Raw genomic sequence first — 70,710 nt, 5'->3', positions numbered from 1 at the left:
TCGCTGCAGCGGTAGAAAAGGGTTGTATCGCCATTCATTGCACAGGCAGTCTCCTGGTGCTTCCGAGGTTCGCAGTAAAGACTTTTCTGAAACTGAAATGCTACGCATAACACTCGGGGCGTTTTCTTTGATGCGCGCTCTCACTGCAACGGTAGAAAAGGGTTGCACCGCCTTTCTTTGTACAGACGGTCTCCTGGAGCTTACGCTGCTCGCAAAAAATACTTTTCTGAAACTGAAATGCGTCGCAAAACACTCGGGGCGTTTTTGTTGAAGCGCGCTCTCACTGCAGCGGTAGAAAAGGGTTGCATCGCCTTTCTTTGTACAGGCAGTTTCCTGGGGCTTACGAGGGTCGCAATAAAGACTTTTCTGGAACTGAGACGCGTCGCATAACACTCGGGCGCAATAGATCGCTGCGTGCTCTCGCTGTAGCGGTAGAAAAGGGTTGCATCGCCTTTCTTTGCGCAGGCAGTTTCCTGGGGCTTAGGAGGGTCGCAGTGAAGACTTTTCTGAAACTGAGACGCGTGGCATAACATTCGTGGCGCGATATATCGCTGCTCGCTCTCCCTGCAGCGGTACAAAGGGTTGCATCGCCTTTCTTTGCGCAGGCAGTTACCTGGGGCTTACGAGGGTCGCGTAAAGAATTTTCTGAAACTGAGACGTGGGGCATAACACTCGGGGCGCGACATTTCCCTGCGCGCTCTCGCCGCAGCGGTAGAAAAGGGTTGCATCGGCTTTCTTTGCACAGGCACTCTACTGGGGCATACGAGGGTCCCAGTAAGGACTTTTCTGAAACTGAGACGCGTCGCATAACACTCGGGGCGCGATATATCGCTGTGCGCTCTCGCTGCAGCGGTAGAAAGGGGTTGCATCGCCTTTCTTTGCACAGACAGTTTCCCGGGGCTTAGGAGGGTCGCAGTGAGGACTTTTCTGAAACTGAGACGCGTGGCATAACACTCGGGGCGCGATATATCGCTGCTCACTCTCACTGCAGCATTAGAAAAGAGTTGCCTCGCCATTCTTTGCATAGGCAGTCTCCTGCGGTTACGAGGGTAGCAGTAAAGACTTTTCTGAAACTGAGACGCGTCGCATAACACTCGGGCGCAAGACATCGCTGCGCGCTCTCGCTGAAGCGGTAGAAAAGGGTTGCATCGCCTTTCTTTGTACAGGCAGTTTCCTGGGGCTTACGAGGGTCGCAGTAAAGCCTTTTCTGAAACTGAGACGCGTGGCATAACCCTGGGGGCGCGATATATCGTTGCTCGCTCTCGCTGCAGCAATAGAAAAGGGTTGCCTCGCCTTTCTTTGCATAGGCAGTCTCCTGGGGTTACGAGGGTAGCAGTAAAGACTTTTCTGAAACTGAGACGCGTCGCATAACACTTGGGCGAAATACATCGCTGCGCGCTCTTGCTGCAGTGGTAGAAAAGGGTTGCATCGCCTTTCTTTGCACAGGCAGGCTCCTGGGGCTTACGAGGGTCGCAGTGAAGACTTTTCTGAAACTGGGATGCGTCCCATAACACTCGGGGCGCGATATATCGCTGTGCGCTCTCGCTGAAGCGGTAGAAAAGGGTTGTATCGCCTTTCATTGCAGAGGCAGTCTCCTGGGGCTTCTGAGGTTCGCAGTAAAGACTTTTCTTAAACTGAAATGAGTCGCATAACACTCGCGGCGTTTTCGTTGATGCGCGCTCTCACTGCAACGGTAGAAAAGGGTTGCAACGCCTTTCTTTGTACAGACAGTCTCCTGGAGCTTACGAGGGTCGCAGTGAAGACTTTTCTGAAGCTTAGACGCGTCGCATAACACTCGGAGCGCTTTTTATTGATACGTGCTCTCGCTGCCGCGGTAGAAAAGGGTTGCATCGCCTTTCTTTGCACAGGCAGTTTCCTGGGGCTTACGAGGGTCGCAGTGAAGACTTTTCTGAAACTTAGACGTGTCGCATAACGCTCGGGGCGCTTTCTATAGATGCGCGCTCTGACGTCCGCGGTAGAAAAGGGTTGGATCGCCATTCTTTGCACAGGCTGTTTCCTGGGGCTTACGAGGGTCCCAGTGAAGACTTTTCTGAAACTTGGACGTGTCGCATAACACTCGGGGCGCTTTATATTTATACGCGCTCTCGCTGCAGCGGTGCAAAAGGGTTACATCGCCTTTCTTTGCACAGGCCGTCTCGTGAGGCTTACGAGGGTCGCTGCAAAGACTTTTCTGAAACTGAGACGCGTGGCATAACACTAGGGGCGCCAAATATTGCTGCGCGCTCTCGCTGCAGCGGTAGAAAAGGGTTTCATCGCCTTTCTTCGCACAGGCAGTCTCCTGGGGCTTACGAGGGTCCCAGTGAGGACTTTTCTGAAACTGAGACGTGTCGCACAACACTCAGGGCGCTTTTTATTGATGCGCGCTCTCGCTGCAGCGGTAGAAAAGGGTTGCATCGCCTTTCTCTGCACAGGCAGTTTCCTGGGGCTTACGAGGGTCGCAGTGAAGACTTTTCTGAAGCTTAGACGCGTCGCATAACACTCGGAGCGCTTTTTATTGATACGCGCTCTCGCTGCCGCGGTAGAAAAGGGTTGCATCGCCTTTCTTTGCACAGGCAGTTTCCTGGGGCTTACGAGGGTCGCAGTGAAGACTTTTCTGAAACTGAGACGTGTCGCACAACACTCAGGGCGCTTTTTATTGATGCGCGCTCTCGCTGCAGCGGTAGAAAAGGGTTTCATCGCCTTTCTTCGCACAGGCAGTCTCCTGGGGCTTACGAGGGTCCCAGTGAGGACTTTTCTGAAACTGAGACGTGTCGCACAACACACAGGGCGCTTTTTATTGATGCGCGCTCTCGCTGCAGCGGTAGAAAAGGGTTGCATCGCCTTTGTTTGCACAGGCAGTTTCCTGGGGCTTACGAGGGTCGCAGTGAAGACTTTTCTGAAACTGAGACACGTCGCATAACACTCGGGGCGCGATATATTGCTGCACGCTCTCGCTGCAGCGGTAGAAAAGAGTTGCATCGCCTTTCGTTGCACGGGCAGTCTCCTGGCGCTTCTGAGGGTCGCAATAAAGACTTTTCTTGAACTGAGACGCGTCGCATAACACTCGGGGCGCGATATATCGCTCCACGCTCTCGCTGCAGCGGTAGAAAAGGGTTGCATTGCCTTTCTTTGCACAGGCAGTCTCCTGGGGCTTACAAGGGTCGCAGTGAAGACTTTTGTGAAGCTTAGACGCGTCGCATAACACTCGGTGCGCGATATATCGCTGCGCGCTCTCGCTGCAGCGGTAGAAAAGGGTTACATCGCCTTTCTTTACACAGGCAGTCTCCTTGGGCTTCCGAGGGTCGCAGTAAAGACTTTTCTGAAACTGAGACGCGTCGCATAACACTCGGGCCGCTTTTTATTGATGCGCGCTCTCGCTGCCGCGGTAGAAAAGGGTCGCATCGCCTTTCCTTGCACAGGCAGTTTCCTGGGGCTTACGAGGGTCGCAGTGAAGACTTTTCTGAAGCTTAGACGCGTCGCATAACACTCGGGGCGCTTTTTATTTATGCGCGCTCTCGCCGCAGCGGTAGAAAAGGGTTACATCGCCTTTCTTTGCACAGGCAGTCCCCTCAGGCTTACGAAGATCACGTAAAGACTTTTGTGAAACTGAGACGTGGGGCATAACACTCGGGGTGCGCTATTTCGCTGCGCGCTCTCGCTGCAGCGGTAGAAAAGGGTTGCATCGCCTTTCTTTGCACAGGCAGTCTACTGGGGCGTACGAGGGTCGCAGTAAGGACTTTCCTGAAACAGAGACGCGTCGCATAACACTCGGGGCGCGATATATCGCTGTGCGCTCTCGCTGCAGCGGTAGAAAAGGGTTGTATCGCCATTCATTGCACAGGCAGTCTCCTGGGGCTTCCGAGGTTCGCAGTAAAGACTTTTCTGAAACTGAAATGCTACGCATAACACTCGGGGCGTTTTCTTTGATGCGCGCTCTCACTGCAACGGTAGAAAAGGGTTGCACCGCCTTTCTTTGTACAGACGGTCTCCTGGAGCTTACGCTGCTCGCAAAAAATACTTTTCTGAAACTGAAATGCGTCGCAAAACACTCGGGGCGTTTTTGTTGAAGCGCGCCCTCACTGCAGCGGTAGAAAAGGGTTGCATCGCCTTTCTTTGTACAGGCAGTTTCCTGGGGCTTACGAGGGTCGCAATAAAGACTTTTCTGGAACTGAGACGCGTCGCATAACACTCGGGCGCAATAGATCGCTGCGTGCTCTCGCTGTAGCGGTAGAAAAGGGTTGCATCGCCTTTCTTTGCACAGGCAGTTTATTGGGGCTTAGGAGGGTCGCAGTGAAGACTTTTCTGAAACTGAGACGCGTGGCATAACATTCGTGGCGCGATATATCGCTGCTCGCTCTCCCTGCAGCGGTACAAAGGGTTGCATCGCCTTTCTTTGCGCAGGCAGTTACCTGGGGCTTACGAGGGTCGTGTAAAGAATTTTCTGAAACTGAGACGTGGGGCATAACACTCGGGGCGCGACATTTCCCTGCGCGCTCTCGCTGCAGCGGTAGAAAAGGGTTGCATCGGCTTTCTTTGCACAGGCACTCTACTGGGGCATACGAGGGTCCCAGTAAGGACTTTTCTGAAACTGAGACGCGTCGCATAACACTCGGGGCGCGATATATCGCTGTGCGCTCTCGCTGCAGCGGTAGAAAGGGGTTGCATCGCCTTTCTTTGCACAGACAGTTTCCCGGGGCTTAGGAGGGTCGCAGTGAGGACTTTTCTGAAACTGAGACGCGTGGCATAACACTCGGGGCGCGATATATCGCTGCTCACTCTCACTGCAGCATTAGAAAAGAGTTGCCTCGCCTTTCTTTGCATAGGCAGTCTCCTGGGGTTACGAGGGTAGCAGTAAAGACTTTTCTGAAACTGAGACGCGTCGCATAACACTCGGGCGCAAGACATCGCTGCGCGCTCTCGCTGAAGCGGTAGAAAAGGGTTGCATCGCCTTTCTTTGTACAGGCAGTTTCCTGGGGCTTACGAAGGTCTCAATAAAGACTTTTCTGAAACTGAGACGCGTGGCATAACCCTGGGGGCGCGATATATCGTTGCTCGCTCTCGCTGCAGCAATAGAAAAGGGTTGCCTCGCCTTTCTTTGCATAGGCAGTCTCCTGGGGTTACGAGGGTAGCAGTAAAGACTTTTCTGAAACTGAGACGCGTCGCATAACACTTGGGCGAAATACATCGCTGCGCGCTCTTGCTGCAGTGGTAGAAAAGGGTTGCATCGCCTTTCTTTGCACAGGCAGGCTCCTGGGGCTTACGAGGGTCGCAGTGAAGACTTTTCTGAAACTGGGATGCGTCCCATAACACTCGGGGCGCGATATATCGCTGTGCGCTCTCGCTGCAGCGGTAAAAAAGGGTTGTATCGCGTACCATTGCACAGGCAGTCTCCTGCAACTTCCGAGGTTCGCAGTAAAGACTTTTCTGAAACTTAAATGAGTAGCATAACAATCGGGGCGTTTTTGTTGATGCCCGCTCTCGCTGCAATGGTAGAATAGGGTTGCTTCGCCTTTCTTTGTACAGAAAGTCTCCTGGAGCTTACGCTGCTCGCAAAAAAGACTTTTCTGAAACTGAAATGCGTCGCATAACACTCGGGGCGTTTTTGTTGCTGCGCGCTCACACTGCAACGGTAGAAAAGGGTTGCATCGCCTTTCTTTGTACAGGCAGTTTCCTGGGGCTTACGAGGGTCGCAATAAAGACTTTTCTGAAGCTTAGACGCGTCGCATAACAGTCGGGGCGCTTTTTATTGATGCGCGCTCTTGATGCAGCGGTAGAAAAGGGTTGCATTGCCTTTCTTTGCAGAGGCAGTCGCCTGGGGCTTGCAAGGGTCGCCATGAAGACTTTTCTGAAGCTTAGACGCGTCGCATAACACTCGGGGCGCTTTTTATTGATGCGCGCTCTCGCTGCAGCATTAGAAACGGGTTGCTTCGCCTTTCTTTGCATAGGCAGTCTCCTGGGGCTTAAGAGGGTCGCAGTGAAGACTTTTCTGAAACTTAGACGTGTCGCATATTAACACTCGGGGCGCTTTTTATTGATGCGCGCTCTCGCTGCCGCGGTAGTAAAGGGTTGCATCGCCTTTCTTTGCGCAGGCACTTTCCTGGGGCTTACGAGGGTCGCAGTAAAGACTTTTCTGAAACTGAGACGCGTCGCAAAACACTCGGGGCGCTTTTTATTGATGCGCGCTCTCGCTGCCGCGGTAGAAAAGGGTTGCATCGCCTTTCTTTGCACAGGCAATTTCCTGGGGCTTAAGAGGGTCGCAGTGAAGACTTTTCTGAAACTGAGACGCGTGGCATAACACTCGGGGCGCGATATATCGCTGCGCACTCTCGCTGCAGTGGTAGAAAAGGGTAGCATCACCTTTTATTGCACAGGCAGTCTCCTGGGGCTTCCGAGGTTCGCAGTAAAGACTTTTCTGAAACTGAAATGCGTCGCATAACACTTTGGGCGTTTTCGTTGATGCGCGCTCTCACTGCAACGGTAGAAAAGGGTTGCAACGCCTTTCTTTGCACAGGCAGTTTCCTGGGGCTTACGAGGGTCGCAGTGAAGACTTTTCTGAAACTGAGACGCGTCGCATAATACTCGGGGCGTGATATATCGCTGCGCGCTCTCGCTGCAGCGGTAGTAAAGGGTTGCATCGCCTTTCTTTTCACAGGCAGTTTCCTGGTGCTTATGAGGGTCGCAATAAAGACTTTTCTGGAACTGAGACGCGTGGCATAACACTCGAGGCGCGATATATCGCTCCGCGCTCTCGTTGCAGCGGTAGAAAAGGGTTGCATTGCCTTTCTTTGCAGAGGCAGTCTCCTGGGGCTTGCAAGGGTCGCAATGAAGACTTTTCTGAAGCTTAGACGCGTCGCATAACACTCGGGGCGCTTTTTATTGATGCGCGCACTCGCATCCGCGGTAGAAAAGGGTTGCATCACCATTCTTTGCACAGGCAGTTTCCTGGGGCTTACGATGGTCGCAGTGAACACTTTTCTTAAACTTGGACGTGTCGCATAAACTCGGGGCGCTTTTAATTTATACGCGCTCTCGCTGCCGTGGTAGAAAAGGGTTGCATCGCCTTTCGTTGCACAGGATGTTTCCTGGGGCTTACAAAGGTCGCAGTGAAGACTTTTCTGAAGCTTAGACGCGTCGCATAACACTCGGGGCGCGATATATCGCTGTGCGCTCTCGCTGCAGCGGTAGAAAAGGGTTGTATCGCCATTCATTGCACAGGCAGTCTCCTGGGGCTTCCGAGGTTCGCAGTAAAGACTTTTCTGAAACTGAAATGCTACGCATAACACTCGGGGCGTTTTCTTTGATGCGCGCTCTCACTGCAACGGTAGAAAAGGGTTGCACCGCCTTTCTTTGTACAGGCGGTCTCCTGGAGCTTACGCTGCTCGCAAAAAATGTTTTTCTGAAACTGAAATGCGTCGCAAAACACTCGGGGCGTTTTTCTTGAAGCGCGCTCTCACTGCAGCGGTAGAAAAGGGTTGCATCGCCTTTCTTTGTACAGGCAGTTTCCTGGGGCTTACGAGGGTCGCAATAAAGACTTTTCTGGAACTGAGACGCGTCGCATAACACTCGGGCGCAATACATCGCTGCGTGCTCTCGCTGTAGCGGTAGAAAAGGGTTGCATCGCCTTTCTTTGCACAGGCAGTTTCCTGGGGCTTAGGAGGGTCGCAGTGAAGACTTTTCTTAAACTGAGACGCGTGGCATAACATTCGTGGCGCGATATATCGCTGCTCGCTCTCCCTGCAGCGGTACAAAGGGTTGCATCGCCTTTCTTTGCGCAGGCAGTCACCTGGGGCTTACGAGGGTCGCGTAAAGAATTTTCTGAAACTGAGACGTGGGGCATAACACTCGGGGCGCGATATTTCCCTGCGCAGTCTCGCTGCAGCGGTAGAAAAGGGTTGCATCGGCTTTCTTTGCACAGGCACTCTACTGGGGCATACGAGGGTCCCAGTAAGTACTTTTCTGAAACTGAGACGCGTCGCATAACACTCGGGGCGCGATATATTGCTGTGCGCTCTCGCTGCAGCGGTAGAAAAGGGTTGTATCGCCTTTCATTGCCCAAGCAGTCTCCTGGGGCTTCCGAGGTTCGCAGTAAACACATTTCCGAAACTGAAATGCGTCGCATGACACTCGGGGCGTTTTGTTGATGCGCGCTCTCGATGCAGCGGTAGAAAAGGGTTGCATCGCCTTTCATTGCACAGGCAGTCTCCTGGGGCTTACGAGGGTCGCAGTGAAGACTTTTCTGAAACTGGGACGCGTCGCATAACACTCGGGCGCGATATGTCGCTGTGCGCTCTCGCTGCAGTGGTAGAAAAGGGTTGCATCGCCTTTCATTGCAGTGGCAGTCTCCCGGGGCTTCCGAGGTTCGCAGTGAAAACTTTTCTGAAACTGAAATGCGTCGCATAATACTCGGGGCGTTTACGTTGATGCGCGTTCTCACTGCAACGGTAGAAAAGTGTTGCAACGCCTTTCTTTGTACAGACATTCTCCTGGAGCTTACGCTGCTCGCAAAAAAGACTTTTCTGAAACTGAAATGCGTCGCATAACACTCGGGGCGTTTTTGTTGATGCGCGCTCTCACTGCAGCGGTAGAAAATGGTTGCATCGCCTTTCTTTGTAAAGCCAGTTTCCTGGGGCTTACGAGGGTCGCAGTGAAGATTTTTCTGAAACTGAGACGCGTCGCATAACACTCGGGCGCAATACATCGCTGCGCGCTCTCGCTGCAGAGGTAGAAAAGGGTTGCATCGCCTTTCTTTGAACAGGCAGTTTCCTGGGGCCTAGGAGGGTCGCAGTGAAGACTTTTCTGAAACTGAGACATGTGGCATAACACTCGGGGCGGGATATATCGCTGTGCGCTCTGGCTGCAGCGGTAGAAAAGGTTTGTATCGCCTTTCATTGCAGAGGCAGTCTCCTGGGGCTTACGAGCGTCCCAGTGAAGACTTTTCTGAAAATGAAACGCGTCGCATAACACTCGGGGCGTTTTCGTTGATTCGCGCTCTCACTGCAACGGTAGAAAAGGGTTGCAACGCCTTTCTTTTTACAGACAGTCTCCTGGAGCTTACGCTGCTCGCAAAAAAGACTTTTCTGTAACTGAAATGCGTCGCAAAACACTCGGGGCGTTTTTGTTGATGAGCGCTCTCACTGCAGCAGTAGAAAAGGGTTGCATCGATCTTCTTTGTACAGGCAGGATCCTGGGGCTTACGACGGTCGCAATAAAGACTTTTCTGTAACTGAGACGCGTGGCATAACACTCGGGGCGCGATATATCGCTGCTCGCTCTCGCTGCAACGGTAGAAAAGGGTTGCATCGCCTTTCTTTGCACAGGCAGTCTCCTATGGCTTACGAGGATCGCAGTGAAGACTTTTCTGAAACTGAGACGCGTCGCATAACACTCGGGCGCAATACATTGCTGCGCGCTCTCGCTGCAGCGGTAGAAAGGGGTTACATCGCCTTTCTTTGCACAGACAGTTTCCCGGGGCTTAGGAGGGTCGCAGTGAGGACTTTTCTGAAACTGAGACGCGTGGCATAACACTCGGGGCGCGCTATATCGCTGCTCACTCTCACTGCAGCATTAGAAAAGAGTTGCCTCGCCTTTCTTTGCATAGGCAGTCTCCTGGGGTTACGAGGGTAGCAGTAAAGACTTTTCTGAAACTGAGACGCGTCGCATAACACTCGGGCGCAAGACATCGCTGCGCGCTCTCGCTGAAGCGGTAGAAAAGGGTTGCATCGCCTTTCTTTGTACAGGCAGTTTCCTGGGGCTTACGAAGGTCTCAATAAAGACTTTTCTGAAACTGAGACGCGTGGCATAACCCTGGGGGCGCGATATATCGTTGCTCGCTCTCGCTGCAGCAATAGAAAAGGGTTGCCTCGCCTTTCTTTGCATAGGCAGTCTCCTGGAGTTACGAGGGTAGCAGTAAAGACTTTTCTGAAACTGAGACGCGTCGCATAACACTTGGGCGAAATACATCGCTGCGCGCTCTTGCTGCAGTGGTAGAAAAGGGTTGCATCGCCTTTCTTTGCACAGGCAGGCTCCTGGGGCTTACGAGGGTCGCAGTGAAGACTTTTCTGAAACTGGGATGCGTCCCATAACACTCGGGGCGCGATATATCGCTGTGCGCTCTCGCTGAAGCGGTAGAAAAGGGTTGTATCGCCTTTCATTGCAGAGGCAGTCTCCTGGGGCTTCTGAGGTTCGCAGTAAAGACTTTTCTTAAACTGAAATGTGTCGCATAACACTCGGGGCGTTTTCGTTGATGCGCGCTCTCACTGCAACGGTAGAAAAGGGTTGGAACGCCTTTCTTTGTACAGACAGTCTCCTGGAGCTAACGAGGGTCGCTGTGAAGACTTTTCTGAAGCTTAGACGCGTCGCATAACACTCGGAGCCCTTTTTATTGATGCGCGCTCTGACGTCCGCGGTAGAAAAGGGTTCGATCGCCATTCTTTGCACAGGCTGTTTCCTGGGGCTTACGAGGGTCCCAGTGAAGACTTTTCTGAAACTTGGACGTGTCGCATAACACTCGGGGCGCTTTATATTTATACGCGCTCTCGCTGCAGCGGTGCAAAAGGGTTACATCGCCTTTCTTTGCACAGGCCGTCTCGTGAGGCTTACGAGGGTCGCTGCAAAGACTTTTCTGAAACTGAGACGCGTGGCATAACACTAGGGGCGCCAAATATTGCTGCGCGCTCTCGCTGCAGCGGTAGAAAAGGGTTTCATCGCCTTTCTTCGCACAGGCAGTCTCCTGGGGCTTACGAGGGTCCCAGTGAGGACTTTTCTGAAACTGAGACGTGTCGCACAACACTCAGGGCGCTTTTTATTGATGCGCGCTCTCGCTGCAGCGGTAGAAAAGGGTTGCATCGCCTTTCTTTGCACAGGCAGTTTCCTGGGGCTTACGAGGGTCGCAGTGAAGACTTTTCTGAAACTGAGACACGTCGCATAACACTCGGGGCGCGATATATTGCTGCACGCTCTCGCTGCAGCGGTAGAAAAGAATTGCATCGCCTTTCGTTGCACGGGCAGTCTCCTGGGGCTTCTGAGGGTCGCAATAAAGACTTTTCTTGAACTGAGACTCGTGGCATAACCCTCGGGGCGCGATATATCGCTCCACGCTCTCGCTGCAGCGGTAGAAAAGGGTTGCATTGCCTTTCTTTGCACAGGCAGTCTCCTGGGGCTTACAAGGGTCGCAGTGAAGACTTTTGTGAAGCTTAGACGCGTCGCATAACACTCGGTGCGCGATATATCGCTGCGCGCTCTCGCTGCAGCGGTGGAAAAGGGTTACATCGCCTTTCTTTACACAGGCAGTCTCCTTGGGCTTCCGAGGGTCGCAGTAAAGACTTTTCTGAAACTGAGACGCGTCGCATAACACTCGGGCCGCTTTTTATTGATGCGCGCTCTCGCTGCCGTGGTAGAAAAGGGTCGCATCGCCTTTCCTTGCACGGGCAGTTTCCTGGGGCTTACGAGGGTCGCAGTGAAGACTTTTCTGAAGCTTAGACGCGTCGCATAACACTCGGGGCGCTTTTTATTTATGCGCGCTCTCGCCGCAGCGGTAGAAAAGGGTTACATCGCCTTTCTTTGCACAGGGAGTCTCCTCAGGCTTACGAAGATCACGTAAAGACTTTTGTGAAACTGAGACGTGGGGCATAACACTCGGGGTGCGCTATTTCGCTGCGCGCTCTCGCTGCAGCGGTAGAAAAGGGTTGCATCGCCTTTCTTTGCACAGGCAGTCTACTGGGGCGTACGAGGGTCGCAGTAAGGACTTTCCTGAAACAGAGACGCGTCGCATAACACTCGGGGCGCGATATATCGCTGTGCGCTCTCGCTGCAGCGGTAGAAAAGGGTTGTATCGCCATTCATTGCACAGGCAGTCTCCTGGTGCTTCCGAGGTTCGCAGTAAAGACTTTTCTGAAACTGAAATGCTACGCATAACACTCGGGGCGTTTTCTTTGATGCGCGCTCTCACTGCAACGGTAGAAAAGGGTTGCACCGCCTTTCTTTGTACAGACGGTCTCCTGGAGCTTACGCTGCTCGCAAAAAATACTTTTCTGAAACTGAAATGCGTCGCAAAACACTCGGGGCGTTTTTGTTGAAGCGCGCTCTCACTGCAGCGGTAGAAAAGGGTTGCATCGCCTTTCTTTGTACAGGCAGTTTCCTGGGGCTTACGAGGGTCGCAATAAAGACTTTTCTGGAACTGAGACGCGTCGCATAACACTCGGGCGCAATAGATCGCTGCGTGCTCTCGCTGTAGCGGTAGAAAAGGGTTGCATCGCCTTTCTTTGCACAGGCAGTTTCCTGGGGCTTAGGAGGGTCGCAGTGAAGACTTTTCTGAAACTGAGACGCGTGGCATAACATTCGTGGCGCGATATATCGCTGCTCGCTCTCCCTGCAGCGGTACAAAGGGTTGCATCGCCTTTCTTTGCGCAGGCAGTTACCTGGGGCTTACGAGGGTCGCGTAAAGAATTTTCTGAAACTGAGACGTGGGGCATAACACTCGGGGCGCGACATTTCCCTGCGCGCTCTCGCTGCAGCGGTAGAAAAGGGTTGCAACGGCTTTCTTTGCACAGGCACTCTACTGGGGCATACGAGGGTCCCAGTAAGGACTTTTCTGAAACTGAGACGCGTCGCATAACACTCGGGGCGCGATATATCGCTGTGCGCTCTCGCTGCAGCGGTAGAAAGGGGTTGCATCGCCTTTCTTTGCACAGACAGTTTCCCGGGGCTTAGGAGGGTCGCAGTGAGGACTTTTCTGAAACTGAGACGCGTGGCATAACACTCGGGGCGCGATATATCGCTGCTCACTCTCACTGCAGCATTAGAAAAGAGTTGCCTCGCCTTTCTTTGCATAGGCAGTCTCCTGCGGTTACGAGGGTAGCAGTAAAGACTTTTCTGAAACTGAGACGCGTCGCATAACACTCGGGCGCAAGACATCGCTGCGCGCTCTCGCTGAAGCGGTAGAAAAGGGTTGCATCGCCTTTCTTTGTACAGGCAGTTTCCTGGGGCTTACGAGGGTCGCAGTAAAGCCTTTTCTGAAACTGAGACGCGTGGCATAACCCTGGGGGCGCGATATATCGTTGCTCGCTCTCGCTGCAGCAATAGAAAAGGGTTGCCTCGCCTTTCTTTGCATAGGCAGTCTCCTGGGGTTACGAGGGTAGCAGTAAAGACTTTTCTGAAACTGAGACGCGTCGCATAACACTTGGGCGAAATACATCGCTGCGCGCTCTTGCTGCAGTGGTAGAAAAGGGTTGCATCGCCTTTCTTTGCACAGGCAGGCTCCTGGGGCTTACGAGGGTCGCAGTGAAGACTTTTCTGAAACTGGGATGCGTCCCATAACACTGGGGGCGCGATATATCGCTGTGCGCTCTCGCTGAAGCGGTAGAAAAGGGTTGTATCGCCTTTCATTGCAGAGGCAGTCTCCTGGGGCTTCTGAGGTTCGCAGTAAAGACTTTTCTTAAACTGAAATGCGTCGCATAACACTCGCGGCGTTTTCGTTGATGCGCGCTCTCACTGCAACGGTAGAAAAGGGTTGCAACGCCTTTCTTTGTACAGACAGTCTCCTGGAGCTTACGAGGTTCGCAGTGAAGACTTTTCTGAAGCTTAGACGCGTCGCATAACACTCGGAGCGCTTTTTATTGATACGTGCTCTCGCTGCCGCGGTAGAAAAGGGTTGCATCGCCTTTCTTTGCACAGGCAGTTTCCTGGGGCTTACGAGGGTCGCAGTGAAGACTTTTCTGAAACTTAGACGTGTCGCATAACGCTCGGGGCGCTTTTTATAGATGCGCGCTCTGACGTCCGCGGTAGAAAAGGGTTGGATCGCCATTCTTTGCACAGGCTGTTTCCTGGGGCTTACGAGGGTCCCAGTGAAGACTTTTCTGAAACTTGGACGTGTCGCATAACACTCGGGGCGCTTTATATTTATACGCGCTCTCGCTGCAGCGGTGCAAAAGGGTTACATCGCCTTTCTTTGCACAGGCCGTCTCGTGAGGCTTACGAGGGTCGCTGCAAAGACTTTTCTGAAACTGAGACGCGTGGCATAACACTAGGGGCGCCAAATATTGCTGCGCGCTCTCGCTGCAGCGGTAGAAAAGGGTTTCATCGCCTTTCTTCGCACAGGCAGTCTCCTGGGGCTTACGAGGGTCCCAGTGAGGACTTTTCTGAAACTGAGACGTGTCGCACAACACTCAGGGCGCTTTTTATTGATGCGCGCTCTCGCTGCAGCGGTAGAAAAGGGTTGCATCGCCTTTCTCTGCACAGGCAGTTTCCTGGGGCTTACGAGGGTCGCAGTGAAGACTTTTCTGAAGCTTAGACGCGTCGCATAACACTCGGAGCGCTTTTTATTGATACGCGCTCTCGCTGCAGCGGTGCAAAAGGGTTACATCGCCTTTCTTTGCACAGGCCGTCTCGTGAGGCTTACGAGGGTCGCTGCAAAGACTTTTCTGAAACTGAGACGTGTCGCACAACACTCAGGGCGCTTTTTATTGATGCGCGCTCTCGCTGCAGCGGTAGAAAAGGGTTGCATCGCCTTACTTTGCACAGGCAGTTTCCTGGGGCTCACGAGGGTCGCAGTGAAGACTTTTCTGAAACTGAGACACGTCGCATAACACTCGGGGCGCGATATATTGCTGCACGCTCTCGCTGCAGCGGCAGAAAAGAGTTGCATCGCCTTTCGTTGCACGGGCAGTCTCCTGGGGCTTCTGAGGGTCGCAATAAAGACTTTTCTTGAACTGAGACGCGTGGCATAACCCTCGGGGCGCGATATATCGCTCCACGCTCTCGCTGCAGCGGTAGAAAAGGGTTGCATTGCCTTTCTTTGCACAGGCAGTCTCCTGGGGCTTACAAGGGTCGCAGTGAAGACTTTTGTGAAGCTTAGACGCGTCGCATAACACTCGGTGCGCGATATATCGCTGCGCGCTCTCGCTGCAGCGGTGGAAAAGGGTTACATCGCCTTTCTTTACACAGGCAGTCTCCTTGGGCTTCCGAGGGTCGCAGTAAAGACTTTTCTGAAACTGAGACGCGTCGCATAACACTCGGGGCGCTTTTTATTTATGCGCGCTCTCGCCGCAGCGGTAGAAAAGGGTTACATCGCCTTTCTTTGCACAGGCAGTCTCCTCAGGCTTACGAAGATCACGTAAAGACTTTTGTGAAACTGAGACGTGGGGCATAACACTCGGGGTGCGCTATTTCGCTGCGCGCTCTCGCTGCAGCGGTAGAAAAGGGTTGCATCGCCTTTCTTTGCACAGGCAGTCTACTGGGGCGTACGAGGGTCGCAGTAAGGACTTTCCTGAAACAGAGACGCGTCGCATAACACTCGGGGCGCGATATATCGCTGTGCGCTCTCGCTGCAGCGGTAGAAAAGGGTTGTATCGCCATTCATTGCACAGGCAGTCTCCTGGTGCTTCCGAGGTTCGCAGTAAAGACTTTTCTGAAACTGAAATGCTACGCATAACACTCGGGGCGTTTTCTTTGATGCGCGCTCTCACTGCAACGGTAGAAAAGGGTTGCACCGCCTTTCTTTGTACAGACGGTCTCCTGGAGCTTACGCTGCTCGCAAAAAATACTTTTCTGAAACTGAAATGCGTCGCAAAACACTCGGGGCGTTTTTGTTGAAGCGCGCTCTCACTGCAGCGGTAGAAAAGGGTTGCATCGCCTTTCTTTGTACAGGCAGTTTCCTGGGGCTTACGAGGGTCGCAATAAAGACTTTTCTGGAACTGAGACGCGTCGCATAACACTCGGGCGCAATAGATCGCTGCGTGCTCTCGCTGTAGCGGTAGAAAAGGGTTGCATCGCCTTTCTTTGCACAGGCAGTTTCCTGGGGCTTAGGAGGGTCGCAGTGAAGACTTTTCTGAAACTGAGACGCGTGGCATAACATTCGTGGCGCGATATATCGCTGCTCGCTCTCCCTGCAGCGGTACAAAGGGTTGCATCGCCTTTCTTTGCGCAGGCAGTTACCTGGGGCTTACGAGGGTCGCGTAAAGAATTTTCTGAAACTGAGACGTGGGGCATAACACTCGGGGCGCGACATTTCCCTGCGCGCTCTCGCTGCAGCGGTAGAAAAGGGTTGCATCGGCTTTCTTTGCACAGGCACTCTACTGGGGCATACGAGGGTCCCAGTAAGGACTTTTCTGAAACTGAGACGCGTCGCATAACACTCGGGGCGCGATATATCGCTGTGCGCTCTCGCTGCAGCGGTAGAAAGGGGTTGCATCGCCTTTCTTTGCACAGACAGTTTCCCGGGGCTTAGGAGGGTCGCAGTGAGGACTTTTCTGAAACTGAGACGCGTGGCATAACACTCGGGGCGCGATATATCGCTGCTCACTCTCACTGCAGCATTAGAAAAGAGTTGCCTCGCCTTTCTTTGCATAGGCAGTCTCCTGCGGTTACGAGGGTAGCAGTAAAGACTTTTCTGAAACTGAGACGCGTCGCATAACACTCGGCCGCAAGACATCGCTGCGCGCTCTCGCTGAAGCGGTAGAAAAGGGTTGCATCGCCTTTCTTTGTACAGGCAGTTTCCTGGGGCTTACGAGGGTCGCAGTAAAGCCTTTTCTGAAACTGAGACGCGTGGCATAACCCTGGGGGAGCGATATATCGTTGCTCGCTCTCGCTGCAGCAATAGAAAAGGGTTGCCTCGCCTTTCTTTGCATAGGCAGTCTCCTGGGGTTACGAGGGTAGCAGTAAAGACTTTTCTGAAACTGAGACGCGTCGCATAACACTTGGGCGAAATACATCGCTGCGCGCTCTTGCTGCAGTGGTAGAAAAGGGTTGCATCGCCTTTCTTTGCACAGGCAGGCTCCTGGGGCTTACGAGGGTCGCAGTGAAGACTTTTCTGAAACTGGGATGCGTCCCATAACACTCGGGGCGCGATATATCGCTGTGCGCTCTCGCTGAAGCGGTAGAAAAGGGTTGTATCGCCTTTCATTGCAGAGGCAGTCTCCTGGGGCTTCTGAGGTTCGCAGTAAAGACTTTTCTTAAACTGAAATGAGTCGCATAACACTCGCGGCGTTTTCGTTGATGCGCGCTCTCACTGCAACGGTAGAAAAGGGTTGCAACGCCTTTCTTTGTACAGACAGTCTCCTGGAGCTTACGAGGGTCGCAGTGAAGACTTTTCTGAAGCTTAGACGCGTCGCATAACACTCGGGGCGCTTTTTATTGATGCGCGCTCTAGCTGCAGCATTAGAAAAGGGTTGCCTCGCCTTTCTTTGCATAGGCAGTCTCCTGGGGCTTAAGAGGGTCGCACTGAAGACTTTTCTGAAACTTAGACGTGTCGCATAACACTCGGGGCACGATATATCGCTGCGCGCTCTCGCTGCAGCGGTAGTAAAGGGTTGCATCGACTTTCTTTGCACAGGCATTCTCCTGGGGCATACGAGGGTCGCAGTAAATACTTTTCTGAAACTGAGACGCGTCGCATAACACTCGGAGCGCGATATATCGCTGCGCGCTCTCGCTGCAGCGGTAGAAAAGGGTGACATCGCCTTTCTTTGCACAGGCAGTCTGCTGGGGCTTACGAGGGTCGCAGTAAAGACGTTTCTGAAACTGAGACGCGGGGAAAACACTCGGGATAGGATATTTCGCAGCGCGCTCTCGCTGCAGCGGTAGAAAAGGCTTGCATCGCCTTTCTATGTACAGACAGTCTCCTAGAGCTTACGCTGCTCGCAATAAATTTTTTTCTGAAACTGAAATGCGTCGCATAACCCTCGGGGCATTTTTATTGATGCGCGCTCATGCTGCAACGGTAGAAAAAGGTTGCATCGCCTTTCTTTTTACAGGCAGTTTCCTGGGGCTTATGAGGGTCGCAATAAAGAGTTTTCTGGAACTGAGGCACATGGCATAACACTCGGGGCGCGATATATCGCTGCGCGCTCTAACTGCAGTGGTAGAAAAGGGTTGCGTCGCCTTTCTTAGCACAGGCAGTTTCCTGGGGCTTACGAGGGTCGCAGTGAAGACTTTTCTGAAACTTAGACGTGTCGCATAACACTCGGGGCGCTTTTTATTGATGCGCGCTCTCGCTGCCGCGGTAGAAAAGGATTTCATCGCCTTTCTTTCCACAGGCAATTTCCTGGGGCTTAAAAGGGTCGCAGTGAAGACTTTTCTGAAACTTAGACGTGTCGCATAACACTCGGGGCGCGATATATCGCTGTGCGCTCTCGCTGCCGCTGTAGAAAAGGGTTGCATCGCCTTTCTTTTTAAGGGCAGTTTCCTGGGGCTTATGAGGGCCGCAATAAAGACTTTTCTGGAACTGAGACACATCGCATAACACTCGGGGCACGATATATCGCTGCGCGCTCTCGCTGCAGCGGTAGTAAAGGGTTGCATCGCCTTTCTTTGCACAGGCATTCTCCTGGGGCATACGAGGGTCGCAGTAAATACTTTTTCTGAAACTGAGACGCGGGGAAAACACTCGGGATACGATATTTCGCAGCGCGCTCTCGCTGCAGCGGTAGAAAAGGCTTGCATCGCCTTTCTATGTACAGACAGTCTCCTAGAGCTTACGCTGCTCGCAATAAAGTCTTTTCTGAAACTGAAATGCGTCGCATAACACTCGGGGCATTTTTATTGATGCGCGCTCATGCTGCAGCGGTAGAAAAAGGTTGCATCGCCTTTCTTTTTACAGGCAGTTTCCTGGGGCTTATGAGGGTCGCAATAAAGAGTTTTCTGGAACTGAGGCACATGGCATAACACTCGGGGCGCGATATATCGCTGCGCGCTCTAGCTGCAGTGGTAGAAAAGGGTTGCGTCGCCTTTCTTAGCACAGGCAGTTTCCTGGGGCTTACGAGGGTCGCAGTGAAGACTTTTCTGAAACTTAGACGTGTCGCATAACACTCGGGGCGCTTTTTATTGATGCGTGCTCTCGCTGACGCGGTAGTAAAGGGTTGCATCGCCTTTCTTTGCATAGGCAGTCTCCTGGGGCTTAAGAGGGTCGCAGTAAAGACTTTTCTGAAACTTAGACGTTTCGCATAACACTCGGGGCACGATATATCGCTGCGCGCTCTCGCTGCAGCGGTAGTAAAGGGTTGCATCGCCTTTCTTTGCACAAGCATTCTCCTGGGGCATACGAGGGTCGCAGTAAATACTTTTCTGAAATTGAGACGCGTCGCATAACACTCGGAGCGCGATATATCGCTGCGCGTTCTCGCTGCAGCGGTAGAAAAGGGTGACATCGCCTTTCTTCGCACAGGTAGTCTGCTGGGGCTTACGAGGGTCGCAGTAAAGACTTTTCTGAAACTGAGACGCGGGGAAAACACTCGGGATACGATATTTCGCAGCGCGCTCTCGCTGCAGCGGTAGAAAAGGCTTGCATCGCCTTTCTATGTACAGACCGTCTCCTAGAGCTTACGCTGGTCGCAATAAAGTCTTTTCTGAAACTGAAATGCGTCGCATAACACTCGGGGCATTTTTATTGATGCGCGCTCATGCTGCAGCGGTAGAAAAAGGTTGCATCGCCTTTCTTTTTACAGGCAGTTTCCTGGGGCTTATGAGGGTCGCAATAAAGAGTTTTCTGGAACTGAGGCACATGGCATAACACTCGGGGCGCGATATATCGCTGCGCGCTCTAGCTGCAGTGGTAGAAAAGGGTTGCGTCGGCTTTCTTAGCACAGGCAGTTTCCTGGGGCTTACGAGGGTCGCAGTGAAGACTTTTCTGAAACTTAGACGTGTCGCATAACACTCGGGCTGCTTTTTATTGATGCGTGCTCTCGCTGACGCGGTAGAAAAGGGTTGCATCGCCTTTCTTTGCATAGGCAGTCTCCTGGGGCTTAAGAGGGTCGCAGTGAAGACTTTTCTGAAACTTAGACGTTTCGCATAACACTCGGGGCACGATATATCGCTGCGCGCTCTCGCTGCAGCGGTAGTAAAGGGTTGCATCGCCTTTCTTTGCACAGGCATTCTCCTGGGGCATACGAGGGTCGCAGTAAATACTTTTCTGAAACTTAGACGTTTCGCATAACACTCGGGGCACGATATATCGCTGCGCGCTCTCGCTGCAGCGCTAGAAAACAGTTGCGCCGCCTTTCTTAGCACAGGCAGTTTCCTGGTGTTTACGAGGTTCGCAGTGAAGACTTTTCTGAAACTGAGACGTGTCGCATAACACTCGGGGCGCCATATATCGCTGTGCGCTCTCGCTGCAGCGGTGAAAAAGGGTTTTATCGCGTACCATTGCACAGGCAGTCTCCTGCGGCTTCCGAGGTTCCGCAGTAAAGACTTTTCTTAAACTGAAATGCGTAGCATAACACTCGGGGCGTTTTTGTTGATGTGCGCTCTCGCTGCAATGGCAGAATAGGGTTTCTTCGCCTTTATTTGTACTGACAGTCTCCTGGAGCTTACGCTGCTCGCAAAAAAGACTTTTCTGAAACTGAAATGCGTCGCATAACACTCGCGGCGTTTTTGTTGATGCGCGCTCACACTGCAACGGTAGAAAAGGGTTGCATCGCCTTTCTTTGTACAGGCAGTTTCCTGGGGCTTACGAGGGTCGCAATAAAGACTTTTCTTGAACTGAGACTAGTAGCATAACACTCGGGGTGCGATATATCGCTGCGTGCTAACGCTGCAGCGGTAGAAAAGGGTTGCATCGCCATTCTTTGCAAAGGCAGTTTCCTGGTGCTTACGAGGGTCGCAGTAAAGACTTTTCTGAAACTGACACGCGTGGCATAACACTCGTGGCACGATATATCGCTGCGTGCTCTCGCTACAGCGGTTGAAAAGGGTTGCATCGCATCGATTTGCACAGACAGTCTCCTAGAGTTTACGCTGCTCGCAATAAAGTCTTTTCTGAAACTGAAATGCGTCGCATAACACTCGGAGCATTTTTATTGATGCGCGCTCATGCTGCATCCGTAGAAAAGGGTTGCATTGACTTTCTTTTTACAGGCAGTTTCCTGGGGCTTATGAGGGTCACAATAAAGACTTTTCTGGAACTGAGGCACATGGCATAACACTCGGGGCGCGATATATCGCTGCGCGCTCTCGCTGCAGCGGTAGAAAAGGGTTGCATTGCCTTTCTTTGCTGCAGAGGCAGTCTCCTGGGGCTTACAAGGGTCGCAATGAAGACTTTTCTGAAGCTTAGACGCGTCACATAACACTCGGGGCGCTTTTTATTGATGCGCGCTCTAGCTGCAGCATTAGAAAAGGGTTACCTCGCCTCTCTTTGCATAGGCAGTCTCCTGGGGCTTAAGAGGGTCGCACTGAAGACTTTTCTGAAACTTAGACGTGTCGCATAACACTCGGGGCACGATATATCGCTGCGCGCTTTCGCTGCAGCGGTAGTAAAGGGTTGCATCGCCTTTCTTTGCACAGGCATTCTCCTGGGGCATACGAGGGTCGCAGTAAATACTTTTCTGAAACTGAGACGCGTCGCATAACACTCGGAGCGCGATATATCGCTGCGCGCTCTCGCTGCAGCAGTAGAAAAGGGTGACATCGCCTTTCTTTGCACAGGCAGTCTGCCGGGGCTTACGAGGGTCGCAGTAAAGACTTTTCTGAAACTGAGACGCGGGGAAAACACTCGGGATACGATATTTCGCAGCGCGCTCTCGCTGCAGCGGTAGAAAAGGCTTGCATCGCCTTTCTATGTACAGACAGTTTCCTAGAGCTTACGCTGCTCGCAATAAAGTCTTTTCTGAAACTGAAATGCGTCGCATAACACTCGGGGCATTTTTATTGATGCGCGCTCATGCTCCAGCGGTAGAAAAAGGTTGCATCGCCTTTCTTAGCACAGGCAGTTTCCTGGGGCTTACGAGGGTCGCAGTGAAGACTTTTCTGAAACTTAGACGTGTCGCATAACACTCGGGGCGCTTTTTATTGATGCGTACTCTCGCTGACGCGGTAGTAAAGGGTTGCATCGCCTTTCTTTGCGCAGGCAGCTTCCTGGGGCTTACGAGGGTCGCAGTAATGACTTTTCTGAAACTGAGACGCGTCGCATAACACTCGGGGCGCGATATATCGCTGCGCGCTCTCGCTGCAGCGGTAGAAAAGGGTAGCACCACCTTTTATTGCACAGGCAGTCTCCTGGGGCTTCCGAGGTTCGCTGTAAGGACTTTTCTGAAACTGAGACGCATGGCGTAACACTCGGAGCGCGATATATCGCTGCGCGCTCTCGCTGCAGCGGTAGTAAGGGGTTCCATCGCCTTTCTTTGCACAGGCAGTTTGCTGGGGCTTACGAGGGTCGCAGTGAAGACTTTTCTGAAACTTAGACGTGTCGCATAACACTCGGCTCGCTTTTTATTGATGCGCGCTCTCGCATCCGCGGTAGAAAAGGGTTGCATCGCCATTTTTTGCACAGGCAGTTTCCTGGGGCTTACGATGGTCGCAGTGAAGACTTTTCTGAAGCTTAGACGCGTCACATAACACTCGGGGCGCTTTTTATTGATGCGCGCTCTAGCTGCAGCATTAGAAAAGGGTTACCTCGCCTTTCTTTGCATAGGCAGTCTCCTGGGGCTTAAGAGGGTCGCACTGAAGACTTTTCTAAAACTTAGACGTGTCGCATAACACTCGGGGCACGATATATCGCTGCGCGCTCTCGCTGCAGCGGTAGTAAAGGGTTGCATCGCCTTTCTTTGCACAGGCATTCTCCTGGGGCATACGAGGGTCGCAGTAAATACTTTTCTGAAACTGAGACGCGTCGCATAACACTCGGAGCGCGATATATCGCTGCGCGCTCTCGCTGCAGCACTAGAAAAGGGTGACATCGCCTTTCTTTGCACAGGCAGTCTGCCGGGGCTTACGAGGGTCGCAGTAAAGACTTTTCTGAAACTGAGACGCGGGGAAAACACTCGGGATACGATATTTCGCAGCGCGCTCTCGCTGCAGCGGTAGAAAAGGCTTGCATCGCCTTTCTATGTACAGACAGTCTCCTAGAGCTTACGCTGCTCGCAATAAAGTCTTTTCTGAAACTGAAATGCGTCGCATAACACTCGGGGCATTTTTATTGATGCGCGCTCATGCTGCAGCGGTAGAAAAAGGTTGCATCGCCTTTCTTTTTACAGGCAGTTTCCTGGGGCTTATGAGGGTCGCAATAAAGAGTTTTCTGGAACTGAGGCACATGGCATAACACTCGGGGCGCGATATATCGCTGCGCGCTCTAGCTGCAGTGGTAGAAAAGGGTTGCGTCGCCTTTCTTAGCACAGGCAGTTTCCTGGGGCTTACGAGGGTCGCAGTGAAGACTTTTCTGAAACTTAGACGTGTCGCATAACACTCGGGGCGCTTTTTATTGATGCGTACTCTCGCTGACGCGGTAGTAAAGGGTTGCATCGCCTTTCTTTGCGCAGGCAGCTTCCTGGGGCTTACGAGGGTCGCAGTAATGACTTTTCTGAAACTGAGACGCGTCGCATAACACTCGGGGCGCGATATGTCGCTGCGCGCTCTCGCTGCAGCGGTAGTAAGGGGTTGCATCGCCTTTCTGTGCACAGGTAGTCTCCTTGGGCTTACGAGGGTCGCAGTAAAGACTTTTCTTAAACTGAGACGCGTCGCATAACACTCGGGGCGCTTTTTATTGATGCGCGCGCTCGCTGCCGCGGTAGAAAAGGGTTTCATCGCCTTTCTTTGCACAGGCAATTTCCTGGGGCTTAAAAGGGTCGCAGTGAAGACTTTTCTGAAACTTAGACGTGTCGCTTAACACTCGGCGCGCTTTTTATTGATGCGCGCTCTCGCTGCCGCGGTAGTAAAGGGTTCCATCGCCTTTCTTTGCCCAGGCAGTTTCCGGGGGCTTACGAGGGTCGCAGTAAAGACTTTTCTGAAACTGAGACGCGTCGCATAACACTCGGGGCGCTTTTTATTGATGCGCACTCTCGCTGCCGCGGTAGAAAAGGGTTGCATCGACTTTCTTTGCACAGGCAATTTCCTGGGGCTTAAGAGGGTCGCAGGGAAGACTTTACTGAAACTTAGACGTGTCGAATAACAATCGGGGCGCGTTATATCGCTGCGCGCTCTCGCTGCAGCGGTAGTAAAGGGTTGCATCGCCTTTCTTTGCACAGGCATTCTCCTGGGGCTTACGAGGGTCGCAGTAAAGACTTTTCTGAAACTGAGACGCGTCGCATAACACTCGGGGCGCGATATATCGCTGCGCGCTCTCGCTGCAGCGGTAGAAAAGGGTAGCACCACCTTTTATTGCACAGGCAGTCTCCTGGGGCTTCCGAGGTTCGCTGTAAAGACTCTTCTGAAACTGAGACGCATGGCGTAACACTCGGAGCGCGATATATCGCTGCGCGCTCTCGCTGCAGCGGTAGTAAGGGGTTCCATCGCCTTTCTTTGCACAGGCAGTTTGCTGGGGCTTACGAGGGTCGCAGTGAAGACTTTTCTGAAACTTAGACGTGTCGCATAACACTCGGCTCGCTTTTTATTGATGCGCGCTCTCGCATCCGCGGTAGAAAAGGGTTGCATCGCCATTTTTTGCACAGGCAGTTTCCTGGGGCTTACGATGGTCGCAGTGAAGACTTTTCTTAAACTTGTACGTGTCGCATAACACTCGGGGCGCTTTCTATTTATGCGCGCTCTCGCTGCCGTGGTAGAAAAGGGTTGAATCGCCTTTCTTTGCACAGGATGTTTCCTGGGGCTTACAAGGGTCGCAGTGAAAACTTTTCTGAAGCTTAAACGCGTCGCATAACACTCGGGGCGCTGTTTATTGATGCGCGCTCTAGCTGCCGCTGTAGAAAAGGGTTGCATCGCCTTTCTTTTTACAGGCAGTTTCCTGGGGCTTATGAGGGCCGCAATAAAGACTTTTCTGGAACTGAGAGGCGCGCCATAACACTCGGGGCGCGATATATCGCTCCGCGCTCTCGCTGCAGCGGTAGAAAAGGGTTGCATTGCCTTTCTTTGCAGAGGCAGTCGCCTGGGGCTTGCAAGGGTCGCAATGAAGACTTTTCTGAAACTGAGACGCGTCGCAAAACACTCGGGGCGCTTTTTATTGATGCGCGCTCACGCTGCCGCGGTAGAAAAGGGTTGCATCGCCTTTCTTTGCACAGGCAATTTCCTGGGGCTTAAGAGGGTCGCAGTGAAGACTTTTCTGAAACTTAGACGTGTCGCATAACACTCGGGGCGCTTTTTATTGATGCGCACTCTCGCTGCCGCGGTAGTAAAGGGTTGCATCGCCTTCCTTTGCGCAGGCAGTTTCCTGGGGCTTACGAGGGTCGCAGTGAAGACTTTTCTGAAACTGAGACGCGTCGCATAACACTCGGGGCGCGATATATCGCTGCGCGCTCTCGCTGCAGCGGTAGAAAAGGGTAGCATCACCTTTTATTGCAAAGGCAGTCTCCTGGGGCTTCCGAGGTTCGCTGTAAAGACTTTTCTGAAACTGAGACGCATGGCGTAACACTCGGAGCGCGATATATTGCTGCGTGCTCTCGCTACAGCGGTTAAAAGGGTTTCATCGCCTTTCTTTGCACAGGCAGTTTGCTGGGGCTTACGAGGGTCGCAGTGAAGACTTTTCTGAAACTTAGACATGTCGCATAACACTCGGTTCGCTTTTTATTGATGCGCGCTCTCGCATCCGCGGTAGAAAAGGGTTGCATCGCCATTCTTTGCACAGGCAGTTTCCTGGGGCTTACAAGGGTCGCAGAGAAGACTTTGCTGAAGCTTAGACGCGTCGCATAACACTCGGGGCGCTTTTTATTGATGCGCGCTCTAGCTGCCGCTGTAGAAAAGGGTTGCATCGCCTTTCTTTTTACAGGCAGTTTCCTGCGGGTTATGAGGGCCGCAATAAAGACTTTTATGGAACAGAGACGCGTGGCATAACACTCGGGGCGCGATATATCGCTCCGCGCTCTCGCTGCAGCGGTAGAAAAGGGTTGCATTGCCTTTCTTTGCAGAGGCAGTCGCCTGGGGCTTGCAAGGGTCGCAATGAAGACTTTTCTGAAGCTTAGACGCGTCGCATAACACTCGGGGCGCTTTTTATTGATGCGCGCTCTCGCTGCAGCATTAGAAAAGGGTTGCTTCGCCTTTCTGTGCATAGGCAGTCTCCTGGGGCTTAAGAGGGTCGCAGTGAAGACTTTTCTGAAACTTAGACGTGTCGCACAACACTCGGGGCGCTTTTTATTGATGCGCGCTCTCGCTGCCGCGGTAGTAAAGGGTTGCATCGCCTTTCTTTGCGCAGGCACTTTCCTGGGGCTTACGAGGGTCGCAGTAAAGACTTTTCTGAAACTGAGACGCGTCGCAAAACACTCGGGGCGCTTATTATTGATGCGCGCTCTCGCTGCCGCGGTAGAAAAGGGTTGCATCGCCTTTCTTTGCACAGGCAATTTCCTGGGGCTTAAGAGGGCCGCAGTGAAGACTTTTCTGAAACTTAGACGTGTCGCATAACACTCGGGGCGCTTTTTATTGATGCGCACTCTCGCTGCCGCGGTAGTAAAGGGTTGCATCGCCTTTCTTTGCGCAGGCAGTTTCCTGGGGCTTAGGAGGGTCGCAGTGAAGACTTTTCTGAAACTGAGACGCGTCGCATAACACTCGGGGTGCGATATATCGCTGCGCACTCTCGCTGCAGCGGTAGAAAAGGGTAGCATCACCTTTTATTGCACAGGCAGTCTCCAGGGGCTTCCGAGGTTCGCAGTAAAGACTTTTCTGAAACTGAGACGCGTCGCATAACACTCGGGGCGCTTTTTATTGATGCGCGCTCTCGCTGCCGCGGTAGAAAAGAGTTTCATCGCCTTTCTTTGCACAGGCAATTTCCTGGGGCTTAAAAGGGTCGCAGTGAAGACTTTTCTTAAACTTGGACGTGTCGCATAACACTCGGGGCGCTTTTTATTTATGCGCGCTCTCGCTGCCGTGGTAGAAAAGGGTTGCATCGCCTTTCTTTGCACAGGATGTTTCCTGGGGCTTACAAGGGTCGCAGTGAAGACTTTTCTGAAGCTTAGACGCGTCGCATAACACTCGGGGCGCGATATATCGCTGTGCGCTCTCGCTGCCGCTGTAGAAAAGGGTTGCATCGCCTTTCTTTTTACAGGCAGTTTCCTGGGGCTTATGAGGGCCGCAATAAAGACTTTTCTGGAACTGAGACACATGGCATAACACTCGGGGCGCGATATATCGCTGCGCGATGTAACTGCAGCGCTAGAAAACAGTTGCGCCGCCTTTCTTAGCACAGGCAGTTTCCTGGTGTTTACGAGGTTCGCAGTGAAGACTTTTCTGAAAGTGAGACGCGTCGCATAACACTCTGGGCGCGATATATCGCTGTGCGCTCTCGCATCAGCTGTAAAAAAGGGTTGTATCGCGTACCAATGCACAGGCAGTCTCCTGCGGCTTCCGAGGTTCGCAGTAAAAAGTTTTCTGAAACTGAAATGAGTAGCATAGCAATCGGGGCGTTTTTGTTGATGCGCGCTCTCGCTGCAATGGTAGAATAGGGTTGCTTCGCCTTTCTTTGTACAGACAGTCTCCTGGAGCTTACGCTGCTCGCAAAAGAGACTTTGCTAAAACTGAAATGCGTCGCATAACACTCGGGGCGTTTTTGTTGATGCGCGCTCACACTGCAACGGTAGAAAAGGGTTTCATCGCCTTTCTTTGTACAGGCAGTATCCTGGGGCTTACGAGGGTAGCAATAAAGACTTTTCTTGAACTGAGACTAGTAGCATAACACTCGGGGCGCGATATATCGCTGCGTGCTCTCGCTGCAGCGGTAGAAAAGGGTTGCATCGCCATTCTTTGCAAAGGCAGTTTCCTGGGGCTTACGAGGTTCGCAGTAAAGACTTTTCTGAAACTGACACGCGTGGCATAACACTCGTGGCGCGATATATCGCTGCGTGCTGTCGCTACAGCGGTTGAAAAGGGTTGCATCGCATCGATTTGCACAGGCGCTCTACTGGGGCTCATAAGGGTCGTAGTAAAGACTTTTCTGAAACTGACACGCGTGACATAACACTCGGGGCGCGATTTGCCGCTGCGCGCTCTCGCTGCAGCGCTAGAAAAGGGTTGCATCGCCTTTCTTTGTACAGGCAATTTCCTGGGGCTTATGAGGTTCGCAGTGAAGACTTTTCTGAAACTTAGACGAGTCGCATAACACTCGGGGCGCGATATATCGCTCCGCGCTCTCGCTGCAGCGGTAGAAATGGGTTGCATTGCCTTTCTTTGCAGAGGCAGTCTCCTGGGGCTTGCAAGGGTCGCAATGAAGACTTTTCTGAAGCTTAGACGCGTCGCATAACACTCGGGGCGCTTTTTATTGATGCGCGCACTCGCATCCGTGGTAGAAAAGGGTTGCATCGCCATTCTTTGCACAGGCAGTTTCCTGGGGCTTACGATGGTCGCAGTGAAGACTTTTCTTAAACTTGGACGTGTCTCATAACACTCGGGGCGCTTTTTATTTATGCGCGCTCTCGCTGCCTTGGTAGAAAAGGGTTGCATCGCCTTTCTTTGCACAGGATGTTTCCTGGGGCTTACAAAGGTCGCTGTGAAGACTTTTCTGAAGCTTAGACGCGTCGCATAACACTCGGGGCGCTTTTTATTGATGCGCGCTCTCGCTGCCGCGGTAGAAAAGGGTTCCATCGCCTTTCTTTTTACAGGCAGTTTCCTGGGGCTTATGAGGGTCGCAATAAAGACTTTTCTGGAACTGAGACACATGGCATAACACTCGGGGCGCGATATATCGCTGCGCGTTCTCGCTGCAGCGGTAAAAAGGGTTGCATTGCCTTTTTTTTGCACAGGCAGACTCGTGGGGCTTACAAGGGTCGCAGTGAAGACTTTTGTGAAGTTAGACGCGTCGCATAGCACTCGGGGCGCTTTTTATTGATGCGCGCTCTCGCTGCCGCTGTAGAAAAGGGTTGCATCGCCTTTCTTTGCACAGGCAGTTTCCTTGGGCTTACGAGGGTCGCAGTGAAGACTTTTCTGAAACTTAGACGTGTCGCATAACACTCGGGGCGCTTTTTATTGATGCGCGTTCTCGCTGCCGCGATAGTAAAGGGTTACATCGCCTTTCTTTGCAGAGGCAGTCTCCTTGGGCTCACGAGGGTCGCAGTATAGACTTTTCTGAAACTGAGACGCGTGGCATAACACTCGGGGTGCTTTTTATTGATGCGCGCTCTCGCTGCCACGGTAGAAAAGGGTTGCATCGCCTTTCTTTGCACAGGCATTCTCCAAGGGCTTACGAGGGTCGCAGTAAAGACTTTTCTGAAACTGAGACGCGTCGCTTAACACTCGGGGCGCGATATATCGCTGCGTACTCTCGCTGCAGCAGTAGAAAATGGTAGCATCGTCTTTCATTGCACAGGCAGTCTCCTGGGGCTTCCGAGGTTCGCAGTAAAGACTTTTCTGAAACTGAGACGCATGGCATAACACTCGGTTCGCTTTTTATTGATGCGCGCTCTCGCATCCGCGGTAGAAAAGGGTTGCATCGCCATTCTTTGCACAGGCAGTTTCCTGGGGCTTACGATGGTCGCAGTGAAGACTTTTCTTAAACTTGGACGTGTCGCATAACACTCGGGGCGCTTTTTACTTATGCGCGCTCTCGCTGCCATGGTAGAAAAGGGTTGCATCGCCTTTCTTTGCACAGGATGTTTCCTGGGGCTTACAAGGGTCGCAGTGAAGACTTTTCTGAAGCTTAGACGCGTCGCATAACACTCGGGGCGCTTTTTATTGATGCGCGCTCTAGCTGCCGCTGTAGAAAAGGGTTGCATCGCCTTTCTTTTTACAGGCAGTTTCCTGGGGCTTATGAGGGTCGCAGTGAAGACTTTTCTGAAACTGAGACGCGTCGCATAACACTCGGGGTGCGATATATCGCTGCGCACTCTCGCTGCAGCGGTAGAAAAGGGTAGCATCACCTTTTATTGCACAGGCAGTCTCCAGGGGCTTCCGAGGTTCGCAGTAAAGACTTTTCTGAAACTGAGATGCGTCGCATAACATTCGGGCGCTTTTTATTGATGCGCGCTCTCGCTGCAGCATTAGAAAAGGGTTGCTTCGCCTTTCTTTGCATAGGCAGTCTCCTGGGGCTTAAGAGGGTCGCAGTGAAGACTTTTCTGAAACTTAGACGTGTCGCATAACACTCGGGGCGCTTTTTATTGATGCGCGCTCTCGCTGCCGCGGTAGTAAAGGGTTGCATCGCCTTTCTTTGCGCAGGCACTTTCCTGGGGCTTACGAGGGTCGCAGTAAAGACTTTTCTGAAACTGAGACGCGTCGCAAAACACTCGGGGCGCTTTTTATTGATGCGCGCTCTCGCTGCCGCGGTAGAAAAGGGTTGCATCGCCTTTCTTTGCACAGGCAATTTCCTGGGGATTAAGAGGGTCGCAGTGAAGACTTTTCTGAAACTTAGACGTGTCGCATAACACTCGGGGCACTTTTTATTGATGCGCACTCTCGCTGCCGCGGTAGTAAAGGGTTGCATCGCCTTTCTTTGCGCAGGCAGTTTCCTGGGGCTTACGAGGGTCGCAGTGAAGACTTTTCTGAAACTGAGACGCGTCGCATAACACTCGGGGCGCGATATATCGCTGCGCACTCTCGCTGCAGCGGTAGAAAAGGGTAGCATCACCTTTTATTGCACAGGCAGACTCCTGGGGCTTCCGAGGTTCGCAGTAAAGACTTTTCTGAAGCTGAGACGCATGGCATAACACTCGGAGCGCGATATATTGCTGCGTGCTCTCGCTACAGCGGTTAAAAGGGTTGCATCGCCTTTCTTTGCACAGGCAGTTTCCTGGCGCTTACGAGGGTCGCAGTGAAGACTTTTCTGAAACTTAGACGTGTCGCATAACACTCGGCGCGCTTTTTATTGAGGCGCGCTCTCGCATCCGCGGTAGAAAAGGGTTGCATCGCCATTCTTTGCACAGGCAGTTTCCTGGGGCTTATGATGTTCGCAGTGAAGACTTTTCTTAAACTTGGACGTGTCGCATAACACTCGGGGCGCTTTTTATTTATGCGCGCTCTCGCTGCCGTTGTAGAAAAGGGTTGCATCGCCTTTCTTTGCACAGGATGTTTCCTGGGGCTTACAAGGGTCGCAGCGAAGACTTTTGTGAAGCTTAGACGCGTCGCATAACACTCGGGGCGCGATATATCGCTGTGCGCTCTCGCTGCCGCTGTAGAAAAGGGTTGCATCGCTTTTTTTTTTACAGGCAGTTTCCTGGGTCTTATGAGGGCCGCAATAAAGACTTTTCTGGAACTGAGACACATGGCATAACACTCGGGGCGCGATATATCGCTGCGCGTTCTCGCTGCAGCGGTAAAAAGGGTTGCATTGCCTTTTTTTTGCACAGGCAGACTCGTGGGGCTTACAAGGGTCGCAGTGAAGACTTTTGTGAAGTTAGACGCGTCGCATAGCACTCGGGGCGCTTTTTATTGATGCGCGCTCTCGCTGCCGCTGTAGAAAAGGGTTGCATCGCCTTTCTTTGCACAGGCAGTTTCCTTGGGCTTACGAGGGTCGCAGTGAAGACTTTTCTGAAACTTAGACGTGTCGCATAACACTCGGGGCGCTTTTTATTGATGCGCGTTCTCGCTGCCGCGATAGTAAAGGGTTACATCGCCTTTCTTTGCAGAGGCAGTCTCCTTGGGCTCACGAGGGTCGCAGTATAGACTTTTCTGAAACTGAGACGCGTGGCATAACACTCGGGGTGCTTTTTATTGATGCGCGCTCTCGCTGCCACGGTAGAAAAGGGTTGCATCGCCTTTCTTTGCACAGGCATTCTCCAAGGGCTTACGAGGGTCGCAGTAAAGACTTTTCTGAAACTGAGACGCGTCGCTTAACACTCGGGGCGCGATATATCGCTGCGTACTCTCGCTGCAGCAGTAGAAAATGGTAGCATCGCCTTTCATTGCACAGGCAGTCTCCTGGGGCTTCCGAGGTTCGCAGTAAAGACTTTTCTGAAACTGAGACGCATGGCATAACACTCGGTTCGCTTTTTATTGATGCGCGCTCTCGCATCCGCGGTAGAAAAGGGTTGCATCGCCATTCTTTGCACAGGCAGTTTCCTGGGGCTTACGATGGTCGCAGTGAAGACTTTTCTTAAACTTGGACGTGTCGCATAACACTCGGGGCGCTTTTTACTTATGCGCGCTCTCGCTGCCATGGTAGAAAAGGGTTGCATCGCCTTTCTTTGCACAGGATGTTTCCTGGGGCTTACAAGGGTCGCAGTGAAGACTTTTCTGAAGCTTAGACGCGTCGCATAACACTCGGGGCGCTTTTTATTGATGCGCGCTCTAGCTGCCGCTGTAGAAAAGGGTTGCATCGCCTTTCTTTTTACAGGCAGTTTCCTGGGGCTTATGAGGGTCGCAGTGAAGACTTTTCTGAAACTGAGACGCGTCGCATAACACTCGGGGTGCGATATATCGCTGCGCACTCTCGCTGCAGCGGTAGAAAAGGGTAGCATCACCTTTTATTGCACAGGCAGTCTCCAGGGGCTTCCGAGGTTCGCAGTAAAGACTTTTCTGAAACTGAGATGCGTCGCATAACATTCGGGCGCTTTTTATTGATGCGCGCTCTCGCTGCAGCATTAGAAAAGGGTTGCTTCGCCTTTCTTTGCATAGGCAGTCTCCTGGGGCTTAAGAGGGTCGCAGTGAAGACTTTTCTGAAACTTAGACGTGTCGCATAACACTCGGGGCGCTTTTTATTGATGCGCGCTCTCGCTGCCGCGGTAGTAAAGGGTTGCATCGCCTTTCTTTGCGCAGGCACTTTCCTGGGGCTTACGAGGGTCGCAGTAAAGACTTTTCTGAAACTGAGACGCGTCGCAAAACACTCGGGGCGCTTTTTATTGATGCGCGCTCTCGCTGCCGCGGTAGAAAAGGGTTGCATCGCCTTTCTTTGCACAGGCAATTTCCTGGGGATTAAGAGGGTCGCAGTGAAGACTTTTCTGAAACTTAGACGTGTCGCATAACACTCGGGGCACTTTTTATTGATGCGCACTCTCGCTGCCGCGGTAGTAAAGGGTTGCATCGCCTTTCTTTGCGCAGGCAGTTTCCTGGGGCTTACGAGGGTCGCAGTGAAGACTTTTCTGAAACTGAGACGCGTCGCATAACACTCGGGGCGCGATATATCGCTGCGCACTCTCGCTGCAGCGGTAGAAAAGGGTAGCATCACCTTTTATTGCACAGGCAGACTCCTGGGGCTTCCGAGGTTCGCAGTAAAGACTTTTCTGAAGCTGAGACGCATGGCATAACACTCGGAGCGCGATATATTGCTGCGTGCTCTCGCTACAGCGGTTAAAAGGGTTGCATCGCCTTTCTTTGCACAGGCAGTTTCCTGGCGCTTACGAGGGTCGCAGTGAAGACTTTTCTGAAACTTAGACGTGTCGCATAACACTCGGCGCGCTTTTTATTGAGGCGCGCTCTCGCATCCGCGGTAGAAAAGGGTTGCATCGCCATTCTTTGCACAGGCAGTTTCCTGGGGCTTATGATGTTCGCAGTGAAGACTTTTCTTAAACTTGGACGTGTCGCATAACACTCGGGGCGCTTTTTATTTATGCGCGCTCTCGCTGCCGTTGTAGAAAAGGGTTGCATCGCCTTTCTTTGCACAGGATGTTTCCTGGGGCTTACAAGGGTCGCAGCGAAGACTTTTGTGAAGCTTAGACGCGTCGCATAACACTCGGGGCGCGATATATCGCTGTGCGCTCTCGCTGCCGCTGTAGAAAAGGGTTGCATCGCTTTTTTTTTTACAGGCAGTTTCCTGGGTCTTATGAGGGCCGCAATAAAGACTTTTCTGGAACTGAGACACATGGCATAACACTCGGGGCGCGATATATCGCTGCGCGCTGTAACTGCAGCGCTAGAAAACAGTTGCGCCGCCTTTCTTAGCACAGGCAGTTTCCTGGTGTTTACGAGGTTCGCAGTGAAGACTTTTCTGAAACTGAAATGAGTAGCATAACAATCGGGGCGTTTTTGTTGATGCGCGCTCTCGCTGCAATGGTAGAATAGGGTTGCTTCGCCTTTCTTTGTACAGACAGTCTCCTGGAGCTTACGCTGCTCGCAAAAAAAGACTTTTCTGAAACTGAAATGCGTCGCATAACACTCGGGGCGTTTTTGTTGCTGCGCGCTCACACTGCAACGGTAGAAAAGGGTTGCATCGCCTTTCTTTGTACAGGCAGTTTCCTGGGGCTTACGAGGGTCGCAATAAAGACTTTTCTTGAACTGAGACTAGTAGCATAACACTCGGGGCGCGATATATCGCTGCGTGCTCTCGCTGCAGCGGTAAAAAAGGGTTGCATCGCCATTCTTTGCACAGGCAGTTTCCTGGGGCTTACGATGGTCGCAGTGAAGACTTTTCTTAAACTTGGACGTGTCTCATAACACTCGGGGCGCTTTTTATTTATGCGCGCTCTCGCTGCCTTGGTAGAAAAGGGTTGCATCGCCTTTCTTTGCACAGGATGTTTCCTGGGGCTTACAAAGGTCGCTGTGAAGACTTTTCTGAAGCTTAGACGCGTCGCATAACACTCGGGGCGCTTTTTATTGATGCGCGCTCTCGCTGCCGCGGTAGAAAAGGGTTCCATCGCCTTTCTTTTTACAGGCAGTTTCCTGGGGCTTATGAGGGTCGCAATAAAGACTTTTCTGGAACTGAGACACATGGCATAACACTCGGGGCGCGATATATCGCTGCGCGTTCTCGCTGCAGCGGTAAAAAGGGTTGCATTGCCTTTTTTTGCACAGGCAGACTCGTGGGGCTTACAAGGGTCGCAGTGAAGACTTTTGTGAAGTTAGACGCGTCGCATAGCACTCGGGGCGCTTTTTATTGATGCGCGCTCTCGCTGCCGCTGTAGAAAAGGGTTGCATCGCCTTTCTTTGCACAGGCAGTTTCCTTGGGCTTACGAGGGTCGCAGTGAAGACTTTTCTGAAACTTAGACGTGTCGCATAACACTCGGGGCGCTTTTTATTGATGCGCGTTCTCGCTGCCGCGATAGTAAAGGGTTACATCGCCTTTCTTTGCAGAGGCAGTCTCCTTGGGCTCACGAGGGTCGCAGTATAGACTTTTCTGAAACTGAGACGCGTCGCATAACACTCGGGGTGCTTTTTATTGATGCGCGCTCTCGCTGCCACGGTAGAAAAGGGTTGCATCGCCTTTCTTTGCACAGGCATTCTCCAAGGGCTTACGAGGGTCGCAGTAAAGACTTTTCTGAAACTGAGACGCGTCGCTTAACACTCGGGGCGCGATATATCGCTGCGTACTCTCGCTGCAGCAGTAGAAAAGGGTAGCATCGCCTTTCATTGCACAGGCAGTCTCCTGGGGCTTCCGAGGTTCGCAGTAAAGACTTTTCTGAAACTGAGACGCATGGCATAACACTCGGTTCGCTTTTTATTGATGCGCGCTCTCGCATCCGCTGTAGAAAAGGGTTGCATCGCCATTCTTTGCACAGGCAGTTTCCTGGGGCTTACGATGGTCGCAGTGAAGACTTTTCTTAAACTTGGACGTGTCGCAGAACACTCGGGGCGCTTTTTACTTATGCGCGCTCTCGCTGCCATGGTAGAAAAGGGTTGCATCGCCTTTCTTTGCACAGGATGTTTCCTGGGGCTTACAAGGGTCGCAGTGAAGACTTTTCTGAAGCTTAGACGCGTCGCATAACACTCGGGGTGCGATATATCGCTGCGCACTCTCGCTGCAGCGGTAGAAAAGGGTAGCATCACCTTTTATTGCACAGGCAGTCTCCAGGGGCTTCCGAGGTTCGCAGTAAAGACTTTTCTGAAACTGAGATGCGTCGCATAACATTCGGGCGCTTTTTATTGATGCGCGCTCTCGCTGCAGCATTAGAAAAGGGTTGCTTCGCCTTTCTTTGCATAGGCAGTCTCCTGGGGCTTAAGAGGGTCGCAGTGAAGACTTTTCTGAAACTTAGACGTGTCGCATAACACTCGGGGCGCTTTTTATTGATGCGCGCTCTCGCTGCCGCGGTAGTAAAGGGTTGCATCGCCTTTCTTTGCGCAGGCACTTTCCTGGGGCTTACGAGGGTCGCAGTAAAGACTTTTCTGAAACTGAGACGCGTCGCAAAACACTCGGGGCGCTTTTTATTGATGCGCGCTCTCGCTGCCGCGGTAGAAAAGGGTTGCATCGCCTTTCTTTGCACAGGCAATTTCCTGGGGATTAAGAGGGTCGCAGTGAAGACTTTTCTGAAACTTAGACGTGTCGCATAACACTCGGGGCGCTTTTTATTGATGCGCACTCTCGCTGCCGCGGTAGTAAAGGGTTGCATCGCCTTTCTTTGCGCAGGCAGTTTCCTGGGGCTTACGAGGGTCGCAGTGAAGACTTTTCTGAAACTGAGACGCGTCGCATAACACTCGGGGCGCGATATATCGCTGCGCACTCTCGCTGCAGCGGTAGAAAAGGGTAGCATCACCTTTTATTGCACAGGCAGACTCCTGGGGCTTCCGAGGTTCGCAGTAAAGACTTTTCTGAAGCTGAGACGCATGGCATAACACTCGGAGCGCGATATATTGCTGCGTGCTCTCGCTACAGCGGTTAAAAGGGTTGCATCGCCTTTCTTTGCACAGGCAGTTTCCTGGCGCTTACGAGGGTCGCAGTGAAGACTTTTCTGAAACTTAGACGTGTCGCATAACACTCGGCGCGCTTTTTATTGAGGCGCGCTCTCGCATCCGCGGTAGAAAAGGGTTGCATCGCCATTCTTTGCACAGGCAGTTTCCTGGGGCTTATGATGTTCGCAGTGAAGACTTTTCTTAATCTTGGACGTGTCGCATAACACTCGGGGCGCTTTTTATTTATGCGCGCTCTCGCTGCCGTGGTAGAAAAGGGTTGCATCGCCTTTCTTTGCACAGGATGTTTCCTGGGGCTTACAAGGGTCGCAGCGAAGACTTTTGTGAAGCTTAGACGCGTCGCATAACACTCGGGGCGCGATATATCGCTGTGCGCTCTCGCTGCCGCTGTAGAAAAGGGTTGCATCGCTTTTCTTTTTACAGGCAGTTTCCTGGGTCTTATGAGGGCCGCAATAAAGACTTTTCTGGAACTGAGACACATGGCATAACACTCGGGGCGCGATATATCGCTGCGCGCTGTAACTGCAGCGCTAGAAAACAGTTGCGCCGCCTTTCTTAGCACAGGCAGTTTCCTGGTGTTTACGAGGTTCGCAGTGAAGACTTTTCTGAAACTGAAATGAGTAGCATAACAATCGGGGCGTTTTTGTTGATGCGCGCTCTCGCTGCAATGGTAGAATAGGGTTGCTTCGCCTTTCTTTGTACAGACAGTCTCCTGGAGCTTACGCTGCTCGCAAAAAAGACTTTTCTGAAACTGAAATGCGTCGCATAACACTCGGGGCGTTTTTGTTGCTGCGCGCTCACACTGCAACGGTAGAAAAGGGTTGCATCGCCTTTCTTTGTACAGGCAGTTTCCTGGGGCTTACGAGGGTCGCAATAAAGACTTTTCTTGAACTGAGACTAGTAGCATAACACTCGGGGCGCGATATATCGCTGCGTGCTCTCGCTGCAGCGGTAAAAAAGGGTTGCATCGCCATTCTTTGCAAAGGCAGTTTCCTGGGGCTTACGAGGGTCGCAGTAAAGACTTTTCTGAAACTGACACGCGTGGCATAACACTCGTGGCGCGATATATCGCTGCGTGCTCTCGCTACAACGGATGAAAAGGGTTGCAACGTATCGATTTGCACAGGCGCTTTCCTGGGGCTCATAAGGGTCGTAGTAAAGACTTTTCTGAAACTGACACGCGTGACATAACACTCGGGGCGCGATTTACCGCTGCGCGCTCTCGCTGCAGCGCTAGAAAAGGGTTGCATCGCCTTTCTTTGTACAGACAGTCTCCTAGAGTTTACGCTGCTCGCAATAAAGTCTTTTCTGAAACTGAAATGCGTCGCATAACACTCGGAGCATTTTTATTGCTGCGCGCTCTCGCTGCAGCGGTAGAAAAGGGTTGCATTGCCTTTCTTTGCAGAGGCAGTCTCGTGGGGCTTGCAAGGGTGGCAATGAAGACTTTTCTGAAGCTTAGACGCGTCGCATAACAGTCGGGGCGCTTTTTATTGATGCGCGCTCTCGCTGCAGCGGTAGAAAAGGGTTGCATTGCCTTTCTTTGCAGAGGCAGTCGCCTGGGGCTTGCAAGGGTCGCAATGAATACTTTTCTGAAGCTTAGACGCGTCGCATAACACTCGGGGCGCTTTTTATTGATGCGCGCTCTCGCTGCAGCATTAGAAACGGGTTGCTTCGCCTTTCTTTGCATGGGCAGTCTCCTGGGGCTTAAGAGGGTCGCAGTGAAGACTTTTCTGAAACTTAGACGTGTCGCATAACACTCGGGGCGCGATATATCGCTGCGCACTCTCGCTGCAGTGGTAGAAAAGGGTAGCATCACCTTTTATTGCACAGGCAGTCTCCTGGGGCTTCCGAGGTTCGCAGTAAAGACTTTTCTGAAACTGAAATGCGTCGCATAACACTCGGGGCGTTTTCGTTGATGCGCGCTCTCACTGCAACGGTAGAAAAGGGTTGCAACGCCTTTCTTTGCACAGGCAGTTTCCTGGGGCTTACGAGGGTCGCAGTGAAGACTATTCTGAAACTGAGACGCGTCGCATAATACTCGGGGCGTGATATATCGCTGCGCGCTCTCGCTGCAGCGGTAGTAAAGGGTTCAATCGCCTTTCTTTGCACAGGCAGTTTCCTGGTGCTTATGAGGGTCGCAATAAAGACTTTTCTGGAACTGAGACGCGTGGCATAACACTCGAGGCGCGATATATCGCTCCGCGCTCTCGTTGCAGCGGTAGAAAAGGGTTGCATTGCCTTTCTTTGCAGAGACAGTCTCCTGGGGCTTGCAAGGGTCGCAATGAAGACTTTTCTGAAGCTTAGACGCGTCGCATAACACTCGGGGCGCTTTTTATTGATGCGCGCACTCGCATCCGCGGTAGAAAAGGGTTGCATCGCCATTCTTTGCACAGGCAGTTTCCTGGGGCTTACGATGGTCGCAGTGAAGACTTTTCTTAAACTTGGACGTGTCTCATAACACTCGGGGCGCTTTTTATTTATGCGCGCTCTCGCTGCCGTGGTAGAAAAGGGTTGCATCGCCTTTCTTTGCACAGGATGTTTCCTGGGGCTTACAAAGGTCGCTGTGAAGACTTTTCTGAAGCTTAGACGCGTCGCATAACACTCGGGGCGCTTTTTATTGATGCGCGCTCTAGCTGCCGCTGTAGAAAAGGGTTGCATCGCCTTTCTTTTTACAGGCAGTTTCCTGGGGCTTATGAGGGTCGCAATAAAGACTTTTCTGGAACTGAGACACATGGCATAACACTCGGGGCGCGATATATCGCTGCGCGTTCTCACTGCAGCGGTAGAAAAGGGTTGCATCGCCTTTCTTTGCACAGGCAGTTTCCTTGGGCTTACGAGGGTCGCAGTGAAGACTTTTCTGAAACTTAGACGTGTCGCATAACACTCGGGGCGCTTTTTATTGATGCGCGTTCTCGCTGCCGCGATAGTAAAGGGTTACATCGCCTTTCTTTGCAGAGGCAGTCTCCTTGGGCTCACGAGGGTCGCAGTATAGACTTTTCTGAAACTGAGACGCGTCGCATAACACTCGGGGTGCTTTTTATTGATGCGCGCTCTCGCTGCCACGGTAGAAAAGGGTTGCATCGCCTTTCTTTGCACAGGCATTCTCCAAGGGCTTACGAGGGTCGCAGTAAAGACTTTTCTGAAACTGAGACGCGTCGCTTAACACTCGGGGCGCGATATATCGCTGCGTACTCTCGCTGCAGCTGTAGAAAATGGTAGCATCGCCTTTCATTGCACAGGCAGTCTCCTGGGGCTCCCGAGGTTCGCAGTAAAGACTTTTCTGAAACTGAGACGCATGGCATAACACTCGGTTCGCTTTTTATTGATGCGCGCTCTCGCATCCGCGGTAGAAAAGGGTTGCATCGCCATTCTTTGCACAGGCAGTTTCCTGGGGCTTACGATGGTCGCAGTGAAGACTTTTCTTAAACTTGGACGTGTCGCATAACACTCGGGGCGCTTTTTACTTATGCGCGCTCTCGCTGCCATGGTAGAAAAGGGTTGCATCGCCTTTCTTTGCACAGGATGTTTCCTGGGGCTTACAAGGGTCGCAGTGAAGACTTTTCTGAAGCTTAGACGCGTCGCATAACACTCGGGGCGCTTTTTATTGATGCGCGCTCTAGCTGCCGCTGTAGAAAAGGGTTGCATCGCCTTTCTTTTTACAGGCAGTTTCCTGGGGCTTATGAGGGCCGCAATAAAAACTTTTCTGGAACTGAGACGCGTGGCATAACACTCGGGGCGCGATATATCGCTCCGCGCTCTCGCTGCAGCGGTAGAAAAGGGTTGCATTGCCTTTCTTTGAAGAGGCAGTCGCCTGGGGCTTGCAAGGGTCGCAATGAAGACTTTTCTGAAGCTTAGACGCGTCGCATAACATTCGGGCGCTTTTTATTGATGCGCGCTCTCGCTGCAGCATTAGAAAAGGGTTGCTTCGCCTTTCTTTGCATAGGCAGTCTCCTGGGGCTTAAGAGGGTCGCAGTGAAGACTTTTCTGAAACTTAGACGTGTCGCATAACACTCGGGGCGCTTTTTATTGATGCGCGCTCTCGCTGCCGCGGTAGTAAAGGGTTGCATCGCCTTTCTTTGCGCAGGCACTTTCCTGGGGCTTACGAGGGTCGCAGTAAAGACTTTTCTGAAACTGAGACGGGTCGCAAAACACTCGGGTCGCTTTTTATTGATGCGTGCTCTCGCTGCCGCGGTAGAAAAGGGTTGCATCGCCTTTCTTTGCACAGGCAATTTCCTGGGGCTTAAGAGGGTCGCAGTGAAGACTTTTCTGAAACTTAGACGTGTCGCATAACACTCGGGGCGCTTTTTATTGATGCGCACTCTCGCTGCCGCGGTAGTAAAGGGTTGCATCGCCTTTATTTGCGCAGGCAGTTTCCTGGGGCTTACGAGGGTCGCAGTGAAGACTTTTCTGAAACTGAGACGCGTCGCATAACACTCGGGGCGCGATATATCGCTGCGCACTCTCGCTGCACGCTTATAAAAATGAACGTTAACATTCTTTAGAACTCCTAGCAACTTTCTATTTACTTCATTGACAGTCTAATAACATTTACATTCTAGTAACATTTGTTCATACACAGTCAAAAGACTTCCTTCTTACTTTTGTATAAAGAATATTTTCAATACAACGTTAACAGACTTTCTTCTTACTTTTCTATAAAGAATATTTTCAATACACTGTTAACAGACTTTCTTATTACTTTTGTATAAAGAATGTTTTAAATACACCGTTAAAAGACTTCCTTCTTACTTTTGTATAAAGAATATTTTCAATACACTGTTAACAGACTTTCTTATTACTTTTGTATAAAGAATGTTTTAAATACACCGTTAAAAGACTTCCTTCTTACTTTTGTATAAAGAATATTTTCAATACACTGTTAACAGACTTTCTTCTTACTTTTGTATAAAGAATATTTTCAATACACCGTTAATAGACTTCCTTCTTACTTTTGTATAAAGAATATATTTAATACACCGTGAAGACTGATGATGATATGTAGTGTTTATTGGCGCAAGGGCCAAGTGTGGCCTTCTTACTTCTTACTTCCTTCTTACTTTTGCATATAGAATATTTTAAGGTCCCCATCAACATGTATTTTTCTAACTTTTATCTCTATAACCACTTCAGTACTGCGTCAGAAGGCTAGTTACTTTTGTGTAAAGAGTGTTGTACTATACATCATCGAACTATATTTTTTTGTTTGAAGGACATGTATCCCCAGTACGTCCACAGCTCGTACTGTTTGCCAAAAAATATTTAGAATGGGAAGTAACCTGAGAGTTTCTGATAAATTTTTCTAACACACATCAATGCCGATATATGACATACTCAGGAGTCAAGCTCATTGTTTTAAATCATAGTCCCAGTCCAAGTCGGTAGCCAATTGTTGACGGAGTGCTCTTAAAATGTTTAAAGAAATATGTTCGTAAATTCTTAGAACTAATCTTTTAGAGGATCTACTGGACTACGTGAGAGTGCGGTGACGTCAGCACACTCCGAGAAAATTTGCTTGCGCTATACCACCTGACCGGTGTGATAGCGGACTACTGTGTAGGCCGCGCACCAGTTGCAGAGCTTTATCCCGACCTTGGGGCTGGTTAATTTAAGACCGATTTACGCTTGAGCCGTGACGCATGCGGTCGTGCAGAAAACTGTACATTTCGCCCACTGGTTCACAAATTTTGGCATACACTGGGCTCGCACATGCAGTGTATAAACCGAAATGTGTGTACCAGTCTACAAAATGTGCAAATTTTCACCCGACCACATGCGTGCGGGCAGGCGGGTGGTGTGGTGTAAGGCTCGAGCGTAAATTTGCCCTTACCACGCACTGCTATTGCAATGCCACCAATTAGCTTTGCAACGAGATAATTAGGTCAGTGCATTCTGCGATATAAATAGTACGCCCTAAGCTGGAACGTGTCAGCATAGTAGCGTCACGATATTTGTTAAAAAGAAGAAAAAGAACCGAAACTCAGGGTAACACGGCGCTGGAACGTTGCCGCTCAAATGTCCAAAAGGCTGCAAAATACAACTACTGCTGAGTGAGAGCGTGTATTGACGTGAGAAGCGCACAGATCGAATAGAAAGAAAAGCTGAACTCTGTGCAAGCAACACTTTTCTGTGAAAAAATTATTAAATTACCCTTACAGTATAAAAAAATGTAGCTTTCTACGCGTTCATATTCGCACGCTTTCGTCCCTGCCTCCTGCCGACGGCTTCTGCATATTAAAGGAAATAGGACCTTGCATCAAAGTGAAGGCAAAGTAACTATGTCAACTGATGTGCTTTATGGCGATGGTAGCTTGCTGTGTGTGAAAACAGATCGAAAAGAAATAATTATGCACTCTTAACATTCAGTGATCTTGCTTCACAACACGGCGACAAAATTTTGAGCTCCGACAAGGGGTCATGACATCCGTAATAATGGCATTCCGTATACCAACAGCCAGGATATCAAAGGACATGCTTTTGCCGTGCTTCGGGCGTCTGAAAACTGCTAACGTCATAGCCGCCACGCTTCGGACATATATTTGACTATAAAAATAGTACTACAATGTGCTTCACCGCTGGGCGCCAGGGTGCAATGTTTTGTCTTTGAAAGCAGCAAGTGCTAAAGGATGCTCTTGCGCAAAATAGAATAACCACATAATTTACCCAATATGATTTTATTGTTCTATGTTTATTACATTTCGAGAAAAAAGTCGGTTTTCAGAATAATAATTGTCTCGAAAGATAAAACTATACAGCCCCTAAATGCCCAACAAAATTGAGCCGGCTGCCTTCTCAGTTTTTTTTTTTTTTTCAACCTCGGCCATGAGGTACATTCCTCCCTCTTGTAAGTGCAGTTCCCAGAAAGGGGTGCGTACACAAAGGCCGGCCACAGCTTTCACCAAGAGGCGAGGAATGTCTAGGTGTGAGTCAACCATCGCAAGGTAGCGGGGGAGGGGGGGGGTGCATGTTTCGGCTTAAAGAGGGGCTTTAGTTCCGCGGCGGTCAAGGCGAAGCAGGTGGATGGAAAGAATGTCACATGCCTCTCCCGCGCATGCGCACAAATTTGAAAGTTGGCCGAGTCGAGGCAAAGAGGAAGACCATCGCAATCGCCATCAGTTCCTTTGCGACGCCGGCATGGTACGGTCGGAGCGATGTAGGTGTTTCGTGGCGTATTGTAGCAGCAGTCTAGCTATTTTTGCTGCTATTTATGCTTATGCTGTGTTGTGGCTAATTCATCGATGCAATTTAGTAAAGCAATGAAGGGGGCTAGTTGGTGAACGTTCCTGACCCGAACTATGATCACATTTCGCGAACTTGTCATATCTTTTATACCCCCCCCCCCCGCGCCATATCTCCTCGTATATACGCGCGTTCTTTAACAGTATTAAACAGTTGGTAGATCGCGCTACGTCCGTCCACGTCCTGTCCTTCCTTAATATCGTCTGTGTAAAACTGAGCGCAACATAACCATGAATCATCGATGCAAGCCAACCAGCAAGGTGTTTGCGAAGCCCGCGGTGCTTTCTTCGTTCCGTGATGTGAGCGTTTCTGGAACTTCTCTGCCAGCTGCGATGCAGTGTCGTGTGAAGTGATTTAATACTGGCACTGTCCGTGTTTTAAACTGCACAAATAGCGAACAGCTGTTCCTCAAGACTGCTATGCGCAGAAGTTTTCTCTATCTCCAAATTATAATAAAAGGTATGTTCTTTTCCATCATTTTTCATAAACATATTATTTTGATGTTATTTTATTTCAGTTTCTAATGCCGCATTTTGGCAGGTTATTATAGCGCGAACTGTAACGACGTGAAATGTTCTAAGAACGATTTTCTTACCTTCTTCAGCTGCCCCGCGTCATGGGGTTCGCTTGAAGTTGCTATAAACACGAAGCGTACAAATACTTCGTTTTCACAGCGTTCGCAATGACCTAAGGTCTGGTAAATATTGTCTGATCATGAACTCATTCTTTGCTCTTTCCTACTCTGGGTGCACAGGATGAGAAACAGTAAAACATTGAGCGTATAGCTTCACGGTTCACAATTATATATTTTTCAGCGAACCGGTTCACAATGACATAGGTTGCACTGGATAGACAAGTGCGAATGTGAAAGAAATCATTCGCACCTGTTTAACCACTGCAACCTATGTCATTGTGAACCGGTATTTTTTGACACTGATATTTTGTTTTCGAGTAAAAATAAACGAACACGTCAAATTACAGAAGCGTTCCATATAATGTGTGCTTAAAAATGCATCAGTCAGCCATTGGTTGCTATCACTGACAAAGCATTTGTATTCTTGAATACTGCTTCAAGCTCTGTCATCTGTTTATATAAAAATGGATGACACGTTTTGCACATGCTCGGTGCAGCTAGCTGGCGCTGTTACGTTCATTCCTTCCAAAAATAACCAGCTTTGAGTAAGCGCTCGCGTGTCCACCTTCTTTGCGTCCGTGTCTATTGTGCGTGCTACAAATTTCACCATGAATAAACCATGTAATTAACTTTTAGTGAGTAACTCATTTATGCAGGTAATTGGTAGAGAAACCCATTTTGTGCACTTTCCTAATTTTAATAACAAGTAGTAAATACAACGCAGCAAAGGATATGCATTGAATAATGTGCCCCATCATTGCCATCTCCTCTGCAAGTAAACAGGGATGACGGTCACAATTTTAGCATTCATGTGAACCTTAAAAAGCTGTTCTATGTATGTGATATGCTAACCTGAACATGATGTTAACACTGACCATCTTGTTTCTGTGCAGGGTTGGTTCATTCTGCAAGCATTCTGAGACATCAGCTTGCATAATCGATGCTTGCTAGAGATTATGCGACAGCTGCCATGCCGTAATCAACTAAGTCATTATTCATTTTTGTTCATTTCTCTACTACTTCTCTCACAATTCTGTGTAAATATTTTCGTGTGAATAAACTTCTTTCAGTGCAAACTTGCATTTGTTTTCCATTTTCGTGCACCTTCTAGGTTGCATACTGCCGTTTACCAACATGTTCACACATACTGACAAATGTTTACACTATGCTACTAGGTCGTATGTGGGACAAATGTTACTAGGGGAATAGTAAGACGTCAATAGCAAGTACATAAGCACATGTAAGTAAAATTTTGCCAGAGTGTTACTAAAGAGCCTAAAGACTTCTGTTGGTTGACGGTTAGTAGAATGTTTACAGACCATCTATGAACATGCTTCAGTTGAAGTACGGTAGCCAATTCTTGATAGGATCCAATTCTTGATAGGATGTTACTAGGGTGTATAAAGACAAATGTTAATAGGGGATTGGTAGAAAGTCAACAGAAAATATATGAACATTTTTCTTTTGAAAGAATGTTAATACGGTGTATAAAGAAAGCTTGTTAATAGGGGATTGGTAGGAAGTCAACAGAAAATATATGAACATTTTTTTTTGAAAGAATGTTAATACGGTGTATAAAGAAAGCTTGTTAATAGGGTGTTGGTAGGAAGCTAACAGAAAATATGTGAACATTTCTCTTTTGAAAGAATGTTACTAGGGTGTATAAAGACAAATGTTCATAGGAAATTGGTAGAAAGTGTAAAGACATCCTATGAACATGTTTCTATTGAAAGTTGGTGGCCAATTGTTTCTAGGGTGTTACTAGAGCGTTGTTAGGATGTATAAAGACAGCTGGTAGGATTTCAATTGACTGTTGGTAGGTTCTAGTAACAAAAGTCTATAGACTGTCTAAAAAATGTTGCTAGAAATCTTTATAAGGGAATGCATGCAGCGGTAGAAAAGGGTAGCATCACCTTTTATTGCACAGGCAGACTCCTGGGGCTTCCGAGGTTCGCAGTAAAGACTTTTCTGAAGCTGAGACGCATGGCATAACACTCGGAGCGCGATATATTGCTGCGTGCTCTCGCTACAGCGGTTAAAAGGGTTGCATCGCCTTTCTTTGCACAGGCAGTTTCCTGGCGCTTACGAGGGTCGCAGTGAAGACTTTTCTGAAACTTAGACGTGTCGCATAACACTCGGCGCGCTTTTTATTGAGGCGCGCTCTCGCATCCGCGGTAGAAAAGGGTTGCATCGCCATTCTTTGCACAGGCAGTTTCCTGGGGCTTACGAGGGTCGCAGTGAAGACTTTTCTGAAGCTTAGACGCGTCGCATAACACTCGGGGCGCTTTTTATTTATGCGCGCTCTCGCCGCAGCGGTAGAAAAGGGTTACATCGCCTTTCTTTGCACAGGATGTTTCCTGGGGCTTACAAGGGTCGCAGTGAAGACTTTTCTGAAGCTTAGACGCGTCGCATAACACTCGGGGCGCGATATATCGCTATTAGCTCTCGCTGCCGCTGTAGAAAAGGGTTGCATCGCCTTTCTTTTTACAGGCAGTTTCCTGGGGCTTATGAGGGCCGCAATAAAGACTTTTCTGGAACTGAGACACATGGCATAACACTCGGGGCGCGATATATCGCTGCGCGCTGTAACTGCAGCGCCAGAAAACAGTTGCGCCGCCTTTCTTAGCACAGGCAGTTTCCTGGTGTTTACGAGGTTCGCAGTGAAGACTTTTCTGAAAGTGAGACGCGTCGCATAACACTCGGGGCGCGATATATCGCTGTGCGCTCTCGCTGCAGCGGTAAAAAAGGGTTGTATCGCGTACCATTGCACAGGCAGTCTCCTGCAACTTCCGAGGTTCGCAGTAAAGACTTTTCTGAAACTTAAATGAGTAGCATAACAATCGGGGCGTTTTTGTTGATGCCCGCTCTCGCTGCAATGGTAGAATAGGGTTGCTTCGCCTTTCTTTGTACAGACAGTCTCCTGGAGCTTACGCTGCTCGCAAAAAAGACTTTTCTGAAACTGAAATGCGTCGCATAACACTCGGGGCGTTTTTGTTGCTGCGCGCTCACACTGCAACGGTAGAAAAGGGTTGCATCGCCTTTCTTTGTACAGGCAGTTTCCTGGGGCTTACGAGGGTCGCAATAAAGACTTTTCTGAAGCTTAGACGCGTCGCATAACAGTCGGGGCGCTTTTTATTGATGCGCGCTCTTGATGCAGCGGTAGAAAAGGGTTGCATTGCCTTTCTTTGCAGAGGCAGTCGCCTGGGGCTTGCAAGGGTCGCCATGAAGACTTTTCTGAAGCTTAGACGCGTCGCATAACACTCGGGGCGCTTTTTATTGATGCGCGCTCTCGCTGCAGCATTAGAAACGGGTTGCTTCGCCTTTCTTTGCATAGGCAGTCTCCTGGGGCTTAAGAGGGTCGCAGTGAAGACTTTTCTGAAACTTAGACGTGTCGCATATTAACACTCGGGGCGCTTTTTATTGATGCGCGCTCTCGCTGCCGCGGTAGTAAAGGGTTGCATCGCCTTTCTTTGCGCAGGCACTTTCCTGGGGCTTACGAGGGTCGCAGTAAAGACTTTTCTGAAACTGAGACGCGTCGCAAAACACTCGGGGCGCTTTTTATTGATGCGCGCTCTCGCTGCCGCGGTAGAAAAGGGTTGCATCGCCTTTCTTTGCACAGGCAATTTCCTGGGGCTTAAGAGGGTCGCAGTGAAGACTTTTCTGAAACTGAGACGCGTCGCATAACACTCGGGGCGCGATATATCGCTGCGCACTCTCGCTGCAGTGGTAGAAAAGGGTAGCATCACCTTTTATTGCACAGGCAGTCTCCTGGGGCTTCCGAGGTTCGCAGTAAAGACTTTTCTGAAACTGAAATGCGTCGCATAACACTTTGGGCGTTTTCGTTGATGCGCGCTCTCACTGCAACGGTAGAAAAGGGTTGCAACGCCTTTCTTTGCACAGGCAGTTTCCTGGGGCTTACGAGGGTCGCAGTGAAGACTTTTCTGAAACTGAGACGCGTCGCATAATACTCGGGGCGTGATATATCGCTGCGCGCTCTCGCTGCAGCGGTAGTAAAGGGTTGCATCGCCTTTCTTTTCACAGGCAGTTTCCTGGTGCTTATGAGGGTCGCAATAAAGACTTTTCTGGAACTGAGACGCGTGGCATAACACTCGAGGCGCGATATATCGCTCCGCGCTCTCGTTGCAGCGGTAGAAAAGGGTTGCATTGCCTTTCTTTGCAGAGGCAGTCTCCTGGGGCTTGCAAGGGTCGCAATGAAGACTTTTCTGAAGCTTAGACGCGTCGCATAACACTCGGGGCGCTTTTTATTGATGCGCGCACTCGCATCCGCGGTAGAAAAGGGTTGCATCACCATTCTTTGCACAGGCAGTTTCCTGGGGCTTACGATGGTCGCAGTGAACACTTTTCTTAAACTTGGACGTGTCGCATAAACTCGGGGCGCTTTTAATTTATACGCGCTCTCGCTGCCGTGGTAGAAAAGGGTTGCATCGCCTTTCGTTGCACAGGATGTTTCCTGGGGCTTACAAAGGTCGCAGTGAAGACTTTTCTGAAGCTTAGACGCGTCGCATAACACTCGGGGCGCGATATATCGCTGCGTTCTCTCGCTGCCGCGGTAGAAAAGGGTTGCATCGCCTTTCTTTTTACAGGCAGTTTCCTGGGGCTTATGAGGGTCGCAATAAAAACTTTTCTGGAACTGAGACACATGGCATAATACTCGGGGCGCGATATATCGCTGCGCGCTCTCGCTGCAGCGGTAAAAAGGGTTGCATTGCCTTTCTTTGCACAGGCAGTCTAGTGGGGCTTACAAGGGTCGCAGTGAAGACTTTTGTGAAGTTAGACGCGTCGCATAGCACTCGGGGCGCTTTTTTTTTATGCGCGCTCTCGCTGCCGCGGTAGAAAAGGGTTGCATCGCCTTTCTTTGCACAGGCAGTTTCCTTGGGCTTACGAGGGTCGCAGTGAAGACTTTTCTGAAACTTAGACGTGTCGCATAACACTCGGGGCGCTTTTTATTGATGCGCGTTCTCGCTGCCGCGATAGTAAAGGGTTACATCGCCTTTCTTTGCACAGGCAGTCTCCTTGGGCTCACGAGGGTCCCAGTAAAGGCTTTTCTGAAACTGAGACGCGTCGCATAACACTCGGGGCGCTTTTTATTGATGCGCGTTCTCGCTGCCGCGATAGTAAAGGGTTACATCGCCATTCATTGCACAGGCAGTCTCCTGGGGCTTCCGAGGTTCGCAAAAAAGACTTTTCTGAAACTGAGACGCATGGCATAACACTCGGGGCGCCATATATCGCTGCGTTCTCTCGCTACAGCGCTTAAAAGGGTTGCAGCGCCTTTCTTTGCACAGGCACTTTCCTGGGGCTTACGAGGGTCGCAGTGAAGACTTTTCTTAAACTTATAGACGTGTCGCATAACACTCGGGGCGCTTTTTATTTATGCGCGCTCTCGCTGCAGCGGTAGAAAAGGGTTACATCGCCTTTCTTTGCACAGGCAGTCTCCTTGGGCTTCCGAGGGTCGCAGTAAAGACTTTTCTGAAACTGAGACGCGTCGCATAACACTCGGGCCGCTTTTTATTGATGCGCGCTCTCGCTGCCGCGGTAGAAAAGGGCCGCATCGCCTTTCCTTGCACAGGCAGTTTCCTGGGGCTTACGAGGGTCGCAGTGAAGACTTTTCTGAAGCTTAGACGCGTCGCATAACACCCGGGGCGCTTTTTATTTATGCGCGCTCTCGCCGCAGCGGTAGAAAAGGGTTACATCGCCTTTCTTTGCACAGGCAGTCTCCTCAGGCTTACGAAGATCACGTAAAGACTTTTGTGAAACTGAGACGTGGGGCATAACACTCGGGGTGCGCTATTTCGCTGCGCGCTCTCGCTGCAGCGGTAGAAAAGGGTTGCATCGCCTTTCTTTGCACAGGCAGTCTACTGGGGCATACGAGGGTCGCAGTAAGGACTTTTCTGAAACAGAGACGCGTCGCATAACACTCGGGGCGCGATATATCGCTGTGCGCTCTCGCTGCAGCGGTAGAAAAGGGTTGTATCGCCATTCATTGCACAGGCAGTCTCCTGGGGCTTCCGAGGTTCGCAGTAAAGACTTTTCTGAAACTGAAATGCTACGCATAACACTCGGGGCGTTTTCTTTGATGCGCGCTCTCACTGCAACGGTAGAAAAGGGTTGCACCGCCTTTCTTTGTACAGGCGGTCTCCTGGAGCTTACGCTGCTCGCAAAAAATACTTTTCTGAAACTGAAATGCGTCGCAAAACACTCGGGGCGTTTTTCTTGAAGCGCGCTCTCACTGCAGCGGTAGAAAAGGGTTGCATCGCCTTTCTTTGTACAGGCAGTTTCCTGGGGCTTACGAGGGTCGCAATAAAGACTTTTCTGGAACTGAGACGCGTCGCATAACACTCGGGCGCAATACATCGCTGCGTGCTCTCGCTGTAGCGGTAGAAAAGGGTTGCATCGCCTTTCTTTGCACAGGCAGTTTCCTGGGGCTTAGGAGGGTCGCAGTGAAGACTTTTCTTAAACTGAGACGCGTGGCATAGCATTCGTGGCGCGATATATCGCTGCTCGCTCTCCCTGCAGCGGTACAAAGGGTTGCATCGCCTTTCTTTGCGCAGGCAGTCACCTGGGGCTTACGAGGGTCGCGTAAAGAATTTTCTGAAACTGAGACGTGGGGCATAACACTCGGGGCGCGATATTTCCCTGCGCAGTCTCGCTGCAGCGGTAGAAAAGGGTTGCATCGGCTTTCTTTGCACAGGCACTCTACTGGGGCATACGAGGGTCCCAGTAAGTACTTTTCTGAAACTGAGACGCGTCGCATAACACTCGGGGCGCGATATATCGCTGTGCGCTCTCGCTGCAGCGGTAGAAAAGGGTTGTATCGCCTTTCATTGCCCAAGCAGTCTCCTGGGGCTTCCGAGGTTCGCAGTAAACACATTTCCGAAACTGAAATGCGTCGCATGACACTCGGGGCGTTTTGTTGATGCGCGCTCTCGATGCAGCGGTAGAAAAGGGTTGCATCGCCTTTCATTGCACAGGCAGTCTCCTGGGGCTTACGAGGGTCGCAGTGAAGACTTTTCTGAAACTGGGACGCGTCGCATAACACTCGGGCGCGATATGTCGCTGTGCGCTCTCGCTGCAGTGGTAGAAAAGGGTTGCATCGCCTTTCATTGCAGTGGCAGTCTCCCGGGGCTTCCGAGGTTCGCAGTAAAAACTTTTCTGAAACTGAAATGCGTCGCATAACACTCGGGGCGTTTACGTTGATGCGCGTTCTCACTGCAACGGTAGAAAAGTGTTGCAACGCCTTTCTTTGTACAGACATTCTCCTGGAGCTTACGCTGCTCGCAAAAAAGACTTTTCTGAAACTGAAATGCGTCGCATAACACTCGGGGCGTTTTTGTTGATGCGCGCTCTCACTGCAGCGGTAGAAAATGGTTGCATCGCCTTTCTTTGTAAAGCCAGTTTCCTGGGGCTTACGAGGGTCGCAGTGAAGATTTTTCTGAAACTGAGACGCGTCGCATAACACTCGGGCGCAATACATCGCTGCGCGCTCTCGCTGCAGAGGTAGAAAAGGGTTGCATCGCCTTTCTTTGAACAGGCAGTTTCCTGGGGCCTAGGAGGGTCGCAGTGAAGACTTTTCTGAAACTGAGACATGTGGCATAACACTCGGGGCGGGATATATCGCTGTGCGCTCTGGCTGCAGCGGTAGAAAAGGTTTGTATCGCCTTTCATTGCAGAGGCAGTCTCCTGGGGCTTACGAGCGTCGCAGTGAAGACTTTTCTGAAAATGAAACGCGTCGCATAACACTCGGGGCGTTTTCGTTGATTCGCGCTCTCACTGCAACGGTAGAAAAGGGTTGCAACGCCTTTCTTTTTACAGACAGTCTCCTGGAGCTTACGCTGCTCGCAAAAAAGACTTTTCTGTAACTGAAATGCGTCGCAAAACACTCGGGGCGTTTTTGTTGATGAGCGCTCTCACTGCAGCAGTAGAAAAGGGTTGCATCGATCTTCTTTGTACAGGCAGGATCCTGGGGCTTACGACGGTCGCAATAAAGACTTTTCTGTAACTGAGACGCGTGGCATAACACTCGGGGCGCGATATATCGCTGCTCGCTCTCGCTGCAACGGTAGAAAAGGGTTGCATCGCCTTTCTTTGCACAGGCAGTCTCCTATGGCTTACGAGGATCGCAGTGAAGACTTTTCTGAAACTGAGACGCGTCGCATAACACTCGGGCGCAATACATTGCTGCGCGCTCTCGCTGCAGCGGTAGAAAGGGGTTACATCGCCTTTCTTTGCACAGACAGTCTCCCGGGGCTTAGGAGGGTCGCAGTGAGGACTTTTCTGAAACTGAGACGCGTGGCATAACACTCGGGGCGCGCTATATCGCTGCTCACTCTCACTGCAGCATTAGAAAAGAGTTGCCTCGCCTTTCTTTGCATAGGCAGTCTCCTGGGGTTACGAGGGTAGCAGTAAAGACTTTTCTGAAACTGAGACGCGTCGCATAACACTCGGGCGCAAGACATCGCTGCGCGCTCTCGCTGAAGCGGTAGAAAAGGGTTGCATCGCCTTTCTTTGTACAGGCAGTTTCCTGGGGCTTACGAAGGTCTCAATAAAGACTTTTCTGAAACTGAGACGCGTGGCATAACCCTGGGGGCGCGATATATCGTTGCTCGCTCTCGCTGCAGCAATAGAAAAGGGTTGCCTCGCCTTTCTTTGCATAGGCAGTCTCCTGGAGTTACGAGGGTAGCAGTAAAGACTTTTCTGAAACTGAGACGCGTCGCATAACACTTGGGCGAAATACATCGCTGCGCGCTCTTGCTGCAGTGGTAGAAAAGGGTTGCATCGCCTTTCTTTGCACAGGCAGGCTCCTGGGGCTTACGAGGGTCGCAGTGAAGACTTTTCTGAAACTGGGATGCGTCCCATAACACTCGGGGCGCGATATATCGCTGTGCGCTCTCGCTGAAGCGGTAGAAAAGGGTTGTATCGCCTTTCATTGCAGAGGCAGTCTCCTGGGGCTTCTGAGGTTCGCAGTAAAGACTTTTCTTAAACTGAAATGTGTCGCATAACACTCGGGGCGTTTTCGTTGATGCGCGCTCTCACTGCAACGGTAGAAAAGGGTTGGAACGCCTTTCTTTGTACAGACAGTCTCCTGGAGCTAACGAGGGTCGCTGTGAAGACTTTTCTGAAGCTTAGACGCGTCGCATAACACTCGGAGCCCTTTTTATTGATACGCGCTCTCGCTGCCGCGGTAGAAAAGGGTTGCATCGCCTTTCTTTGCACAGGCAGTTTCCTGGGGCTTACGAGGGTCGCAGTGAAGACTTTTCTGAAACTTAGACGTGTCGCATAACGCTCGGGGCGCTTGTTATAGATGCGCGCTCTGACGTCCGCGGTAGAAAAGGGTTCGATCGCCATTCTTTGCACAGGCTGTTTCCTGGGGCTTACGAGGGTCCCAGTGAAGACTTTTCTGAAACTTGGACGTGTCGCATAACACTCGGGGCGCTTTATATTTATACGCGCTCTCGCTGCAGCGGTGCAAAAGGGTTACATCGCCTTTCTTTGCACAGGCCGTCTCGTGAGGCTTACGAGGGTCGCTGCAAAGACTTTTCTGAAACTGAGACGCGTGGCATAACACTAGGGGCGCCAAATATTGCTGCGCGCTCTCGCTGCAGCGGTAGAAAAGGGTTTCATCGCCTTTCTTCGCACAGGCAGTCTCCTGGGGCTTACGAGGGTCCCAGTGAGGACTTTTCTGAAACTGAGACGTGTCGCACAACACTCAGGGCGCTTTTTATTGATGCGCGCTCTCGCTGCAGCGGTAGAAAAGGGTTGCATCGCCTTTCTTTGCACAGGCAGTTTCCTGGGGCTTACGAGGGTCGCAGTGAAGACTTTTCTGAAACTGAGACACGTCGCATAACACTCGGGGCGCGATATATTGCTGCACGCTCTCGCTGCAGCGGTAGAAAAGAGTTGCATCGCCTTTCGTTGCACGGGCAGTCTCCTGGGGCTTCTGAGGGTCGCAATAAAGACTTTTCTTGAACTGAGACGCGTGGCATAACCCTCGGGGCGCGATATATCGCTCCACGCTCTCGCTGCAGCGGTAGAAAATGGTTGCATTGCCTTTCTTTGCACAGGCAGTCTCCTGGGGCTTACAAGGGTCGCAGTGAAGACTTTTGTGAAGCTTAGACGCGTCGCATAACACTCGGTGCGCGATATATCGCTGCGCGCTCTCGCTGCAGCGGTGGAAAAGGGTTACATCGCCTTTCTTTACACAGGCAGTCTCCTTGGGCTTCCGAGGGTCGCAGTAAAGACTTTTCTGAAACTGAGACGCGTCGCATAACACTCGGGCCGCTTTTTATTGATGCGCGCTCTCGCTGCCGCGGTAGAAAAGGGTCGCATCGCCTTTCCTTGCACGGGCAGTTTCCTGGGGCTTACGAGGGTCGCAGTGAAGACTTTTCTGAAGCTTAGACGCGTCGCATAACACTCGGGGCGCTTTTTATTTATGCGCGCTCTCGCCGCAGCGGTAGAAAAGGGTTACATCGCCTTTCTTTGCACAGGCAGTCTCCTCAGGCTTACGAAGATCACGTAAAGACTTTTGTGAAACTGAGACGTGGGGCATAACACTCGGGGTGCGCTATTTCGCTGCGCGCTCTCGCTGCAGCGGTAGAAAAGGGTTGCATCGCCTTTCTTTGCACAGGCAGTCTACTGGGGCGTACGAGGGTCGCAGTAAGGACTTTCCTGAAACAGAGACGCGTCGCATAACACTCGGGGCGCGATATATCGCTGTGCGCTCTCGCTGCAGCGGTAGAAAAGGGTTGTATCGCCATTCATTGCACAGGCAGTCTCCTGGTGCTTCCGAGGTTCGCAGTAAAGACTTTTCTGAAACTGAAATGCTACGCATAACACTCGGGGCGTTTTCTTTGATGCGCGCTCTCACTGCAACGGTAGAAAAGGGTTGCACCGCCTTTCTTTGTACAGACGGTCTCCTGGAGCTTACGCTGCTCGCAAAAAATACTTTTCTGAAACTGAAATGCGTCGCAAAACACTCGGGGCGTTTTTGTTGAAGCGCGCTCTCACTGCAGCGTTAGAAAAGGGTTGCATCGCCTTTCTTTGTACAGGCAGTTTCCTGGGGCTTACGAGGGTCGCAATAAAGACTTTTCTGGAACTGAGACGCGTCGCATAACACTCGGGCGCAATAGATCGCTGCGTGCTCTCGCTGTAGCGGTAGAAAAGGGTTGCATCGCCTTTCTTTGCACAGGCAGTTTCCTGGGGCTTAGGAGGGTCGCAGTGAAGACTTTTCTTAAACTGAGACGCGTGGCATAACATTCGTGGCGCGATATATCGCTGCTCGCTCTCCCTGCAGCGGTACAAAGGGTTGCATCGCCTTTCTTTGCGCAGGCAGTTACCTGGGGCTTACGAGGGTCGCGTAAAGAATTTTCTGAAACTGAGACGTGGGGCATAACACTCGGGGCGCGACATTTCCCTGCGCGCTCTCGCTGCAGCGGTAGAAAAGGGTTGCATCGGCTTTCTTTGCACAGGCACTCTACTGGGGCATACGAGGGTCCCAGTAAGGACTTTTCTGAAACTGAGACGCGTCGCATAACACTCGGGGCGCGATATATCGCTGTGCGCTCTCGCTGCAGCGGTAGAAAGGGGTTGCATCGCCTTTCTTTGCACAGACAGTTTCCCGGGGCTTAGGAGGGTCGCAGTGAGGACTTTTCTGAAACTGAGACGCGTGGCATAACACTCGGGGCGCGATATATCGCTGCTCACTCTCACTGCAGCATTAGAAAAGAGTTGCCTCGCCTTTCTTTGCATAGGCAGTCTCCTGCGGTTACGAGGGTAGCAGTAAAGACTTTTCTGAAACTGAGACGCGTCGCATAACACTCGGGCGCAAGACATCGCTGCGCGCTCTCGCTGAAGCGGTAGAAAAGGGTTGCATCGCCTTTCTTTGTACAGGCAGTTTCCTGGGGCTTACGAGGGTCGCAGTAAAGCCTTTTCTGAAACTGAGACGCGTGGCATAACCCTGGGGGCGCGATATATCGTTGCTCGCTCTCGCTGCAGCAATAGAAAAGGGTTGCCTCGCCTTTCTTTGCATAGGCAGTCTCCTGGGGTTACGAGGGTAGCAGTAAAGACTTTTCTGAAACTGAGACGCGTCGCATAACACTTGGGCGAAATACATCGCTGCGCGCTCTTGCTGCAGTGGTAGAAAAGGGTTGCATCGCCTTTCTTTGCACAGGCAGGCTCCTGGGGCTTACGAGGGTCGCAGTGAAGACTTTTCTGAAACTGGGATGCGTCCCATAACACTGGGGGCGCGATATATCGCTGTGCGCTCTCGCTGAAGCGGTAGAAAAGGGTTGTATCGCCTTTCATTGCAGAGGCAGTCTCCTGGGGCTTCTGAGGTTCGCAGTAAAGACTTTTCTTAAACTGAAATGCGTCGCATAACACTCGCGGCGTTTTCGTTGATGCGCGCTCTCACTGCAACGGTAGAAAAGGGTTGCAACGCCTTTCTTTGTACAGACAGTCTCCTGGAGCTTACGAGGGTCGCAGTGAAGACTTTTCTGAAGCTTAGACGCGTCGCATAACACTCGGAGCGCTTTTTATTGATACGTGCTCTCGCTGCCGCGGTAGAAAAGGGTTGCATCGCCTTTCTTTGCACAGGCAGTTTCCTGGGGCTTACGAGGGTCGCAGTGAAGACTTTTCTGAAACTTAGACGTGTCGCATAACGCTCGGGGCGCTTTTTATAGATGCGCGCTCTGACGTCCGCGGTAGAAAAGGGTTGGATCGCCATTCTTTGCACAGGCTGTTTCCTGGGGCTTACGAGGGTCCCAGTGAAGACTTTTCTGAAACTTGGACGTGTCGCATAACACTCGGGGCGCTTTATATTTATACGCGCTCTCGCTGCAGCGGTGCAAAAGGGTTACATCGCCTTTCTTTGCACAGGCCGTCTCGTGAGGCTTACGAGGGTCGCTGCAAAGACTTTTCTGAAACTGAGACGCGTGGCATAACACTAGGGGCGCCAAATATTGCTGCGCGCTCTCGCTGCAGCGGTAGAAAAGGGTTTCATCGCCTTTCTTCGCACAGGCAGTCTCCTGGGGCTTACGAGGGTCCCAGTGAGGACTTTTCTGAAACTGAGACGTGTCGCACAACACTCAGGGCGCTTTTTATTGATGCGCGCTCTCGCTGCAGCGGTAGAAAAGGGTTGCATCGCCTTTCTCTGCACAGGCAGTTTCCTGGGGCTTACGAGGGTCGCAGTGAAGACTTTTCTGAAGCTTAGACGCGTCGCATAACACTCGGAGCGCTTTTTATTGATACGCGCTCTCGCTGCAGCGGTGCAAAAGGGTTACATCGCCTTTCTTTGCACAGGCCGTCTCGTGAGGCTTACGAGGGTCGCTGCAAAGACTTTTCTGAAACTGAGACGTGTCGCACAACACTCAGGGCGCTTTTTATTGATGCGCGCTCTCGCTGCAGCGGTAGAAAAGGGTTGCATCGCCTTTCTTTGCACAGGCAGTTTCCTGGGGCTCACGAGGGTCGCAGTGAAGACTTTTCTGAAACTGAGACACGTCGCATAACACTCGGGGCGCGATATATTGCTGCACGCTCTCGCTGCAGCGGTAGAAAAGAGTTGCATCGCCTTTCGTTGCACGGGCAGTCTCCTGGGGCTTCTGAGGGTCGCAATAAAGACTTTTCTTGAACTGAGACGCGTGGCATAACCCTCGGGGCGCGATATATCGCTCCACGCTCTCGCTGCAGCGGTAGAAAAGGGTTGCATTGCCTTTCTTTGCACAGGCAGTCTCCTGGGGCTTACAAGGGTCGCAGTGAAGACTTTTGTGAAGCTTAGACGCGTCGCATAACACTCGGTGCGCGATATATCGCTGCGCGCTCTCGCTGCAGCGGTGGAAAAGGGTTACATCGCCTTTCTTTACACAGGCAGTCTCCTTGGGCTTCCGAGGGTCGCAGTAAAGACTTTTCTGAAACTGAGACGCGTCGCATAACACTCGGGCCGCTTTTTATTGATGCGCGCTCTCGCTGCCGCGGTAGAAAAGGGTCGCATCGCCTTTCCTTGCACGGGCAGTTTCCTCGGGCTTACGAGGGTCGCAGTGAAGACTTTTCTGAAGCTTAGACGCGTCGCATAACACTCGGGGCGCTTTTTATTTATGCGCGCTCTCGCCGCAGCGGTAGAAAAGGGTTACATCGCCTTTCTTTGCACAGGCAGTCTCCTCAGGCTTACGAAGATCACGTAAAGACTTTTGTGAAACTGAGACGTGGGGCATAACACTCGGAGTGCGCTATTTCGCTGCGCGCTCTCGCTGCAGCGGTAGAAAAGGGTTGCATCGCCTTTCTTTGCACAGGCAGTCTACTGGGGCGTACGAGGGTCGCAGTAAGGACTTTCCTTAAACAGAGACGCGTCGCATAACACTCGGGGCGCGATATATCGCTGTGCGCTCTCGCTGCAGCGGTAGAAAAGGGTTGTATCGCCATTCATTGCACAGGCAGTCTCCTGGTGCTTCCGAGGTTCGCAGTAAAGACTTTTCTGAAACTGAAATGCTACGCATAACACTCGGGGCGTTTTCTTTGATGCGCGCTCTCACTGCAACGGTAGAAAAGGGTTGCACCGCCTTTCTTTGTACAGACGGTCTCCTGGAGCTTACGCTGCTCGCAAAAAATACTTTTCTGAAACTGAAATGCGTCGCAAAACACTCGGGGCGTTTTTGTTGAAGCGCGCTCTCACTGCAGCGGTAGAAAAGGGTTGCATCGCCTTTCTTTGTACAGGCAGTTTCCTGGGGCTTACGAGGGTCGCAATAAAGACTTTTCTGGAACTGAGACGCGTCGCATAACACTCGGGCGCAATAGATCGCTGCGTGCTCTCGCTGTAGCGGTAGAAAAGGGTTGCATCGCCTTTCTTTGCGCAGGCAGTTTCCTGGGGCTTAGGAGGGTCGCAGTGAAGACTTTTCTGAAACTGAGACGCGTGGCATAACATTCGTGGCGCGATATATCGCTGCTCGCTCTCCCTGCAGCGGTACAAAGGGTTGCATCGCCTTTCTTTGCGCAGGCAGTTACCTGGGGCTTACGAGGGTCGCGTAAAGAATTTTCTGAAACTGAGACGTGGGGCATAACACTCGGGGCGCGACATTTCCCTGCGCGCTCTCGCTGCAGCGGTAGAAAAGGGTTGCATCGGCTTTCTTTGCACAGGCACTCTACTGGGGCATACGAGGGTCCCAGTAAGGACTTTTCTGAAACTGAGACGCGTCGCATAACACTCGGGGCGCGATATATCGCTGTGCGCTCTCGCTGCAGCGGTAGAAAGGGGTTGCATCGCCTTTCTTTGCACAGACAGTTTCCCGGGGCTTAGGAGGGTCGCAGTGAGGACTTTTCTGAAACTGAGACGCGTGGCATAACACTCGGGGCGCGATATATCGCTGCTCACTCTCACTGCAGCATTAGAAAAGAGTTGCCTCGCCTTTCTTTGCATAGGCAGTCTCCTGCGGTTACGAGGGTAGCAGTAAAGACTTTTCTGAAACTGAGACGCGTCGCATAACACTCGGGCGCAAGACATCGCTGCGCGCTCTCGCTGAAGCGGTAGAAAAGGGTTGCATCGCCTTTCTTTGTACAGGCAGTTTCCTGGGGCTTACGAGGGTCGCAGTAAAGCCTTTTCTGAAACTGAGACGCGTGGCATAACCCTGGGGGCGCGATATATCGTTGCTCGCTCTCGCTGCAGCAATAGAAAAGGGTTGCCTCGCCTTTCTTTGCATAGGCAGTCTCCTGGGGTTACGAGGGTAGCAGTAAAGACTTTTCTGAAACTGAGACGCGTCGCATAACACTTGGGCGAAATACATCGCTGCGCGCTCTTGCTGCAGTGGTAGAAAAGGGTTGCATCGCCTTTCTTTGCACAGGCAGGCTCCTGGGGCTTACGAGGGTCGCAGTGAAGACTTTTCTGAAACTGGGATGCGTCCCATAACACTCGGGGCGCGATATATCGCTGTGCGCTCTCGCTGAAGCGGTAGAAAAGGGTTGTATCGCCTTTCATTGCAGAGGCAGTCTCCTGGGGCTTCTGAGGTTCGCAGTAAAGACTTTTCTTAAACTGAAATGAGTCGCATAACACTCGCGGCGTTTTCGTTGATGCGCGCTCTCACTGCAACGGTAGAAAAGGGTTGCAACGCCTTTCTTTGTACAGACAGTCTCCTGGAGCTTACGAGGGTCGCAGTGAAGACTTTTCTGAAGCTTAGACGCGTCGCATAACACTCGGAGCGCTTTTTATTGATACGTGCTCTCGCTGCCGCGGTAGAAAAGGGTTGCATCGCCTTTCTTTGCACAGGCAGTTTCCTGGGGCTTACGAGGGTCGCAGTGAAGACTTTTCTGAAACTTAGACGTGTCGCATAACGCTCGGGGCGCTTTCTATAGATGCGCGCTCTGACGTCCACGGTAGAAAAGGGTTGGATCGCCATTCTTTGCACAGGCTGTTTCCTGGGGCTTACGAGGGTCCCAGTGAAGACTTTTCTGAAACTTGGACGTGTCGCATAACACTCGGGGCGCTTTATATTTATACGCGCTCTCGCTGCAGCGGTGCAAAAGGGTTACATCGCCTTTCTTTGCACAGGCCGTCTCGTGAGGCTTACGAGGGTCGCTGCAAAGACTTTTCTGAAACTGAGACGCGTGGCATAACACTAGGGGCGCCAAATATTGCTGCGCGCTCTCGCTGCAGCGGTAGAAAAGGGTTTCATCGCCTTTCTTCGCACAGGCAGTCTCCTGGGGCTTACGAGGGTCCCAGTGAGGACTTTTCTGAAACTGAGACGTGTCGCACAACACTCAGGGCGCTTTTTATTGATGCGCGCTCTCGCTGCAGCGGTAGAAAAGGGTTGCATCGCCTTTCTCTGCACAGGCAGTTTCCTGGGGCTTACGAGGGTCGCAGTGAAGACTTTTCTGAAGCTTAGACGCGTCGCATAACACTCGGAGCGCTTTTTATTGATACGCGCTCTCGCTGCCGCGGTAGAAAAGGGTTGCATCGCCTTTCTTTGCACAGGCAGTTTCCTGGGGCTTACGAGGGTCGCAGTGAAGACTTTTCTGAAACTGAGACGTGTCGCACAACACTCAGGGCGCTTTTTATTGATGCGCGCTCTCGCTGCAGCGGTAGAAAAGGGTTTCATCGCCTTTCTTCGCACAGGCAGTCTCCTGGGGCTTACGAGGGTCCCAGTGAGGACTTTTCTGAAACTGAGACGTGTCGCACAACACACAGGGCGCTTTTTATTGATGCGCGCTCTCGCTGCAGCGGTAGAAAAGGGTTGCATCGCCTTTGTTTGCACAGGCAGTTTCCTGGGGCTTACGAGGGTCGCAGTGAAGACTTTTCTGAAACTGAGACACGTCGCATAACACTCGGGGCGCGATATATTGCTGCACGCTCTCGCTGCAGCGGTAGAAAAGAGTTGCATCGCCTTTCGTTGCACGGGCAGTCTCCTGGCGCTTCTGAGGGTCGCAATAAAGACTTTTCTTGAACTGAGACGCGTGGCATAACACTCGGGGCGCGATATATCGCTCCACGCTCTCGCTGCAGCGGTAGAAAAGGGTTGCATTGCCTTTCTTTGCACAGGCAGTCTCCTGGGGCTTACAAGGGTCGCAGTGAAGACTTTTGTGAAGCTTAGACGCGTCGCATAACACTCGGTGCGCGATATATCGCTGCGCGCTCTCGCTGCAGCGGTAGAAAAGGGTTACATCGCCTTTCTTTACACAGGCAGTCTCCTTGGGCTTCCGAGGGTCGCAGTAAAGACTTTTCTGAAACTGAGACGCGTCGCATAACACTCGGGCCGCTTTTTATTGATGCGCGCTCTCGCTGCCGCGGTAGAAAAGGGTCGCATCGCCTTTCCTTGCACAGGCAGTTTCCTGGGGCTTACGAGGGTCGCAGTGAAGACTTTTCTGAAGCTTAGACGCGTCGCATAACACTCGGGGCGCTTTTTATTTATGCGCGCTCTCGCCGCAGCGGTAGAAAAGGGTTACATCGCCTTTCTTTGCACAGGCAGTCCCCTCAGGCTTACGAAGATCACGTAAAGACTTTTGTGAAACTGAGACGTGGGGCATAACACTCGGGGTGCGCTATTTCGCTGCGCGCTCTCGCTGCAGCGGTAGAAAAGGGTTGCATCGCCTTTCTTTGCACAGGCAGTCTACTGGGGCGTACGAGGGTCGCAGTAAGGACTTTCCTGAAACAGAGACGCGTCGCATAACACTCGGGGCGCGATATATCGCTGTGCGCTCTCGCTGCAGCGGTAGAAAAGGGTTGTATCGCCATTCATTGCACAGGCAGTCTCCTGGGGCTTCCGAGGTTCGCAGTAAAGACTTTTCTGAAACTGAAATGCTACGCATAACACTCGGGGCGTTTTCTTTGATGCGCGCTCTCACTGCAACGGTAGAAAAGGGTTGCACCGCCTTTCTTTGTACAGACGGTCTCCTGGAGCTTACGCTGCTCGCAAAAAATACTTTTCTGAAACTGAAATGCGTCGCAAAACACTCGGGGCGTTTTTGTTGAAGCGCGCCCTCACTGCAGCGGTAGAAAAGGGTTGCATCGCCTTTCTTTGTACAGGCAGTTTCCTGGGGCTTACGAGGGTCGCAATAAAGACTTTTCTGGAACTGAGACGCGTCGCATAACACTCGGGCGCAATAGATCGCTGCGTGCTCTCGCTGTAGCGGTAGAAAAGGGTTGCATCGCCTTTCTTTGCACAGGCAGTTTCCTGGGGCTTAGGAGGGTCGCAGTGAAGACTTTTCTGAAACTGAGACGCGTGGCATAACATTCGTGGCGCGATATATCGCTGCTCGCTCTCCCTGCAGCGGTACAAAGGGTTGCATCGCCTTTCTTTGCGCAGGCAGTTACCTGGGGCTTACGAGGGTCGTGTAAAGAATTTTCTGAAACTGAGACGTGGGGCATAACACTCGGGGCGCGACATTTCCCTGCGCGCTCTCGCTGCAGCGGTAGAAAAGGGTTGCATCGGCTTTCTTTGCACAGGCACTCTACTGGGGCATACGAGGGTCCCAGTAAGGACTTTTCTGAAACTGAGACGCGTCGCATAACACTCGGCGCGCGATATATCGCTGTGCGCTCTCGCTGCAGCGGTAGAAAGGGGTTGCATCGCCTTTCTTTGCACAGACAGTTTCCCGGGGCTTAGGAGGGTCGCAGTGAGGACTTTTCTGAAACTGAGACGCGTGGCATAACACTCGGGGCGCGATATATCGCTGCTCACTCTCACTGCAGCATTAGAAAAGAGTTGCCTCGCCTTTCTTTGCATAGGCAGTCTCCTGGGGTTACGAGGGTAGCAGTAAAGACTTTTCTGAAACTGAGACGCGTCGCATAACACTCGGGCGCAAGACATCGCTGCGCGCTCTCGCTGAAGCGGTAGAAAAGGGTTGCATCGCCTTTCTTTGTACAGGCAGTTTCCTGGGGCTTACGAAGGTCTCAATAAAGACTTTTCTGAAACTGAGACGCGTGGCATAACCCTGGGGGCGCGATATATCGTTGCTCGCTCTCGCTGCAGCAATAGAAAAGGGTTGCCTCGCCTTTCTTTGCATAGGCAGTCTCCTGGGGTTACGAGGGTAGCAGTAAAGACTTTTCTGAAACTGAGACGCGTCGCATAACACTTGGGCGAAATACATCGCTGCGCGCTCTTGCTGCAGTGGTAGAAAAGGGTTGCATCGCCTTTCTTTGCACAGGCAGGCTCCTGGGGCTTACGAGGGTCGCAGTGAAGACTTTTCTGAAACTGGGATGCGTCCCATAACACTCGGGGCGCGATATATCGCTGTGCGCTCTCGCTGCAGCGGTAAAAAAGGGTTGTATCGCGTACCATTGCACAGGCAGTCTCCTGCAACTTCCGAGGTTCGCAGTAAAGACTTTTCTGAAACTTAAATGAGTAGCATAACAATCGGGGCGTTTTTGTTGATGCCCGCTCTCGCTGCAATGGTAGAATAGGGTTGCTTCGCCTTTCTTTGTACAGACAGTCTCCTGGAGCTTACGCTGCTCGCAAAAAAGACTTTTCTGAAACTGAAATGCGTCGCATAACACTCGGGGCGTTTTTGTTGCTGCGCGCTCACACTGCAACGGTAGAAAAGGGTTGCATCGCCTTTCTTTGTACAGGCAGTTTCCTGGGGCTTACGAGGGTCGCAATAAAGACTTTTCTGAAGCTTAGACGCGTCGCATAACAGTCGGGGCGCTTTTTATTGATGCGCGCTCTTGATGCAGCGGTAGAAAAGGGTTGCATTGCCTTTCTTTGCAGAGGCAGTCGCCTGGGGCTTAAGAGGGTCGCAGTGAAGACTTTTCTGAAACTTAGACGTGTCGCATATTAACACTCGGGGCGCTTTTTATTGATGCGCGCTCTCGCTGCCGCGGTAGTAAAGGGTTGCATCGCCTTTCTTTGCGCAGGCACTTTCCTGGGGCTTACGAGGGTCGCAGTAAAGACTTTTCTGAAACTGAGACGCGTCGCAAAACACTCGGGGCGCTTTTTATTGATGCGCGCTCTCGCTGCCGCGGTAGAAAAGGGTTGCATCGCCTTTCTTTGCACAGGCAATTTCCTGGGGCTTAAGAGGGTCGCAGTGAAGACTTTTCTGAAACTGAGACGCGTCGCATAACACTCGGGGCGCGATATATCGCTGCGCACTCTCGCTGCAGTGGTAGAAAAGGGTAGCATCACCTTTTATTGCACAGGCAGTCTCCTGGGGCTTCCGAGGTTCGCAGTAAAGACTTTTCTGAAACTGAAATGCGTCGCATAACACTTTGGGCGTTTTCGTTGATGCGCGCTCTCACTGCAACGGTAGAAAAGGGTTGCAACGCCTTTCTTTGCACAGGCAGTTTCCTGGGGCTTACGAGGGTCGCAGTGAAGACTTTTCTGAAACTGAGACGCGTCGCATAATACTCGGGGCGTGATATATCGCTGCGCGCTCTCGCTGCAGCGGTAGTAAAGGGTTGCATCGCCTTTCTTTTCACAGGCAGTTTCCTGGTGCTTATGAGGGTCGCAATAAAGACTTTTCTGGAACTGAGACGCGTGGCATAACACTCGAGGCGCGATATATCGCTCCGCGCTCTCGTTGCAGCGGTAGAAAAGGGTTGCATTGCCTTTCTTTGCAGAGGCAGTCTCCTGGGGCTTGCAAGGGTCGCAATGAAGACTTTTCTGAAGCTTAGACGCGTCGCATAACACTCGGGGCGCTTTTTATTGATGCGCGCACTCGCATCCGCGGTAGAAAAGGGTTGCATCACCATTCTTTGCACAGGCAGTTTCCTGGGGCTTACGATGGTCGCAGTGAACACTTTTCTTAAACTTGGACGTGTCGCATAAACTCGGGGCGCTTTTAATTTATACGCGCTCTCGCTGCCGTGGTAGAAAAGGGTTGCATCGCCTTTCGTTGCACAGGATGTTTCCTGGGGCTTACAAAGGTCGCAGTGAAGACTTTTCTGAAGCTTAGACGCGTCGCATAACACTCGGGGCGCGATATATCGCTGCGTTCTCTCGCTGCCGCGGTAGAAAAGGGTTGCATCGCCTTTCTTTTTACAGGCAGTTTCCTGGGGCTTATGAGGGTCGCAATAAAAACTTTTCTGGAACTGAGACACATGGCATAATACTCGGGGCGCGATATATCGCTGCGCGCTCTCGCTGCAGCGGTAAAAAGGGTTGCATTGCGTTTCTTTGCACAGGCAGTCTAGTGGGGCTTACAAGGGTCGCAGTTAAGACTTTTGTGAAGTTAGACGCGTCGCATAGCACTCGGGGCGCTTTTTTTTTATGCGCGCTCTCGCTGCCGCGGTAGAAAAGGGTTGCATCGCCTTTCTTTGCACAGGCAGTTTCCTTGGGCTTACGAGGGTCGCAGTGAAGACTTTTCTGAAACTTAGACGTGTCGCATAACACTCGGGGCGCTTTTTATTGATGCGCGTTCTCGCTGCCGCGATAGTAAAGGGTTACATCGCCTTTCTTTGCACAGGCAGTCTCCTTAGGCTCACGAGGGTCCCAGTAAAGGCTTTTCTGAAACTGAGACGCGTCGCATAACACTCGGGGCGCTTTTTATTGATGCGCGTTCTCGCTGCCGCGATAGTAAAGGGTTACATCGCCATTCATTGCACAGGCAGTCTCCTGGGGCTTCCGAGGTTCGCAAAAAAGACTTTTCTGAAACTGAGACGCATGGCATAACACTCGGGGCGCCATATATCGCTGCGTTCTCTCGCTACAGCGCTTAAAAGGGTTGCATCGCCTTTCTTTGCACAGGCACTTTCCTGGGGCTTACGAGGGTCGCAGTGAAGACTTTTCTTAAACTTAGACGTGTCGCATAACACTCGGGGCGCTTTTTATTTATGCGCGCTCTCGCTGCAGCGGTAGAAAAGGGTTACATCGCCTTTCTTTGCACAGGCAGTCTCCTTGGGCTTCCGAGGGTCGCAGTAAAGACTTTTCTGAAACTGAGACGCGTCGCATAACACTCGGGCCGCTTTTTATTGATGCGCGCTCTCGCTGCCGCGGTAGAAAAGGGCCGCATCGCCTTTCCTTGCACAGGCAGTTTCCTGGGGCTTACGAGGGTCGCAGTGAAGACTTTTCTGAAGCTTAGACGCGTCGCATAACACTCGGGGCGCTTTTTATTTATGCGCGCTCTCGCCGCAGCGGTAGAAAAGGGTTACATCGCCTTTCTTTGCACAGGCAGTCTCCTCAGGCTTACGAAGATCACGTAAAGACTTTTGTGAAACTGAGACGTGGGGCATAACACTCGGGGTGCGCTATTTCGCTGCGCGCTCTCGCTGCAGCGGTAGAAAAGGGTTGCATCGCCTTTCTTTGCACAGGCAGTCTACTGGGGCATACGAGGGTCGCAGTAAGGACTTTTCTGAAACAGAGACGCGTCGCATAACACTCGGGGCGCGATATATCGCTGTGCGCTCTCGCTGCAGCGGTAGAAAAGGGTTGTATCGCCATTCATTGCACAGGCAGTCTCCTGGGGCTTCCGAGGTTCGCAGTAAAGACTTTTCTGAAACTGAAATGCTACGCATAACACTCGGGGCGTTTTCTTTGATGCGCGCTCTCACTGCAACGGTAGAAAAGGGTTGCACCGCCTTTCTTTGTACAGGCGGTCTCCTGGAGCTTACGCTGCTCGCAAAAAATACTTTTCTGAAACTGAAATGCGTCGCAAAACACTCGGGGCGTTTTTCTTGAAGCGCGCTCTCACTGCAGCGGTAGAAAAGGGTTGCATCGCCTTTCTTTGTACAGGCAGTTTCCTGGGGCTTACGAGGGTCGCAATAAAGACTTTTCTGGAACTGAGACGCGTCGCATAACACTCGGGCGCAATACATCGCTGCGTGCTCTCGCTGTAGCGGTAGAAAAGGGTTGCATCGCCTTTCTTTGCACAGGCAGTTTCCTGGGGCTTAGGAGGGTCGCAGTGAAGACTTTTCTTAAACTGAGACGCGTGGCATAACATTCGTGGCGCGATATATCGCTGCTCGCTCTCCCTGCAGCGGTACAAAGGGTTGCATCGCCTTTCTTTGCGCAGGCAGTCACCTGGGGCTTACGAGGGTCGCGTAAAGAATTTTCTGAAACTGAGACGTGGGGCATAACACTCGGGGCGCGATATTTCCCTGCGCAGTCTCGCTGCAGCGGTAGAAAAGGGTTGCATCGGCTTTCTTTGCACAGGCACTCTACTGGGGCATACGAGGGTCCCAGTAAGTACTTTTCTGAAACTGAGACGCGTCGCATAACACTCGGGGCGCGATATATTGCTGTGCGCTCTCGCTGCAGCGGTAGAAAAGGGTTGTATCGCCTTTCATTGCCCAAGCAGTCTCCTGGGGCTTCCGAGGTTCGCAGTAAACACATTTCCGAAACTGAAATGCGTCGCATGACACTCGGGGCGTTTTGTTGATGCGCGCTCTCGATGCAGCGGTAGAAAAGGGTTGCATCGCCTTTCATTGCACAGGCAGTCTCCTGGGGCTTACGAGGGTCGCAGTGAAGACTTTTCTGAAACTGGGACGCGTCGCATAACACTCGGGCGCGATATGTCGCTGTGCGCTCTCGCTGCAGTGGTAGAAAAGGGTTGCATCGCCTTTCATTGCAGTGGCAGTCTCCCGGGGCTTCCGAGGTTCGCAGTAAAAACTTTTCTGAAACTGAAATGCGTCGCATAATACTCGGGGCGTTTACGTTGATGCGCGTTCTCACTGCAACGGTAGAAAAGTGTTGCAACGCCTTTCTTTGTACAGACATTCTCCTGGAGCTTACGCTGCTCGCAAAAAAGACTTTTCTGAAACTGAAATGCGTCGCATAACACTCGGGGCGTTTTTGTTGATGCGCGCTCTCACTGCAGCGGTAGAAAATGGTTGCATCGCCTTTCTTTGTAAAGCCAGTTTCCTGGGGCTTACGAGGGTCGCAGTGAAGATTTTTCTGAAACTGAGACGCGTCGCATAACACTCGGGCGCAATACATCGCTGCGCGCTCTCGCTGCAGAGGTAGAAAAGGGTTGCATCGCCTTTCTTTGAACAGGCAGTTTCCTGGGGCCTAGGAGGGTCGCAGTGAAGACTTTTCTGAAACTGAGACATGTGGCATAACACTCGGGGCGGGATATATCGCTGTGCGCTCTGGCTGCAGCGGTAGAAAAGGTTTGTATCGCCTTTCATTGCAGAGGCAGTCTCCTGGGGCTTACGAGCGTCGCAGTGAAGACTTTTCTGAAAATGAAACGCGTCGCATAACACTCGGGGCGTTTTCGTTGATTCGCGCTCTCACTGCAACGGTAGAAAAGGGTTGCAACGCCTTTCTTTTTACAGACAGTCTCCTGGAGCTTACGCTGCTCGCAAAAAAGACTTTTCTGTAACTGAAATGCGTCGCAAAACACTCGGGGCGTTTTTGTTGATGAGCGCTCTCACTGCAGCAGTAGAAAAGGGTTGCATCGATCTTCTTTGTACAGGCAGGATCCTGGGGCTTACGACGGTCGCAATAAAGACTTTTCTGTAACTGAGACGCGTGGCATAACACTCGGGGCGCGATATATCGCTGCTCGCTCTCGCTGCAACGGTAGAAAAGGGTTGCATCGCCTTTCTTTGCACAGGCAGTCTCCTATGGCTTACGAGGATCGCAGTGAAGACTTTTCTGAAACTGAGACGCGTCGCATAACACTCGGGCGCAATACATTGCTGCGCGCTCTCGCTGCAGCGGTAGAAAGGGGTTACATCGCCTTTCTTTGCACAGACAGTTTCCCGGGGCTTAGGAGGGTCGCAGTGAGGACTTTTCTGAAACTGAGACGCGTGGCATAACACTCGGGGCGCGCTATATCGCTGCTCACTCTCACTGCAGCATTAGAAAAGAGTTGCCTCGCCTTTCTTTGCATAGGCAGTCTCCTGGGGTTACGAGGGTAGCAGTAAAGACTTTTCTGAAACTGAGACGCGTCGCATAACACTCGGGCGCAAGACATCGCTGCGCGCTCTCGCTGAAGCGGTAGAAAAGGGTTGCATCGCCTTTCTTTGTACGGGCAGTTTCCTGGGGCTTACGAAGGTCTCAATAAAGACTTTTCTGAAACTGAGACGCGTGGCATAACCCTGGGGGCGCGATATATCGTTGCTCGCTCTCGCTGCAGCAATAGAAAAGGGTTGCCTCGCCTTTCTTTGCATAGGCAGTCTCCTGGAGTTACGAGGGTAGCAGTAAAGACTTTTCTGAAACTGAGACGCTTCGCATAACACTTGGGCGAAATACATCGCTGCGCGCTCTTGCTGCAGTGGTAGAAAAGGGTTGCATCGCCTTTCTTTGCACAGGCAGGCTCCTGGGGCTTACGAGGGTCGCAGTGAAGACTTTTCTGAAACTGGGATGCGTCCCATAACACTCGGGGCGCGATATATCGCTGTGCGCTCTCGCTGAAGCGGTAGAAAAGGGTTGTATCGCCTTTCATTGCAGAGGCAGTCTCCTGGGGCTTCTGAGGTTCGCAGTAAAGACTTTTCTTAAACTGAAATGTGTCGCATAACACTCGGGGCGTTTTCGTTGATGCGCGCTCTCACTGCAACGGTAGAAAAGGGTTGGAACGCCTTTCTTTGTACAGACAGTCTCCTGGAGCTAACGAGGGTCGCTGTGAAGACTTTTCTGAAGCTTAGACGCGTCGCATAACACTCGGAGCCCTTTTTATTGATGCGCGCTCTGACGTCCGCGGTAGAAAAGGGTTCGATCGCCATTCTTTGCACAGGCTGTTTCCTGGGGCTTACGAGGGTCCCAGTGAAGACTTTTCTGAAACTTGGACGTGTCGCATAACACTCGGGGCGCTTTATATTTATACGCGCTCTCGCTGCAGCGGTGCAAAAGGGTTACATCGCCTTTCTTTGCACAGGCCGTCTCGTGAGGCTTACGAGGGTCGCTGCAAAGACTTTTCTGAAACTGAGACGCGTGGCATAACACTAGGGGCGCCAAATATTGCTGCGCGCTCTCGCTGCAGCGGTAGAAAAGGGTTTCATCGCCTTTCTTCGCACAGGCAGTCTCCTGGGGCTTACGAGGGTCCCAGTGAGGACTTTTCTGAAACTGAGACGTGTCGCACAACACTCAGGGCGCTTTTTATTGATGCGCGCTCTCGCTGCAGCGGTAGAAAAGGGT

The 70,710-nt window shown here is 51.6% G+C and overlaps 1 long non-coding RNA gene across 1 annotated transcript; it reads left to right on the top strand.

Annotated features, from left to right (window-relative positions):
• Window positions 1-43,830: 43,830 nt before the first annotated feature.
• Window positions 43,831-45,741, top strand: LOC142571274 (uncharacterized). The gene is made up of 3 exons (XR_012825832.1): window positions 43,831-44,034; window positions 44,180-44,267; window positions 45,103-45,741. It is a non-coding gene; the product is annotated as an uncharacterized LOC142571274 (long non-coding RNA).
• Window positions 45,742-70,710: the final 24,969 nt, after the last annotated feature.

Source organism: Dermacentor variabilis, chromosome 2 (assembly GCF_050947875.1).
Source record: "Dermacentor variabilis isolate Ectoservices chromosome 2, ASM5094787v1, whole genome shotgun sequence".
NCBI classification, from domain to species: domain Eukaryota; kingdom Metazoa; phylum Arthropoda; class Arachnida; order Ixodida; family Ixodidae; genus Dermacentor; species Dermacentor variabilis.
Note: the sequence above shows the minus strand (reverse complement) of the source record. Positions and strands in the feature narration are given on the sequence as shown.